The 72,089-nt window shown below is 39.5% G+C and overlaps 1 long non-coding RNA gene across 1 annotated transcript; it reads right to left on the minus strand.

Moving 5' to 3' along the window:
- Positions 1–12,383: 12,383 nt before the first annotated feature.
- On the minus strand, positions 12,384–57,429 carry LOC129146776 (uncharacterized). The gene is made up of 3 exons (XR_008553978.1): positions 57,228–57,429; positions 24,343–24,472; positions 12,384–12,719 (listed from the first exon to the last, which is right to left on the minus strand). It is a non-coding gene; the product is annotated as an uncharacterized LOC129146776 (long non-coding RNA).
- Between the last annotated feature and the right edge of the window lie 14,660 nt (positions 57,430–72,089).

The following is a 72,089-nucleotide window of genomic DNA, read 5'->3' on the forward strand; positions in this document are numbered from 1 at the left end:
GACGTGAGTGCCTGCTCCCTCTGTGGGCTCAGACTGCTGGTCGGAAGGGGCCTGGCGTGGAATAACTTCCCGGCTGGCCACTGCAGAAGCCTTCTGCCCTTTTCAAGCAGTCTTAAGAAATTTCCTGTTCTATGGGTGTTAGTGACTTTTTTTTTCCTGGTCACTAGGTGGCGCCAGAGATCTCTCCTAGTGTCCTTGGGGGGCTGTTTTTCGTCCCCCCAACCCCGTGGGACAGGGAGCAGAGCGGGAATGGTAGGGTACACCTCAACAGCTTTGGGGTGCTGTGTCTGCCTTGTGCCCCACCGTCGTGGAGAACCCACGCCCCGAATTTTCGTGCCCCGGGTCTCAGTTCAAAGCCCTCAGTTCCAGGACGCGGGCTGTAGCCCAGTTCAGTGGCGCAGGAATGGCGCCTTTTGCACTGCTCCCGTGCCCGGGTGCCTGGTTCCTGCTCACTCAGGGAGGGACCTTCACCTCAGTGAGGACCTCCGCGCGTCTCCCCGCAAGCCTAGGTCCTCTCCCCGCAAGCCTAGGTCGCAGGCGCGGGTACCTGGGCAGCCGCGATTCCGGTCTGCACTTGCTTTTCAAGCTCCCCGAGCGCGCTGCGTTTCCGCGCAGGCTTACCGGCAGCCCGGGCTGTGTGCGCGTCTCCCGGGGTCTTTGTTCTTCTCTATTGGCGCCCGGAGCCGTTAGCTCACCACCGCGGCGAATCCTGCAGGGTTCGCCTCAGCTCCCGTTCACGGGGTGTGGTGGCTGCAATAGTTCCTTTCCACTCACAGTCCCGCTTGCTGCGTTGTTGTTCTTGTGGGTGGTTTTGGTTTGTTGTTTCCCTCTTCTCTGCTGGTCGGAGAGTGCCGCCTCTGTGGGCGGGGGAGGGAGCAGGGTTCTGCGCTTCCCTCCCTTCTAGTCCTCTTTTATGGCCACTTTCTTCTTCGGGTAGTTTGCTGGAGTCGTCCGTTTATCTTCCGTGTCCCAGTTCTCACTGGGACCTGCCGCTTTTCCTCCCTATTAACTTTTTTTAATGGGAGATCTTACTCGCAGCGTCTCCTCGCCGCCATGTTGCTCCGCCCATCCAATGATCGAATTTATGATTCTTCTTTCATTTCTAAGATTGGTAATTTCTGTCTTCTCTCCCTTTCTTTTGGTATATCTAAACTAATGCTTTACCTATTGTATTGATCTTTTCAAAGTATAAACTTTTGGTTTGATTGATTCCTCCTTTTACTTTTCTATTTTCATTATTAATATCTTCAACTCTTTATTATTTTCTTTCTTCTATTTGTTCTTTCTTTGATTCTCTCCCCTCCACCCTACCAACATTCCCCTAGTTTCTTATAGAAGCAGCTTTAATCACTGATTTGAATTTCCTTTTAGTAGAAACATTTAAAACTGTATGCCCCAAAATAGATGACTGGATCAAGAAGATGTGGTACATATACACCATGGAATATTACTCAGCATTCAAAAAAGATAAACACACACAATTTGCAGCAACATGGATGGCGCTGGAAGGGATCATGTTCAGCGAAATAAGCCAGAAAGAAAAAGAAAAATACCGGATGGTCTCACTCATAGCAGGAATCTGGAAAACTTAAATAAGGGACCAGGAAAATGAATAACTATAAGAAAGTGAAAATCAAAATCAACAAAAAACTATGAACCAGAGACACTTTTTGGGGGCAGTGGTGGGAGGGGGGGATTGGGGTCAGAATGGGGGGTTGCAATTGTATGGGGAATATAAAAATAAAATTTATTATTTAAAAAAAAAAGAAAAAAAAAGTATTAGGATACAACTTTAAAAAATAAAATAAAATAAAATAAAACTGTATGTTTCCCTCAAAACATTGCTTTAGTTTTATTCCACAGATTTTGTCATGGATAATGCTGTCTTTCATTTTTATACCAATCAATGATTTTCCAGAATTGCTTGTGAGTTCCTCTTTGACATGTATTATTTAGCAAAGTGTTGATTTATTTTCAAATATGTGGGGATTCTTCAGATATCATTTTGTTCTTCATTTCTAGTTTAATTCTGTTGTGCTCAGAGAACCTGCTTTATGATATGTCAGTTCTTATGCATTTGCTAAGGAGTTTTAAAGCCCAGAATACTGCTTATCTTTGTAATTTTCCCATGTGCACTTGAAAAGGATGTATCTCGGGTAGACATGGACTGGTCTATCAATTTCATTTCAGACAAGTTTTCTGACAATATTGTGTAGGTCATCTTTATGTGTCCTAATTTTGTCTGTCAGTTACTAGAGAGGAATACTGAGTTGTCTAACTGTGAATTTTTCTATTTTTTCATTTTAATTCTTTCAATTTTAATGTTTTGAAGTTTTTAGAACTGGTGTATCTTCTTAGTTAACTGACATCTTTATCAGTATGTAATGTTGCAATGCTAAAAAATTCATATATTTTAGTTTTTGAGAAAGAAAATCAGTTCTATACTAATCGCCAAACTGAGTTATTTCAGTATTTTTTTTTGTATATATAATACTCAGAGGATGTTTGCTAGTTATTAAGGCAGAACATTTTTCAAAATTTGCTAACTTTAGTTTAACATTTAAATTATGTGAAGCTTTATTTTCATATGCATAAACATCAACATTCAAACTTAGATAACAGATATGGGAAATATTCAAATTATAGGGCTCCCTGGTGGTGCAAGGGGTTAAGCACAGCACTGTGAAGCTATCCGCAGCCTCTGCAGCATGAGTTCAATTCCTGGCCAGCCAGGGAGCTACCCACATGGCATAGCAGACCTCTCCTGCCACCCTTCGCTGCTCCCCTCAGCAGTGTATTTCAGTCAATCTGCCTGTTCTGCTCTTCACTGTCTCTGGTGAATCCTCTCATCCCCTGCAACTCTGACGTACACCCCAGCTCTTGTATGCACAAATGAATAAATCATTAAAACATTCAAATTATATTCCTATTCTACCCTTTTATGTCCCATAGACTCTGAGACAATACTCAGTTCTAAAGTCTCTTTCTGCTTTTTTTCTCTCTTACTGTGTACATATTAGTGACAAGCTCTAAATCTGAATTTCTGATGCCCAGACCCATAGATGATTCATAGAAGGTATTCAACTGGTATAATATACAGACATATAATAAATAACTCAGGCTTTCTTTACTTCCCATATTCTCATCTAAAATATTAGCTTTCCTAAGCTATTTCTTTGAGTTTCATATCATGGAGTACCAACCAACTTTTTTTTAGCATTATAAGCCCTGTCCCCCAAGATGTCCCTCAGTTCTGAAACCTGGAAAGCTTTGTCACCCTGTAACTTCTTAGGTTGTGTCTGAATGCTTAAAATTAAAACAAAATAGTGTGATTTCAAATATGTCTTAAGTTGTAGGTCTGATGTCAGAATTATCCACATGACTATAATTAAATCACTAACTTAATTAGCATGATTATATACTGGGGCATACATATAGGCCCTCAAAAACTATAATTTAAATGAATGATGATTACAAATTCTGTTTTTATTTTTCCATAAAAACTTGTTCTTCACTTGTTAAAAATAGCATTTTTATGACTAGTTTTAGTTGACTTCTAATTTACAGGAAGTAGAAAAAGCAAAACTGAATTTTAAAATGCTGTTTCTCCTTGCCATTACACCCAACCAGGTGAAAAGTAGAACAGTGAGCTAAAAAGCCAGTTGGGTGTCTGAATAATGCTATGCAGCACATATTTGACAGAGTTATCATCATTAAGTGTTAAGCATTTCCAAAAGAAAATAGGCTTAATTTTGTTGGAACCAACTGATAGAATAAGCTGTTTTCATTGACAGTAATTATTCATGATCTTACTTTTTCTTCTATAAACCCCAATTTCAATATCTTCCTCTGTTATTCAGCAAAGTATTTTTTGATCTTGTAACAGGATATTATGCAAATATAAATCACACTGGACTGGAATTTTTCCTTAACAGCAAGAGCAATGTTCTTGCTAGTAAGATAAGTGTAAATGTCTTTAATTATCCTTTACTACATAGCAGTTTGAGAAAAAATGTACCAGACTGCAAAGAGAAACAATCAACTAAACTTTATGTTGAAAACTAGATTGTTACTTCAATTCATAGAGGACAAAATAGCTAATTACCTTATAAGACAAACTTTCTTGATCCTTTATAATTTGAGATAATAACCCGATACAATCATCATCTGTACTTTGGCACAACTGATAGATTTCAACAAAATAATGACTGGCATACATGAGAAACAATTCTAATATGTAAAAGGTTGAGGCTGCTACTATAGAGGAAACACCAAGAACACAAATAAGGAATGACTGTAAATTTCCATAGTCATGGTTTTTTTTCTGCTTCTAATTTTTAAGCCTAAAAACGGATGATCAATAACAATGCTTCAAAGTATTTAAAGTTTTCATTGAAATTATCCCAGTAGGCCCTGATATCTTCATGGATGCACCTGTTTAAGTAAGAGGTATTAAAAATCAAGTCAAAATAAAGCATGAAGAAAAATTGTATGCTTAGGCACCTTGTCCAGCTACCCACCACTGTAGGAGATATCTTATTCTATTTTTCAGGTATAAATGAAAAAATTTTGCTGACTTCTTAAAAAGAGTCAAAAACATTTTCTTTTCCATAAAATCATTACCAATAATGGTTACCATATAGTGAGTGTTTAGTATACACAAGATTAGCCAGGCCTATGATGGGTTTACTATTGTTATTATAGTATTACTATTATATCAAGTTAAAAAAAGTACCTGAAACTCAGAGAACTTAGCTTGTTTCTATAGGGATCCACAGCTAGTAAAGGGAAAAACCAGTTTTGAAGCTTAGAATACTTGAACAAAGCCAGTGTACCAAGTCTTCTCTAAAAGGAAGGACTTCCCATGAATTTATGGGAAACTATGTGTCTGCACTTTATGTTGACACAGATCCTAAGATTGGGATATTCTTTGTGTTTCTGAGCAAATTGATAATGTATTTTTAAAGTAATATTAACCACAAATATCTAGTATTAAATTATTATATCTCACCCATTAGATAAATTTACATCAAAATTCAAACTTAGGAAACAGAAATGGGATATATGCAAGTTATGTTTTCATTATGCACTTCTGTATCCCATAGCACATATAATTATCCAGTTTTTACAAAATGTGTACAGGTAGTTTAGTGTGGAAAGAAAGACATCCGCATCATTGCTGTCAGTGACCCAAATGACTGCAGAACACCAATTGTTATTGATACCTAATACATCCTATCTATAGATCATGAGCTGCCCTCCCTATTTTGCATAAAATCTCATATATACTGCACTGATTCTTTCCACAACTTAGTGCCTTACATGCACTGTTGCTTCTTATGGATTTATTTATAGGCACATAACATACTTGCAGTCATTTTAGTCAAGTAGTATCTATAAAAATATAAGTTGTGTTGAATTGCTTCAGTAAACCTCAGCTACCTTATGACAGAATGCTTGGCATCATAGGCTAGTCAAATTAATGACTTAAAAGAATCATTTGAGCATGTATTACATTCTGTCCTCTAAATCTTATCTAGGCTGATCTGTGAAAGCCCAAGAATAAACCTGCAATAAAATCTGATGTTTAGTCTGCAAATTATTTAGTCTGTACCTTATTTCTTTTAATCTCAGTGGTTTGTTTGTATGTTCATTCATTTACTCATTCATTCTTTTTTAATGCCTGGTCAAACCTACATTATAATTAGTACTCAAACATCAGAGGTACCATGGGAGAGATAAAAGTAAACATATACTTCTAAAGGAAAGAAGAAAGTCAGACAAAGGAAATGTACAAGTAGAGCTGTAATTCCAAATGGTACCAGTAGGTATATATAACTTTTGAGCACTTGATATAAGGAGAATTTAAATTATGATGTTCAGTAATACAAAGTACATAATTGAAACACAAACAGACACACAGACCAAAGGAATAGAATTGAGAACCTAGAAATAAAACCACACATTTGTGGACAAATCCATGACAAAAATGTGCAGCATATACACTGGAAGAAAAGCCTATTTAGTAAATGGTGTCAGGAAAACTGGACTGCCACAAGCAAAAGAATGCAACTAGATCACTTCCTCACACCATACATGAAAATCAATTCAAAATGGCTAAAAGGCTATTTAAAATAGCTAAGATATGAAAATCACTTAAAGGCCCCAGGACATATGAGTAGTTCAAGATATATATATATATATATATATATATATATATATATATATACACAATGGAATGCTACTCAGCAATCAAAAAGGATAAACTCACACTATATGCAAAAATATGAATGGAACGTGAAAGGGTTATCCTAAGTGAAGCAAGACAGAAGAAGAAAGATAAATACTGAACAGGTTTATTTATACGTGGAAATATAGAAAAAACAAAGAATAAAAGACAAACTTTAAAACTAAACCTTGAAAGCTAATTATAGATCTCAAGCATCTAGGATCAATGGGAGAGGAGATGGAGGAAGAAGCAGAGAGGAATAGAAAGGGGGAATAAGCATAATGGATGGTGGTGGAGGATTATGGGTGATTTGGTGATGGAAGAACTATGATGACCACACCTGAGTGGAGAAATTCTTTATTGTGGAAAAAATGAACATGGTATAAAATAATGGTAGTTTAATAAAAATGTGTTAAAAAATGAAAAGGCATACCAACAAATTCCAATTTTTAATTGAATTCCATATCCAAACAAAAAAGTTTTAAATTAGCAAAGAAAGAATATTTGGTGAGGAAATTTCAGTAGGGACCATATATTAAATTTTTTAACATATGTAATATCAAAAGAATTAATATAATGCCTTAATTGTAATATGAAGGAGGGGGACATGTAATTTAATATAAAATGACATATACAGTAAGTCTCCCTTACCCAAACCCTATATGTACTATTTTTTTCTATACATATTTACCTAAGATAAAGTTTAATTTATTCAAAAGGCTCAGTGAGAGATTAACTACAAAAAGCAACATTAAAATAATTATATATTATACTGCAAAAAATATACTCTGGATTTTGAAAGCATAGTTGAAAGTAAAATAAAATATTAAAAAATTTTCTCAACAATTTTGTATTGATGATATGCTAAAATAGTATTTTAGAAAATTTTATTAAACATTTTTGTTACTGCTGCTAGGAAATGTTATAAGTCTAACATATTTCACATATAAGTCTAACATATTTCTATAGATACTGTTGATGTAAAGGAAGAAAAAAGTGATATATTTTTAAACTTTGGTGATCAAAGAGTTTAACAGAGAAAAGACTGGAGAAGGACACGAGATAAGAAACCTATAACACAGGAAGGGAGGTTTTACTTCCAAGCAACTTATACCACCTGGGAGAAATGAGTTGTTTTTTTCTTTAAAGATATTTATTTATGCATACAAGAACTGGGGTACAGGCCAGAGGTGTGGGGATGAGAGGATTCACCAGAGACAGAGTAGGAAGTAGAACAGGTAGCTCTACTGAAATATACTGCTGAAGGGAGCAGCGGGCGAGGCAGGAGAGGTCTGATGTGTCATGTGAGTAGCTCCCTGGCTGGCCTGGGAGGCTGCAGATAGCTTCACAGTGCTGTGCTTAACCCCTTGCACCACTAGGGAGGTCCCCAATAAGAGTTTTTATAGGGGTTCACACCCTTCTTACAATAGTTTTATAACTGGTATTTGAAACTGTGCAAACAGATTGGTGAAGGACTAAATGATGAAGGACAGAGTCCTTGTAATTGCAAAGATAGGAAAAACTTGAAGGGGCATGTGCTCGTGTGTGTAGCACATTCTATGTTCTGCGACAGAGCATCTTATTTATTCATTCCTTCTCCAGTATTTCCATTGGTGCCCAGGGGATGGTATATAATTCTCTATCTATTGACTTTGAGTTTGGCCATGTGCCTTGCTTTGTCCAATGTAATATGTCCCAGTTCTGAATGGGGAATTCAAAAGACATTACATATTTCCTTTGGCCCTTTTGTAGTCTCATCATTCATGTGGGATGACCAGACCCTAGTAATGCCTGCTCCTTCAGCCTGGATCCAGAATGAGAGACGCGTGGACCAGAGCCCACTTTAAATTACCCAGGTTGAAACACAGCCCACCCACAGAACATACACCAAAAAAAAGGTTTCTATAAGCCATTGGATTTAGAGTTGTTATGCAACATTATTTCAGCAGAACCTGACTAGTACAATTTGATGTGTCTTAACAATAAGGAAGATGCTGCTCAGAGCCCCATTTCAAATAAGGGAAATATCACACACAGATTAAATGCCAGAGTCACACAGCTAACAAATGATGGGAATGGGACTGGAACCCATTCTGACTCCAAACTTGGACTGCAATGAATTTCTTCAAATTATTTTTATTTTACACATAATAAATATGAGAATTAGTATTGTCCTGTGGAATATTTGCTTAGAATTTGCATATATGCATTGTTTTGCTAGTTATTGATTCTCCTCCAAAACATCAGTTTCTTAAAAGTTGGATCTTTGCCTGATGCCTCTTTGCATTCACCATGATATTAAGCCTAGTTCTTTGTATATTGTTGACTCATAGAGAAAATGTGCAGTTTGACAGATTGATGTGATGACCTTTTTACAATATACTCACTGTTTATAAGATAGAGGTTATTATCATCAAAGCAATTAGTCTTTGTGTCTGTTCCTAAGAGTTCAATCAAAGCAAGAATAACTCTTTTAGCACTGGGCTCTTCCTCCCCTTCATTGCCAGGTTGATAGTTTATACTCTCGTCTGCCCTCTGGAGGAGCACTGTGTTTGGTGCTTTTGTGTAAGGAATAGCAATAGACAAGTTTTGTGTAAGGAATAGCAACAGACAGAGAGCTACATTTTTAAAGAAACAGATTCAGAATCTTTAATAAATTCTATGCAAAAGAAGCAGTATAGAATATGATGATAAATGAGAACTTTCTGTATCTGACACAATGCTTCCTGATAAATTTTGTTTCTAGAACATCAAAATCTTTGCTATGAAGACATGTTATTTTATTATTATACTTTTGGAGTTACATTTTTACTGCTCCATAAAAGTACATGTTCCATTCACTCTCCATCAAATCACTCAAGTCATTTCCTTATGTGCTTCCCTCTCCCATCCCCCTAAATTATTCCTTAGAGTTTATCTCTGGAAGGAGAGTGAAAGATTTTGTGGCCACCTGAGATTGATTTACCACCTTAGTCTCATAGTCAGACTTATCCCTACTGGCCATGCAGGAGCTCAGGTTGTGAGGTCACTTCTGGATCCTCCCAATTGTGCATCTTCATTTACCAAAGAATAGGAACTAATTCAGAATAGCACAGGAATCAATGGAAGAGTTGCTTACAATCAAATTCCTACTTACTCCCTTTATTAATTAATTTCTACTTACCCTGAATATATAAGAGAAATAAAAGTGGAGGGAAAATGCAGATAATTGGATGAAAAATACAGTTTTGTCATCAGATGTTTTTTCCTATTTGTTTCTTTCCTTTTTATTGCAGGTGTAGAATTTAGTATAACATCTTTGATTACAAAGACAAAAAAATTAGCAATTTCTACACTTCTGACACTGTTTATGTCTCCAGGCATCTATTTGCAAATTAGGAGGTGCCATAGGGAGTCTGAGTTTCATATTGTCATAGAGAGAAAGACCTAAGAAGAAAAACAGGTGAGGAATGGAAATGAGCGAGCAGGCACTGGGTTTGCTCTGAACCTGATCAACATCAAATAGCTTAAATGTTCACTTTGGCAACTTGCAAAGAACAAAGAATATTTAACTGACAGACGCTCTGGTGCCCTCAGCATCTATGATTTCAAAGCACATTGTAAGTATCAAGGTGAAGACCATGATGAGGACATCACAGAAGGAGAGGAGTTACACAGAAAATCTTTTTTCTTTAATTTCTATCCTTTTTTTTTTTTTTTGCATGATGGCAAAAGAAGGACACATGCCTAAGCTCAGTATTTGATTTATTCCCTAAGATTCCAAATTTTGCTACAACAACCTTCTAAAGAACAGATTTCCTACCATATTAGAAATAATCTGAAAGAATCCATTAATTTTTTTAGGTAAGGGAGCCTAACTTAATAATTAGCCTCAAGTGACAGGGTTGCTTACAGGCTCAGCTGCAATGGAATCCTAGATAGCCTTTCTCAGATGAGTCCCATTTGAACCACGGAAAGCATAAAATGGTGTGTATAGCTATTGACCCAATTCTCCCAAGGATAGTGCATAGTATCATTCTAGAGTAATAAGAGAGAAGTTAATTCATAACATTCAGTGGATGCCATAAGATGGTAGGGCTTAATTCTCTTGAGGAATCCTCATTGAATAAGGCCATAATGGTACACTATCACCATCTGGCTTCCCCTGCCACAAAATATTTGGGAGCTAATTCACAAATTGTTTGGGGGCTGATCCATAAACTGGCAGCCACAGTGAATTTATAAGAGTTATAAAATTAAAATATAGACCTTATTGGTTTGGCCTGTTAGAAGACCCCAGACTCTAGAACATCAGACTCTAGGACACAGGCTGTTTCATCTGTGACCTTGAGATATGATTAATTTTATATAAGTAGCGGATAATACATTTAAAGGAAATCAACTTTGCTCCACCTTGAAACAGAAGCATAAATTTCATTTGTGTTCTAGTTTTTTGTAATAATGACTTTGCCATAAAAAGTCATCTAAATAGCTCAGCGCTGGGAAGGCTGGCTAATAATGCACTCAGTGTACTTATCGGAGAAAAGTAAAATACCACAAAATTGAACAACTACTAGCAAATAATTGTCAGGAGGTTTTTCCTAAAAGAACTGACTCTTTCTCTAACTGGGCATCCATAAGCAAAGGTAATAGGAAGCAGCAGCCTCTTCCTCTCAGATCATGGTGATGACACTCAAGTAACAATCAAAGGCAAACACCATCAGAGGCAGGAGGCGGGATTCAGCAGTGCACCGGGCCAAGCAGCAATTCAGATTCATCACCCTCATGACAAGTGACCACTTATTTTTCTTGTACTTTGTTCACAAATGATTAAATATTTGTTAGGGGAATAGTAAAAATCACTGAAATGAATCCATCTTATATGATGATACCCTGATTTTTTTTTTTTTTGAAGCCCTCATCAAAGCAAGATTTTTAATTAACCTCTGAGTAGCTACTTATTTTAACCCCAATGACATAATATGTGAGAAGAGGGGTCCAGGTCCCTCCTGAAGATATGAAATTGTGGGATTTGAAGGAGTCTGAGTACTATTCAGGATTAAGAATGCTGAGTCACTAGGCAAAGGTGCTGCGAGTGGTCTGAAATGAGAAACTGAAGTCAGAATTGAAGCTAAGGGGGTTCTGAATTAGCCACAGTGGCTCACAGATTATTTTGAGCTAAAGCTATTTGAGTTTCTGAAACCCCTCATCTACCTAAAAGCACAGCCTGCCCAAGAACTCACTGTCATAAATCCTCTCCCTGGTTGCAAGTCTAATCTTATCTCCTGTGATATGAAAAGTCAGTTGGCACCACACCCAGACAAGCAAACATTGTCACAAAACTATCATATATCCCATTTCTTCTACTAAGGGTCTATTTATCTATCTTTTCAAAAAATCTTATTTTTTGTTCTCAAAGCACCTTTTTGGTTCTTCTTCTAAACAATCATTTTATCTCCCAGAAGTTCCCCCTTCCCATCCCTTCCCTAATAAGATGGTATAGAAGCCCCATATCCCAACTGCTTTTTTGAGTTATATTTTTTGATTAACTTCCACATACAAGTACATGAATCAAAATCTCTTTTCTCTTGCTAACATGTCCTTTGCCAGTTTTAGTTGCAATCCCTCAAGAACTTAATTTAAGAGGATAGAGAAAAAAGAACATGTCTTGGCAAGGATTAAGATCACAAAATCAGATCATAATTCTGTATAGTGCGGAGGAGTCACTCCCTTGCCTTCTTCTCTCATGAAGACTAGACAAACATACACATGCCCCTGGCCAGTTTGATTTACAATGAAGAACAATTACGTGACACATAAACAAAATAATGGATTTTCTAGAATTGGTTTTGTTTTCCTGACCAAAGGAGCAAAATTGCCTGTGCATCCCCATCTGTCCTTTCTTCTCCCTTGAATGTGGATAAAATGTTTGAAGCAACAACAGCAATCCAGTATTTATAGATAATATTATTATCTATTTTCTATATAAGGAAAAGAATAATGACAAAAGGTGTGTAGGAGTAAGAGGAAATTTCCCTGTACTGTTCTGGGTTCTTCTCCAACTGGTAAAGGAATCAAATTAGTATTAGACAGATTAATGGGAGTAAAGAAGAATCTTAATTACTTATATATGCAGAATTTACATGAAAATTCTAAAGTGAATGGTGACCAATAAAGGGGTATGTATTCTGAGCTAAAGAATGTGGTAGAAGGGATGCGGGCTTTAAGAAGAGAGGAGGGGAACTCACATGACAAAAAGCAGGTGACTCATGAGAAAACCAGATCCTCTGTAATTAGATGCTTGTTGTGCCATATAAATTGATTTCTCTAATAAAAAGTTTACTTCTGGTAAGAATCCTAATTCTGGATAATATGCAATTTTTATTCTTCTCGGTGGTAAAAGTTTCTGGCAAGCCTGCAGGTCCTTCATTGACCTCAGTTGGAAATGAACTACTTGCTTAAGTAACGAGTCTTGGAAAGGCCTGTTCTGAACATCTTGGAGAGGCTTATCCTGCAGATGAAACAAAACATTAACAAGAGAATTGGAATTTGAGGCCTGATGGTATCTCTAAACAAAGTTATCAATTGCTTGCTTTAAGACTTTGTTGGGAGAGAAAAATACATCCCAACTTTTTGAAACCACTACAGTAGCATATACTTCTAAATTCAGGCAATTGAAATCCCAATTAATGAAGAAAGTTAAGACAAAAACAAGAACACAGAGATCGGAATCAGGAGCTAAGTCTGGAGACAATAAATAGTGCATTACCCTGTTGTTTTCTTCTATTCCTCCAGAGGTTTATTTGAGATAATAAACTTAGTATCTTTACTTCTTTTCGGCAATACAAGAGAAGGAAATTAGGTAAGCAAATTGCAGTGGCTGAGTCTTCTGACTATACTAGTATCTGGGCAGAGAAACCCTCCCTGCACAGTTCTCTGGTTGCCCCTTTCAGAAGAGCCTTTGAAATCCTGTACCTGCAGCTGAGTGAGTGAAGTGGGTAATTACACTACTTCCTTTTACTTAGAGCAAAGAGGACCATTTATACTTCTTATAAGGCCTGAAGAATGGCTCTTCAGCTGAAAAGCTAGAGGCCTGAAAGGGGAGGAAATTGTATGGAAATACATATAAAATATTTCCTGGGGGGCCTCCCTGGTGGCGCAAAGGGTAAGATGCAACCTATGAAGTTGTCCGCAGCCTCTGCAGCATGAGTTCGATCCTCCGGCCGGCCAGGGAGCAACCCACATGGCACAGCAGACCTCTCCTGACTTGCCCACTGCTCCCCTCAGCAGTGTATTTCAGTCTGCCTGTTTTGTTCCCCACTGTGTCTCTGGTGAATCCTCTCACCCTCCACACCTCTGATCTGTACCCCAGTTCTTGTATGCATAAATAAAAATAAATCGTTAAAAAAGTATTTCCTGAAGATGACTATGCAAAGTGTTGGGTAAACGAAAAATATGCTACCTGTATAAAAATCTGCTTATGCAAATGTTCCCACCCTTGCAAGAAGCAATTGGAGGAAAGACTGACTCTCCCATAAGTTCACATGTGGGAACTGAAATTCCTGAATTGGCATTATAATAAATCAAAATTAAAATAAAAGTACACATAATTTTTTACACACAGATGAAAGAAAAAATACCTTATATTTTAAATTCCCAAATATTAATACATAAGATTTTAATATGCCCTCTTCCCCACCCCAAAATCCAGGTTTTCCTGTGGGTGAAGTGCTATCTTTGGGTAACTTTATTTTGTGTTAGCTATTGCCCTCTCCAGATATCCTCTCTTAGAAATCCAAGACTTCTGGAGAAGTAGAAAAAGGAAGGGAAGGAGAAAAGATCATAGTAACACAGTAACATTCTGGAGTACCTGTAGTGAACCAGATTCTGTAGAAACTCAACATTGGCCATAGCACAATGAGAAAGATGGGGGTGGGGCTTAATATATTTCATGGGTAATGTGGCTACAGGAGATAGAAGAAATTCCCTCTGGGGTCTTCTCAGGCTGTAGATGTAGGGGAAATCTGCATAGATGTGTATTCCTATGCAGTGAGGAAAATCAGAGTATCTATCCTGAACCAAGAAATGGGATGGGACTCTGGGGCTCAAGGAGAGAGAGGAAGGATATTCCTTTGGGAGAGGATAGCTCATACTCAAAGCCCAAGTGTTCTGCAATGAGATGCTTGTCCTGCCACAGAAATAAGTTTCTGGATAGAAAAGTCATTTTCTGGTAAAAATGAGGGTTTCATTTTTCATTCTTGTGGGTAGTTAAAGGGGCGGTAAATGTTTCTTGTGAGCTTTCAGAGCCTCAATTGACTTCACTTTGAAATAATACAGATGTCAAAGCAACACATCTTGGTGAGACCTCTTCTGAGTATATTGGGCAGGCCCATCCTGCTGCAGATGTCAGGTGGGGAATCGGTGTGGGACATATGCAATGGGGTGAAGCAAGATGGAACTTGAAATAGTCCAAATGTCAAAGTAACAAATATCTGGGACACATGAACATCTTAGAGAGGCCCATCTTTCAGTAGATGTTAGGTGTGGGTGGACACATGCAATGGGGGTAACAAAGGTGGAGAGAACAGATAGCGCATATGGGGTGAGGGGAGTAAGGACATGAAGAATGATAGAGATCACAGTGAGTAGGTAAAATCTCAGTTCTCTGTGAAAAGAGACTTCGATTAAACAACAAGGAGCCTAAGAGACAAGGAATAAAAAGTAAGAAAGTGTCAAAACACAGACCAGTGTTGGCACTCCTATGTCATTATACTGAGCAGTTAAGTCTTCATGAATCCTATGCAGGGAATCCAAAATGCTGACTCCCAAAACTCCGATATCATTAAAAACAAAGCAAAAAAAAATGAACAATGATGCAAAATATATATCAATAAAATATTTTAAAAAGAGAGAGGACCTCCCTAGTGGCACAAGGGGTTAAGACACAACCTATAAAGCTATCTGCAGCCACTGCAGCACGACGAGTTCAATCCCCCGGGGGCAGTCAGGGAGCTACGCACATGGCACAGCAGACCTCTTCTGACTTGCCCACTGCTCCCCTCAGCAGTGTATTTCAGTCAGTCTGCCTGTTCTGCTTCTCCAGTCTGTCTCTGGTGAATCCTCTCACCCCCCACACCTCTGACCTTTACCCCAATTCTTGTATGTATAAATAAATAAATCTTTAAAAAAAAGAGAGAGAGAGAGAAAGATAAGTGAAAAAAAAAAACAAAAACAAAAAAAAAAAAAAACAAGCAAAACACATTAACATGCCTGGGAGCTGATCACATCTACTTGATAATAACTAGCCCATCTATATTCCCAAAGGGCAAGATCTGAAGATCTTTAGCTAAGGAAACTAGTCACTGTGGAACAGTTTCTGCTGAAGGAGAAACAGTTGTTATGATCAAGATTAGTGCTTATTGTCAAAAAACTTGAAAAATATTTTTACTTAAATTTTTATTTTGCACTGATTTTTCCCCCAAAAAAATGTTTACAGAAGTAATTTACCAGTATTCCACCAAGAAAACTAAAATTACAGAACTAAATTTTGGCTTTAGAACAAAAATAAGAGCACAAAGGATTTGTTTCATCTCCTATTCTGTGTAAAACGACTCTAATTTAGCAAAAATGCAAATATAAGGACTCAAGGGTTATAGGTCATGACTGGGGATAACCAATCTTGGACATTTAAGGAAACTCAATAAATCTTTTATTAAGGCATTGGAGATTGAAGCCTTTTGTGTGTAACATAGTGACTGACTTGAATTGGATTAATAAGGGAAAAGGTAGGTCTTCCTACAAGGTGTTTGAATACTTACTGTCACCCTAACATTCAGGAGGTAATTTTAAAAAGATAAGATGTATTTATATAGGGTTAAAAGATTGCAAGTCAAGCTAAGTAGATTCAGGTTAGAAACCTAAAATGTGCTCCAATAAGGGAGAAATGTGGGGTTTTCTTATGGAAGGAAAAGAGGAAGATGAAATAAATGGTTAAAGAGTATTCGCAAGCTTATTCTTGATTATTCATAATTGGTTGCTGATTCCCTCAAAAGAATAAAAAAAGGCTGCTCTATCTTCCAAAGTCCATAATCATCAGTTCTCAAATAATTGTTTGCTTGATAGTTTCTTAAAACAATTGTTTTTTGCCCAGTCCAAAGTTATCCCAGTTCAGAGTTCTTTGACCCATTCAAATAAGACAGGTAATGCAATTTCTCTCTTCAAATTTCATTTCCAAATGATTTCACAAATGTCAACTTCTCACATCACAAAGACACCTGATTAGTTTCCTGCAACTCAGTTATAGAATTTATAAATCTTATCACAGAAATATTTAATCTTTTTTCCCCGCAGGATAGGAAAAACAATTTTCCCTCTACCTTTCTGGGTTGACTGAGACACCCCTGTAATAAAAGACAGATTAACAAGAAAAAAAAAAAAAACTAACAGGAATTTATTATTAACATGTATACTTCATCTATACATGAGAGACATTCAGGGAAACTGAGTAATTCTCCTAGGAAAACCACTATCTTAAATGTTATCTTCAGTTACAGGCAAATGAAAAAAAAAAATGATAGAAAAAGGAGAACAGGGCAGTTCTGAGTTATCAGAAAAAGCAAGGTAAATGAGGATAAGATCTATTGCATGTGCTCAGACCTTCTCCAGGAGAAAGATTCTCTTATTATTTAGTCATCCTCTTTCTGATACAGAGAGGCATCATATTTAACAAATGGAGATATCCTTTGTAAATGTAAATATTCTTTACGAAAGAGAAATTTCTCTTGTTTTCAGAGATTCTCCTTTGCCTAATGTGTCTCAAAATACTTACCAGCTCAAAATAACTCTTATGCCAAAGAGGCATATTTTGGAGTGGAGAAAGGTAGCAAAATGTACCACCCCAAAATAAGCCATTTTGGCATGTGGAGCTAAAAGCAAGCAATACCCAGCAGATAGGAAAAAACTTTTACCTCCCCCTTAGCTGACTAAAACAATTTAGAAAGGGATCCTGTATCAGGAAGAGAGATTTTACCAGAGGTCACTTTGATATCTGAGTGTGTTAGCAGGTGACCAACAGGCACCCAGAAGATCCCAAACTATTAAGGGGTACAAACTCTAAAAGGGATTATGCCATACAACATGCAAAGACAAAAGAAAGCAGACTGTTAGTGTGAAAGCTCTTTAATAGAATTGGTGTGCATACAGAGAGTGGAGAAAGGAAATTCTAATAAAATTTCCCAATAAAACACCCAGAGTTACTCATCCTCTTGTGGGTAAATGGCCAAACAGGGTTGGCCCAAAATCTTGTCATGAGTGTAAGGCAACTTCTGGTGGGGGATAACAAGAAAGGATGAAGCCAGGTCCCAGAAAGCTGGGACAAAAAGAGAAAAAGAAAATGCAAAATCAAAGTTCAAGATAAGATAATGGCTGCAAGGACTAGGAGCAGACTCGCCACATGTCTCTCACCAATGTGTCTCTTTATGTGTTTCCTTCATATGTCTCTTTTTATGTCCCTTCCCCAAGTCCCTGGTGCAAGTCGAAGTCCAAATGTGTGGGTTTTTTTTAAAGGTTTATTTATTTATTTATGCATACAAGAACTGGGGTACAGGCCAGAGGTGTGGGGGGGGGGGTGAGAGGATTCACCAGAGACAGAGTGGGGAACAGAACAGGCAGATTGACTGAAATACACTGCTGAGGGGAGCAGCGGGCGAGACAGGAAAGATCTGCTGCACCATGTGGGTATCTCCCTAGCCAGGAATCAAACTCTTGCTGCAGTGGCTGCAGATAGCTTCAAAGACTGTGTCTCAACCCCTTGTGCCACCAGGGAGGCCCCAAATGTGTTTAGTTATACACCAAGCACAGGTATTTAACTCCACCCCTAGTTCACAGTGGACCTGCATTCAAGAAGTCACATTCATGGTATACCAGGATTTGTAACCCAAGAAGGAGAGCCCTCTGTAGTGTAGAGATGTGGTGGAGTCCATAAAAACATAAGGAGGTGGAGTTCACTGAAGTCTTCATTTATGGGCTCAGAGACTACACCTTATGCTTCCTCCAACAAGAGACGCATCTCTAAGGCAGGGCAAACATTTGTTTACCAGAAATTTCCTCCTCTCATCTTTCCACGAATTGCCTTCCTCCTCTGAAGTCCCGAGTCTCCATCCCTTTCCTTCGCTCAGGATAGGGTTAAAGTAATGTATAGAAACCCTATGTAAGTAAGGTCAGGAGGCTAGAAGAGCGTTCTCAAACACATGGCCATCAGCAATCTTCCAGACCCAACATGCCTCGCTTCTTCCACATGAGATTTTTTTTTTTTTAAAGATTTATTTATTTCTACAAGCACTGGTTACAGTCAGAAGCACGGGAGGGTGAGAGAATTCACCGGAGCCAGAGTGGGGAGCAGAGCAGGCAGAAGGACCGAAGTACACTGCTGAGGGGAGCAGCGGGTGGCAGGAGAGGTCTGCGCGCCATGTGGGACCCTCCTCCAGTGGCCAGGGAGCAGCCGGGGATCGAACTGGCACTGCAGAGGCTGCGGGCAGCTTCACAACCCAGCGCTCAACCGCTGCGCCACCGGGGAGGCCCCCACATGAGATTTTGCTACTTTTCTGTCTCAGTGAGCTTTGCCCAAAAAAGGGTCAGTCAATATACAAATGCCATAAACCAAAGAATGAAAATCCAGCACACCTCAAACTCTGTTTCCTCCAACAACTTCTTTGGTTATATAGCCCCTCTAAAAATCTATACAACTTGGCTCTGACTTTTGTTCATATTGTCATGGTACTGTTCTTTCTAAGTTTTGTTTTTTTTTTTTTTTTTTTTTTGCTGTTGTTTCCTTGGTGAAGTAACTGGTTACTTTTTGTTTGATGTCAACAACAGTACTTGATACCATTGGTCCTTGCAATGGCTCTTCAAATGCATAGCAGTCATTACATATTTTTGTGGGGTCCCAGTACATATGAAATTCAATTTATTTTTCTCCTATGAATCTGTCTTATGTCAATACAATTACTAGACCGGTCACATAGGACAGGAGAAGGGTAAATTTTTCTTCCACTCTAGTGGCATATTCTGCTACCTTCTCTCCCCAAGATAAAACATACGTATGGGGGCCATGACATAAATCATGAAATATTCATATTATCTTGTTCTTAGAAGAAAATAGTATCTTCTTAGTGTTAAGAATCTATAAAGAACTGAAGGGAAAAAAAATGGAGCACTGGATAGTCTCCAACATGTTTTTTCTAAGTTGTTTGTTGATCCTTTGGATGGTTGTACTCTGTTTATCTTATATGTTATGCATAGAGAACAATCATGTAAAACAAATGAAATGCCTTGAAATATAAAAATGATATACAGAGAAGAAGTACATTTGTAGGAAACCATTCTCTGAAGAACTTTCCCAAAAGTCTCTGGGAATTTATGAAATGATATTGCTGATGAACCCTATTTTTAGCAATACCCCATGGCAGTCTCCTTGCAAAAGAAATGGGAATTCTGTTTATGCTACAGAAATTGAAGTTCTGCACAGCAGTCAATAGAAAATAATGGATATCAATTACACAGCTGGAACTGCTGACTTGATCAGATTTTATAACACTCTTCTCTGGGGGTCTTTTTAATAAATCCATGGAGAGGGCCTCCCCGGTGGCGCAGCGGTTGAACACTGGGTTGCGAATCTGCCCGCACCTCTGCAGCGCCGGTTCGATCCCCGGCTGCTCCCCGGCCACTAGAGGAGGGTCCCACATGGCGCGCAGACCTCTCCTGCCGCCCGCTGCTCCCCTCAGCAGTGTACTTCGGTCCTTCTGCCTGCTCTGCTCCCCACTCTGGCTCTGGTGAATTCTCTCACCCTCCCGCGCTTCTGACTGTACCCAGTCCTTGTATAAATAAATAAATAAAAAATAATAAAATATTTAAAAAAAAAATCCATGGAGAGTAGTGTCACATGTTTTATGGGAATGTGCCTATGTTTTATTCTATACATAGAAAGAAGTAACTAAAGGCAGCTTGACCACCTTACAATAACTCACATTCCTAAATACATAAAAATTAATGAAAAACAGGCAGACTATTAGATCTTTATTATGTCTGAAAGGAGTTGTTATCTTTGTTTCCAGGACCTGCAGGGTACTCTGATTTCTTTATTTTAAATCTTTTTGCCTTGTTTTGTTTATTTATATCACTCATCTTTCTACCCAGAAGAAAATTACGTAGAAATGTTGCCTTTGGATAGAGCTTAACACTGTCGCTTTCTCTCTTGTTTGTCTTCTCCCTGATCACCACTTGCATTGCACAGGATCTGACTAGCAAATCCTCATCTAATTTTTACCTGTTCAGAATAATAATTTCACCTCTCCCCTTGCAGGCATATTTTAGGGTGGCATAGCCTGCTTCCCTTCACTAAAAATTGGGGATAATAAAGAACCTGGTTATCAGGTAAATTCTTCATATGAATTGCAAATAAGACAGCAGGCCCCAATTGGAGTCACTTTTGTTAAGCCCTATGTCGATAAACTAAGACTTTACTTAATTACAGTTATGGCTCTTCCATAAATGGAATATTAAACCTGATTAGAAGTCATCTGAACAGCACTGCTTAGGAAATCAGCAAAACAGACCCCACTATCCCCACCAGAAACCAACCTTGTAATAATCAACCCATTTTTTGCCTAGAATAATTTCCTTGTGCCTGCTCCCTTTCTGCTTATAAAAGTCTTGATTTTCGCAGTCCCTTAGAACTCCTTTCTATCTGCTACACTGGATAATGCCCAATTCATGAATCATTGCACACAGCCAATAAAATCTTGAAACTTACTGGGTTGACTTTTCTTTTCTAACAGGATTCAATGAGATAATATGCTGAAAAAAATTAGAGTGCTTGGCCCATAGCAACTTCTTAAAATTGTTTGCAATGAGTCATCCAGTCATGCCCTGCTTATTCTGTCACACAACTCCTGATTAATTTAGAGTATAACATTAGTAGAAAACAACTATAATCTAATGCATGTTCCTCAATTCTTCCAATAAAAGGTCACTATAAAGTTCTGCGAGGAGGAGACATTGTTAGTTTTCCTTTTTTTAGGATTCCATATTTGGGCCTCACCAGTGGCGCAGCGGTTGAGCGCTGGGTTGAGAAGCTGCCCGCGGCCTCTGCGACACCGGTTCGATCCCCGGCTGCTACCCGGCCACCGGAGGAGGGTCCCACATGGCGCGCAGACCTCTCCTGCCGCCCGCTGCTCCCCTCAGCAGTGTCCTTCGGTCCTTCTGCCTGCTCTGCCTCCCGCTCTGGCTCTGGTGAATTCTCACCCTCCCGCGCTTCTGACTGTACCCAGTGCTTGTATAAATAAATAAATAACAAATAAATAAATAAATAAATAAAACATGCCTCTATAAAAAAAAAAAAAAGTGAAGAAAAAAAAAAGCTTAAAAAAATTAAAAAAAAAAAAAGATTCCATATTTTTCCTGGAGTGTTTCTCTTTGTATATAAAAGAATCACTGGGGTGGGGTGAAGTGAGAGCTTTCAAAATACAGATGATCAAGTCCTATCTCCATTCTCAGGAGATTCTATTCAGCAGCCTTGTGTGCTGGGTATATTATTATACACTAGCCTTGGCTATATTATTAACAGCTTCTTCCACCCCTCATTCTCATGCAGGTGGTCCCCAGGGCTCCCTAGACAAGGGCAGCCTTAACATCTAGTTTAGGACTGGAAAATAAGCTCATGGAGCTTATTGAAGTGCTGCTATATTGGATTTCCTCAGTACATTGATGATGTGTTGAGAACTCTTTACTTTTAAAGCTCTTCAAAGAGATTTGAGAAATCTCTACCTTATTGTGTGGGCAGTTTCCAATTCTAACTAACTTTTCTGGAAGTATTCCAAAGTGGAATACTTATGATACCATTTCAGATTCCGTGGACCTTCTTCCAGAACTCTCAGGAGGTGTCAAAAACTCTCCAAGAGCTTCCAATCAGAGTTTTGCCACCTGCTGCACTTGGGTGCTAGCATGACTCAGTCCTACAGAAAGCGCCTGGATGCTCTGAATTGATTCATTTAGTTCCCACTGAAGGTATAGACTTGATTGCTGAGTGTCTAGTCATATTTTATGTGGGAATTATAGAAATAACTCAGAAGGCACCTCGTTCTCATGTTCCCTATCCTGGCATTTCTGAAAAGTTTTAGGCTTTTACTATGGCAAAAGTTTAAAAAACTGCTTGGTCTCAGGTTTTCTGTCTCTCTAGTGCTAGAGAAATGTTGTCTGTAATATACAGTAGAGAATGTCTACTGTCTTTTGAGTTTCTGGGGGAACCTGCACCATTTTTTTTTTTAGAGTAGAGATAAAACTGTAAGTTTTTATTATACACCTCTTCTGAAATTATTCAGAAGAGGTTCCCCAAGATGCACAGAACAGGTCACCTTAAGTCATACAACTTTGGCATGTGACATTAGCTAACGTCAATTGAGCCCCTGAAGGCACAGGAGGAACTATTATCAATCCCTTAACTATCTAGAAAATGGTGGCTATTACCCAGAATTAGGATTATTACCAGAAATGATCTTTCTACTGGAGACACTTATGTCTATATCCTTGCAAACATCTACCTACAGAGCATCTGGCTTTGTCATGAATCCCCCTCTTCTCTCCTTGAAGCCCAAGGCCCCTATTCCATTCCTTAACACATGCTGTGTAACCTTGCCTCCCCCAGTGAAGACAAAATCCTCATCATCTAGATAGATTCCTCATGGGTATATAATTGATATTTTTCTCCTGCTAATCTGTCTGATGCTGTTTCGATTACTCAACCAGCCCAAGAAGAACCAAGGGGGAAGGGGTAAATTTCCCTTCTGTCCCTACATCTGCCTTCTCTTGTCATTCCATAAAAAGTAGATTCAATTAATAACATGTCCTGGCGATGTACTTCTCATGCATAACATGTAAAACATGACATATATCCCTCCTCTCCATATGTAGTGAACTCCCATAAGTTTTAAAGGCACTTAGACATTTGCACTACAGAACAACACCATATGTATTTAAACTGTAAGAAGAAAAGGAAGGGAAATAGTGTTTTGTTGCATGTTATTTTCCTTTATTCATGTATTCATACAGGTTTCTAAATATAGAAGCTTCACATCTCCTATGTGACATCTTCCCCATGGTAAATATAATTAAAATGCCATTAAAGTCTGTGTTCACTCCATTATGCCAAGGTGACCGCAGCAGATACTAAATGTTAATAGTATCTTTCTTTGTGCGCTACAGGCATTAAGGGAGGAAGAAGTGACAGTGGTCTTTCAGAAATGGATTTTTATAATTATTATTTTAAAATAGATTTTAACAAATATTGTGTTTGTATTCTTAGTCAGTATTTGATGGTTTTGAAAATATTGTCAGCAAAGACAATGAAGACCATTAACAAAAATAATCATACATTTAGGGAGTTTTATTGTAACAGCTTGATAGATAGTCAAAAATCAACATCTGTTCAGGGCCTCCCCTGGTGGCGCAGGCAGTTTAGTGCCGTGCTGTGAAGCTGTCCACAGCCTCTGCAGCGCTGGTTCAATCCCGACCAGCCGGGAGGGTCCCACATGGTGAAGCAGACCTCTCCTGTCTCTCCCACTGTTCCCCTCAGCAGTGTATTTTGTCAGTCTGCCTGTTCTGTTCCCCACTCTGGCTCTGGTGAATCTTCTCACCCTCCCGTGCATCTGGTCTGTACCCTGGTTCTTATATAAATAAATAAACAAATCATTTTAAAAAAAATCAACATCTGTCTATTTCTCTGGCTTAGGATCAAGTGTCTGGGCCTGGGTTTCAAAACTATCCACTGTGAAGATTACAGTAGAAGATTACTGGTGCTTTGGTAGCTGGCATGGTGTGATAACTTATGTTTGTACAGGTGTGAAGCTATAGCCCTAAACATATACAGCATTGTAAATAAACATAATAATAATTTTAAAAAGCTAGCCATATTGGGATACCTACCTTTTGAGTCTATTTGCCTGACTTGCAGCTCTGATACTAATTTCTGAATACGCAAGATCCCCTTAACCCCTCTGTGTTTGCTCATACTAATTTTCATTTCTTCTTATCTTTTAAAATCTAACTCCTATCTTCAGGACTCAGTTTAAAATGAAGCTTACCTTAGACATCAGCAGCCCAAAGTGGTTTCTCCTTCACCTTGATTCGATTGAAAGTACACATGACTTTGCACAGATGATCTTGCATGGCTACTCATAGCCCTGCATCAGAAGCATTTTCAGGTTCTCCAACCTGAGGAAAAAGGAAGCTATTATGCAATTCTGTGCATTATTTCTCTGTTCAAATTCTGAATTCCTGCTTCTCAACTTCCTGGCAATTTATTGGGGTGGGGCACAATGCTCATAACTATCACAGAAGTAAAATTTTCTGAGGTGGTGTTTTTAAGCATTGGATTTCCTTTATCTGGTCATTCTTGGGAAGTACCAATTCCCATGATCTCTCTACTACTACCACATTGACATCCTGCCTCCTATACAATTGCTCTGGGGAAGCATTCTGTCTTTTCCTCTGTCTCTTGCTCTGCCTAATATTCATATTCATATTCATATTCTCTCTCTCTCTCTCTCTCTCTCTCTCTCTCTTTCTGCCACAAGTCCTCTTCAGTCCATGCTCTATCAATTCTGCTCACGCTGCCAATTCCACACCATTGGGACCCTGTGGTTCACTTGGATTCTCTTCTAGTTTTCATCCTAACTCCCATTCTCTGAGCATCACTGCTTTACTGGCCCTGTGATTGCAACACTGAGGTCCTGTTTCACTCCTTCCCTTAAATACCTTTAGCCCCTACTATGCTACATTGATGAGTTTGGATTTCTTCCAGTATCATCTTTGCCCTTCCCCCTTTTTGGCAGGCAGTTTTTTTTTTTTTTTTTTTTTTTTTTTTTTTTTTCTTATCTGTCCCTAATCCACAGCTAGATTTCCTTGCTCTTGACCTTGAATATCCATGCATGTCTGTGGCCCCATAGAGGAAAATTCATCTTTTGGCTGCAAGGGTTGTTTGGAAAAGCATCTGTCTCACTAACCAGAGTTCCCACTTTGCTCTACATAAGTCCCTGTGCTTTGTGGATTCACATACATATGAGTTTGGCCAATCATTTTAAATCCCTCCAAAATCCTTATAGTAATTAGAAGTACTGTTTAGTCGGTGTAGAATCTGTTTTGAGTCCAACGGATTCCATCTTGTCTATAAGCTGCCTCGCTGAGACTTCTAGGTGAAAATTAAACTGCTGACTCAGTAATTCAGTGACTGCAAAGACATAGGAGCTCTCTGCTGATCTGACAAGAGATCCCCATACAGACAGACAGATGGACTTATGGAGCAACCCAGAAGTGTCACCACAAATAACCTTACCTCAAATCATGTTCCTGCCTCATTCTTTAAAACTCCCCCTATGTCCTCACTTGGTGGAACACATCTTGGGAGAATGCCCTCTGGTTGTGAACGTGAATTCATAATCCAAATAAATGCCCTTTTTAATTATATTACAAACTGAGTATTTCTCTGGGCTCAACACCAGCTCCTGTTAGTCTATTAAGTTCTTTACTTGAATCATCATATTAAATATTCAATAGCATTTCCATGTGGCTGGTTTTCCCTTTTTTTTTTTATATTTGAGGAAACAGATATTCAGAGAAATTAAGTAATTTGCCCCAAGTCACTCATTAATAAGAGTCAGAGAAGAGATTCAAGTTCAAGTCTTTGAGTCTAGTGAAGAAGAGCAGATAATGATATATCACATAATAGGCCTCTATGGCATAAGGATTATCTTGAGCTGGTTATTTTTATGAAATAGTGGACACAAGAAAGACTCTAAAATATAAGTAGCATTTGCCATTTTGTTAGAGATATTTACATTTATAAGGGAAATCTCCACTTGCAAGGGTATCTTTCCTTCTATACCAGGAGTATGACTAAAACTCTAGACACCCTAAAGCTCTAGAAGATTTAAATAGGCATAACAACCATACACTTGTTTACTATGCTTTCCTGGTTACATCCCACAACTGGCTTCCTTTACATCTTCTTTTCTGTTTAGTTAGAGATGGTATTTATAATGGTAACCTGGACATTTGGGGAAGTATTCAATTTTCTTAGAGCTCTCCCATGTACATGGCAGGTGTATGTGCATTGCAATTTTGTTTGTTTCTCTCTGGTTAATCTTCTCCTATGGGAGCATCTCAGTTAAGAACCTAGAAGAGCAGAGGGAAATTATTTTTCCTCTGCTATAATACATGAAGGGGAGCAGAATATGCCACCAAAAATGTCACTTTGACATATTATTTTGAAATAAACATACTTGAGAAATAACAAGAGAAAGGACACTCTGACCCTCGAAGTCATCGATGTCACCAGAGGCAGGGAGTTTAGAGCTGGGAAGACTAAATAAATCTTGGTACTTCAGCAATGTAAACCCTTTATCCTGTTAATAACTCACAAATGTGTTGTTTCTTTGTCTAAAGTTACCACAGCTTCCTGTTTTGGTCCCTTATTTTAGTTTCATTTCATATTTCTGTGGAACTCTAATGCATATGAAATTAAATTTGGCTTTCTCCTTTTGAAGCACAGAATAAAATTCTCCCGTACCTCTGGATTCTTCTCAGACTAGCAGAGCAATCTGACTTTAATCTGATTAACCTTCTCCCCCCACACCCACACTCCAGTAATCAGATAGGTTGTCAATTTAATAATGTGCACTTGTGAGAGCTACAATATATTTTCAAGTCCTGATTTCAGTCTGGGAGAAAAGGATTTAAATCCTGAGCAAAGGAACTGAGGAGAGAGGAGGGGGACTTTATATGATAAAGAAGTGATGGCTTCATCTCGATGGCTTCATCTTTACTCTGCAAGGAAAGATGTTTCTCTGGGAGTACATATTTGCTGATAAACCTACACCTGGAAGATACCCCTTCCCTGCAAGCGACATTACTCTAGAAAAAAAAAGCAGCAGTGGTAACATCTTTGATTAAAGGAAGGGCAAAAGGATTATGGGAAAGGCAAGATCTTGTTCTTAGCCTCCAGGGCCTTCATGCTCTCAATTTGAAATAAAAATCACGCCAGAACAGGTGTCTCAAGGAGACCAATTCTGAGAGTCTGGGATGGTCTGGTTTGAGTATCTTCACTCCTATTAATCTGTTTTATGTCAATTTGGTTGTTAGCTCAGTCAAAGAATTTATTTATTTATTTATTTTGAAAGCTCTTAGCATTCTTTTTTTTTTTTTTTTAAAGATTTATTTATACAAGCACCGGGTACAGTCAGAAGCACGGGAGGGTGAGAGAATTCACCAGAGCCAAAGTGGGGAGCAGAACAGGCAGAAGGACCGAAGTACACTGCTGAGGGGAGCAGCGGGCGGCAGGAGAGGTCTGCGCGCCATGCGGGACCCTCCTCCGGTGGCCGGGGAGCAGCCGGGGATCGAACCAGAGCTGCAGAGGCTGTGGGCAGCTTCGCAACCCAGCGCTCAACCGCTGCGCCACTGGGGAGGACCAGTCAAAGAATTTAGAAGAGGAAAAGGGGACATTTTTCCACACTTACATATGCATGCCATTTTTATTCTGATAATCTTGTTCCCCAGGGAAGAGCTAAATCCCTGGGGATGTTTAAATTTACAGTCCTCAATTTATGAGGCCAGTAGTTTAACTCCGAAAGATGGAACCTCAGTGTTGAAGAAGGGCTCCCTAGTTATCCTTATATTTAATAAAAAAGTTAATATTTATAAAAAAAGAGGTGATTTATGGTTGATGAACCTTTTTAACTATTTGAGAATTACCTATGGATCTTGAAAAGCTTAAGCAATAGTGAGACCTGTCCTTTTCTGAATCCCAGAGTAGTGTTTTTAATCCAAGGATTTGGCTTTTGACCCAAATACATGGAGTACACCATCTCCTCTACAGTACAAATTGAAATATATCTTTTCTAAGTAGGTAATTTGTCAGCTGAAGGTTAATGACAACAAAATGCTAATGATCAAATGGCAATTAAGTGTATCATATTTTTAAACCAAACTCCCTTAAGAAGTATTACTACATAATTATGCTCTGGGAAACCTGCACCCTCCACTAAATCAAAGTCTGGGAGACCTTCCTTTTTAGCAGCAACATGTTTGCCTTATTTTCTATTTGATTTCACAAGTTTCATAAATCATTTAGCAGCTGCAATTGTTGTCAAAATGTTTTGATTTCAAATGTAAATATTTGTAACTATTGTTTTATTTTCCAAAACAAAGAAGAACTGCATTGAAAACAGCAGTGAGAACAGTCAGTGCTTTTGACTTAGCCAGAGTTGAGCTGCCTTTGAGAGAGATCAGGATCCTCTCCAAGCACTTTCCCAAATTCTTGTGAGAATAGAAAGTCCTCTGAGAGGGCATGTTCAGATCAAAAGCTGGCATGCCAACCTGAGTGCAAGGATTCTAAGACCTAACTGAACTGAATGGACTCAGCTCAAACCTGACTTTGTCCTGCATGAGTGGGGCTCATGTTAGATGAGAAATGCAAAGGCAATTTTCAAGGCATTTTTAAGAGTTTCAAGAAAGCTAAGTTAAAAATTGTTGTCATTCCCATTTTTATCAGGGACATCATTCATTTGAGAAGACTTCTTTTAGGACAAAGAGAAAATTCCCCCTTACCCTTCTGGATTTTTTTTTTGTGTGTGTGTTGATCAAACAATTAAAATATCAGACAAATTTGTAAGAGAAAATGTCTTTGTTTACATAATTTAATTATATATGTATGAAGAATCTACATAGATGTAGATTATAAAGTAAGTGGAGTAAATTGAGGGTATTTATATCTTGAGCTAAGCAAAGCAATCATGGCCTGAGGTGATAAGGGAGAGGAAGGGAACTTACAAGATGAAAGATGTTCTGCAATTAGATGTTTGCCCTGATACATAAATCAGTTTCTCTGATAAAAAAGGTTATTTCTGGCAAAAACCTGATTCAGGATAATACCTCCAATTTTCATTTTTCTATGTGGTTAAAGGATTGGTAAATTTCCTATTAGCCTGAGGGCTTTGAGTGAGCATAGCTCAAAATGACCTATATGCCAAGGTGAAACATCTTAGTGAGGCCTGTTCTGAACTTTCAAGGAAAACCTATCCGACTATCTTGGGGAGGCCTGCCTGGGTATCTTGGGGGAAGTCTGCTCTGAATGATTTGGGGAGACTTGTTCTGGACATTTTGGGAAAACTTACCATTCAATTAAAATAATCAGGTTCATTCATACTAGACCCTCCTTTCCAATGCTTCCCCCACCCCAACCCCCAGTCTTTTTTTGCAAGGCTGCTTGTCTGGGGATTTGCCCTGTGAGCCAGGAATATGACAATGCAAGGTGTCACAGGCAGGGTGAATGCATCAGATTTGTCTACAGGTTTGTTTTCGAAAAGATCCAACATGACTTATAATGGAAGTGTTAAAAACTGCAATGATCATAAAATAATGAAAACTATACATGAGAACAGTAGATACATGTAGGCCAATGGAGTTAGTTCATGTCAGCAATAAACCTTCTCAGATTCCCCAAGGCTCTGAACAATCACAATGTAATGCCAGCATTCATGTCATTGCTTTTTAAATAGTAAAAGCAACAGAGTGTCAAAAAATTTTTGAGGATAAATTGCCCAGACTTATTAAAGTGTATGTGCACTGGCTCTCTCCTACTCTCTCTCCACCTTCCACTGCCCCACTCTCAACATTTTCTATTTCAGTCTTTATTCTTGTGGGAATAGCCTTACGTTATTCTGTTCATAGTATTTGTAAAATGTCATATTTTCCTTTGTCTTCCCACCTCAAGACCCACAAAAGTCAAAAGAATTTTGACAGGAATCGATGACCACAAGTTCAAGACTAAGCCCCTGAGAAGCACCTGGGGTTGTGCTCAGGGTGGGGCTGAAGGCAGGTAGGTGCAGTGCTTGCCTTTCAGCTTAGAGCTGTGATGCCCATCTTTCTGGCTCACTAGACCCTTGGGAACATAGAAAAATTCTTCTTAGAAAATATGCAACCATACAATAACAGATTTCTTAAATGCCAATTCAGGAAGTTAGAGAGCCTAGACAGAAGAGATGACAGTAGAACCTGCAAGCAGGGAGGAGCTTCTTCTCAAAGCATAGCTCAAAAATAATAATAGGCAAGGCCAGAGATGACACTTGGGTTAGCAATAAAGTTGACTGTCTCAGGCCAAGTGCTTTGGGCGTCAAGATACAATGAATAGAGACAAGCTGAAACTGGGATTTCAAATGTTTTGATTTTGTGACCATTTTAGACTTTTTAAAGTTATTAAAAACCCCAAAACATTTTGTTTATATGGGTTCTATTTATGAATGTTTACCATTTTAGAAATTAAAACTGGAAAAATTTAAATTTATATCTTTACTTAACATAATAATAAATCACTGTTATCATAAATAATATATCTTAATTAAAAATCACTGTTTTAAAAGATAGTATGAGAATGGCATTATTTTCTATTTTTCACTGATTTCTTTAATGTCTACATTTAATGAAGATAAATGAGTGTTCCTATTTGCTTCTGCATTGGATCTTTTATGTTATGCTATACTGGTTGAAGAATAGGAAGAAAATTCAGCCTCCCACTGACAAGTAGTAAGAAAGGGAGTCTTGTATTAGTAATCTTTTCAGATAATTGAATATTCTTGTTTGATATTCCAAGTGGTAGTTTCTTAAAAGTAAGTTGCAGCTGGTTGAAAAAGCTCAAATAGTCACAATGTATATTTGGGTTTTTACTCTGCTACATTAAAATCCACTGATCTGGCAATCTAAGAGTTTATTTCACCTAGTACAGTTCTGGACCTAACATCCTCCCTACAAGAGTTCCTGAGATAGCTCCCCACTGGACAGGTGAGAGGCTTTCCTTCCCCAGCCCTGCCCATTGCTGAGCCTGCAGATGCTGTTATGTTTTTATTTTTCCCTTCCAGGCAGCACATCAACCTTTTCTCCCACTGATGGCTAATAACCAAATAAAGCAGAGAATAAGTAGGAATCTTAGGTGCAAGGCCTAAGAGGAGAGACATGTTTTGATGTGAAGTTAGGGGAGAAAAGACCAGAAGGTGAAAGAAGGCAAATCCAAGAAATAACCTTACCAAAAAGGATTCTCCCTTCAAAGTTGTGTATTGAAGTATGTTTGTCTGGGGATGGGAGTATAGATAACTGGAATACAGAGATTGGTGAGAGATGGTCTAAAAGACAAATTTTTCCTAGTACCAATATTGATGGGAAATGCTACACATAGAGTTAAAAAGCAATGCTCAAAATTGTTTCAACTTCTGGTTATTTGCAAGGCATTTGGGATCATTATTAAAACAATAACATAACCCAAATAAAGACTAGCAATACTGATTTTTTTTAAATAATAAATTTTATTTTTATATTCTCCAAACAATTGCAACCCCCCCATTCTGACCCCAATCCCTCCCCTCCCGCCCCCCACGCCCCAAAAAGTGTCTCTTGTTCATAGTTTTTTGTTGATTTTGATTTTCACTTTCTTATAGTTATTCATTTTCCTGGTCCCTTATTTAAGTTTTCTAGATTCCTGCTATGAGTGAGACCATCCGGTATTTTTCTTTTTCTTTCTGGCTTATTTCGCTGAGCATGATCCCTTCCAGCGCCATCCATGTTGCTGCAAATTGCATGTGTTTATCTTTTTTGAATGCTGAGTAATATTCCATGGTGTATATGTACCACATCTTCTTGATCCAGTCATCTATTTTTGGGCATTTGGGCTGTTTCCAAAGCTTAGCTATTGTAAATAGTGCTGCAATAAACATAGGGGTGCAGGTGCTCTTTGGAATTGATGTTTCTGTGTCCTTTGGGTAAATACCTAGGAGTGGAATTGCTGGATCATATGGAAGCTCTATGTTTAGTAGGTCCAGAAATCTCCACACAGCTCTCCATAGTGGTTGGACCAGTTTGCACTCCCACCAGCAGTGCGGGAGAGTTCCTTTTTCTCCACACCCTCGCCAACATTTGTTGTTGCTAGTTTTTTTAATATGTGCCATTCTCACTGGTGTAAGATGGTATCTCATGGTAGTTTTGATTTGCATTTCCCTGATTACAAGTGATGAGCAGCACTGTTGAATAAACCACAACTAGATTTTTTTTTTCTACCAGGGGCTAACCACTGGGCTTTTTTACTTCTTTTAAAGTAAAGACGTCTGCTTAATCTCTGCCAAGGTCTTTGGAGACAAATATGAAAGTCTGGTTCATGAAAAATCTATTCTGTGATTGTTTAAGTGTAGCCGCATTCAGAGCCTAGAGTCCTGTAGGTGGTGCCAGAGGGAACCTGCAGGTAAGCTCAGAAGATGGACAGACCGCAGCTGCCAGGAGAATCAGGGCTGAGCCGTGGGAAAGTGGAACACCCTGACTCTGAGACTGAATCCCCTCCTCGCTGAACTTATTATTCCTTTGCTTTTCAGGGAAAAGGATAGTACTTGCTACTGACACTTTATATTCTAATGAACTATTTAAAATTCATCTCCATACCTTCCATATCCCTGTTATGCAACTAATTTCCCCTAAGGAAACATAGTTTGAAATGTCTGGGGCATCTGAGGAATAAGGCAAAAAAGCACAAGCTATGTGAAAGCCAAGTTGGCTGTTTGGGCAGCAACCAGGCTCAGGGAAAACTTGTATTTCTTCCAGATGGCTCCAGGCTCCAGGGACACATATTTGGTCTCTGTCTCTGTCAAGTTCTCCTGTATTTTCACTGTTAATGACTCAGAGGGGCTCCAGGGGTGATGTGCTGGCAAAAATAAATAAATAAATAAATAAATAAACATGCTGATATATCCTGCTGATGCAACTTTTCTGGAAAGAGCAGGCAGCTGTCTCCTGCTTCATATGCCAGGCATGTCTGGTTACCTGTGTTTTTCTCCACTTCTCTGTCCCTGGTGGGGAGGAATTGGCATATCTACAGTTTCCAAGCACCTTAATGAGAAGAATGCTATTGTGAGACAATCATTATTGTGAACATCTGTGAACTGTAGAATTTAATTGAGCTACAGCTAATGTTTATTGTGTGTGGAAAGAGTACAGGATTAATGGTTGTTTGATTGTCTTTAGATGGTTTCTTATTATCTTTCCCTTTCTCTTGTGATGTTTTGGCAGAAGTTACAAAAAGAAGCCTAAGTTCCAAGATCAGCCATCTAAATCATCCAACAGTCTTTGGTTTGCAAACAAAGCAGCATGGGGGTGGGGGTGGGGTGGGAGGAGGGTAGTTCCTACAGCCCCCCTCAGGAATATCCAATATAAAAATTAGGGGCAGGTGGAAAGCAGTTAATCTGTGAAGAAAAAATAGTTCCCCTCATAGTAAAAAATCATTTTCCAGAAAAGTCATTAAAATTTCCCGAGTGATCTCAACTTTGCATTCTTATTTCCAAATACAGTCATCTTAACCAAAATTGAGAGGAGGAAATGAAAGTATATGAAAATTTTCTGGACTAAACCACAGGCTTAAATTTTTTTTTTTTTCTTGAGACACAAAGTAAACAATCTTTTTTTCCCTTGACAGACATGAGCACAAATAAAGCTTCCATTATCTTGGCTTCCCTATGGCTGTCCTCTGGGGTTGCAGAATGCTGTCTGCTGTACCTTGTGTTTCTCTGTCCTTGACAATTTTCTCAAGGTTTAGTTCACAAAACAGGCCTTTTATAAATTATTGCTTCAGTATGACAAATCTGGAGAACAATTTCTAAGTTGCTTTTCAGTAAAAACATTTGGTGTCTAGCATTTTAACTCTAATTTCATAAGAAATTTGGGTGCATGTAAATGTTTTATTTCTAGACTTCAGACTCCCTCTGTACTATAAACCTGTGCTCACAGCTGTAGAGACATAAATTTCTTCAGTTTTTGTAGCTAATCTTCATAGAGCTAACTTTTGCAAAAACTTGTGGAAAGCATGCTTTTAAACACATGTATATACCTAACCACCACCCCCCCTCCAACACCACCCTGCCCCCCTGTTTAAAATACCCTACAGGGAGTAAATGAAAGTAAACAGATGTCTCTGAACCTCACCTTCCTGTCACCTGCAGTCACAGGCCTGCTCTCTGTCCACACCCTAGTAGCCCTAACCCAGCCCCTCAGCTCTAAATCCATGGCTCTGTTCCCTCCAGGGCATCCCACTGCACAGCAGGGGAAGAAGCCTCTTTCTCCAGAGGCCAAGTAATAATGCCTTTTCTATGTCACCTCAATCAGAGGACATGAAAATAAAAAGTGAACACAAGTCATAAGATAAAAGAAGAAAAAACCCTTTGGAATAAAATTCTTTTGGTCTAAGTATGTAATGTCTACCTTTTATTCTAGTTAGCAATTTTCTTAGTGAAACCTGCAAGGAAAAGAAAAATGCTGAAAAAGACATATGTGATTGAAATTAGCTGTTATCTTCAGGATGCTACTGGAACGCACATGGGATAATGAATTAAATGAAGTAGAAACCATGGCCTGAACTGGAAATGTGCTTTGTGCCTAATGTAATTAATCTCTATTGAAACAGCTAAGCCATTTAATTTGTGTTGCATGAATAATGAAATCAAAGGGGCACGTATGAATTAACTTTTTAACCAGCAGAGAAGATGCAAACTCCAGCTTAAAATTGATTGGGATTTTCCTGACAACTCTTTAGATGGGTGTGTAACAGTCACATCCTTTTAATAGTCACATTCCTTTTTCTCACTGTGTGGTCATGCATTGGCCTTACTTTTTAACCATTTTTAATTCACCCAGACTTCTTGGAAATTTACCTCACAAACACATTTTTACATGGCGGCCAAAAGGGTTTGAGAGTAACCCAGATAATTGTTATTTGTATGTGTTTTCCCACAAAGTACTTAGCTTTTTCCTTTCAATATTCCCTCCCTCTTAATATTTGGCAAGGGCAAATAGGAGAGCCCTCCCATAGCTTTTATCATGTTGCACTCTGAGACCACCAGGCTCCTTTGAAAATACTGGTTTTGCTACAGTGCCCTCAGAAGGAGAGCCATGCCAAGAGGGCACTTTTGGATCATTCTAAGCAGGGAAATGTGCTCTCTTCCTTAAACTTGATTAGAATGTAACCCAGTTTGGGCCTCCCTGGTGACACAAGGGGTTAAGTACAGCACTGTGAAGATATCCTCAGCCTCTGCAACACGAGTTCCATCCCATGCTCACCAGGGAGCTACCTATATGGTGCAGCAGACCTCTACTGGCTCGCCTGCTGCTACCCTCAGCAGTGTCTTTCAGTCAGTCTGCCTGTTCTGTTCCCCACTCTGTTTCTGGTGAATCCTCTCACCCCCCCCACCCCCGCTCTCCACATCTCTGGCCTGTACCCCAGTTCTTATATGCATAAATAAATAAATCTTTAAAAAATATTAAAAAAAATATAACCCAGTTTGAGTAAAGACATAGTAATGGTGCCAACTGACTATTCATGTAAGGTAAGCCTAGTGCTAAATATCCCAGAGTTGACTATTGTATGCTTCAATAGTTTCCGGCTGGCTTTCCCTCTGTTGTTCCTATCCCACACTGCAGGCCTGAGTCTCATCATATCTGTGTCCAAAAGTTAGGCAGAGGTGGAAGGGTCAGGGTTTGAATGAAATTTCTCAAAGACAAGCAAACAATTTTGAATTCATAGTTAGAAATTTAGGAAACGGATTATCTAAAAGTTTTGGTAATATAAGTCACATAGAGAAATACACTAGAATAGATAGCATTTGTTTCTCTTTGCCACTTCTCTCTTTTGTCGTCTTTTTCACTTATCAGCACTAGAACGAAAGCACTTACTCAATGATGAACCAGTGAGCCGGACAGAACTCTAGCAAGGTAATCTTAAGGTGGAAACAATAGAGGCCAGAGACAAGAAAAACAAACAAACAAACAAAAAAAAAAACACAAAGGATGTGGGGAGAGACATGCTGGTGTGTAAGCACAAGGACAAATATTGTTGTAGGGTAAGGAAAAATGTCAGGCCTTTCTGCCCTCCCGCCATCAGGATAGATGATGGATCCTTGCGGTCCTGAATGCATGCCTGATGGCGGGCACCTGGAGTAGTGTGGGCATGGGTAGATGGGATTCACCTGGGCTGAGACTGGGCTTTTAAGGGCGGCGTCACGGGGATGCCAGGAGAAGCCGAGAATGAACAGAAGTCGAGAGAGAAGCAGAGAAGGCTGGAGAGCCCAGATAGAGTGAAGACTTGTGGGGGCTGGGAGGCCTGCCAGCCTCCCAGCCCCTCAGCACCCCTGCCTGCTGTGGGCCGGGTAAATCCCAATAAAGACCTGTAAAAAGCCACTGAGGACTCTGACTCCTCCTTTACCCGGTCTGCATGGGATCCTAGAAAACCTGCACCGTGTCTATTCCTGGCCTTACAATTGTCAATTATGGTTACTAGTCCATGTTACTGAGTGGTTTTACATAATAGAAAAGGTGCCTTTGAAAGTGTGGTCTGTCAGCTTTATAGTCAGGATCTACATTCTAGACTTCACTAGTCTTTTAGCATCTGGGTAGAAAAAGGGGCAACATGACATTCCTGCTGACTTGCTGGCCCAGAGTGGTCTCCAGAGGGCCCAAGGACAAGTGTTCCAAGGTTCACAGAATTCCCTCATATTCCTTAACACAGGGTTCCTTCACACATCTATCACCAAAGCAACTTCAGCGTAAGAAGTCACTGTCTGTTCTGCCTTTATCTTACTCAGCTGCCAGGTATTCATCATAGGAGGTCAATAGGCCCTAATGCCTTTTTCAAATTACCCCAGGACCCGCATTCTCTCCTCAATGGAATCTCCTCAATTATGTTTGCTCTGTACATTTTAACTAGCTACTAGATAGAATAAGATCTATGTAAATACATTCACATTAAGGTGTTAATTCGCTGAGAAGATAATTATCCAGAGTCAAAAGAAAATGGGTGTACAAGTGCAGTATCCTAGACATTAAGACTAGTTGATGAGGAAGATTTTTGCAGAAAATAGGGAAGAACCTTATATCCAGTCTCATGCTCAGGAAGACTCTTAGTCAGGCTTCCCCAAACCTGGACTGTCGTGTCATATTTTGCTAAAATGAAGCTTGAATTTTCTATAAAGCACATTATACATCTACTTTTCTTTCATATTTTTTCCTATTTGTTTGTAAATCAGAAAAAGTCATCAATATTATATTAAAACTGAGCTAATAGCATAGAAAATTGGATTGCTTATAGTAAATTACATGTTACAAATATTTATTCTCCTTTGTTTTTTATTTCTTTTCTTAAGTGTTTCCTGTAGCTAGCCAGAACAATGGAAGGCAATTATTGTGTTTTGACTTCATCTGAACACTCATGGTTTGCTTGAAATAAAAAAGCAGATTCTACCTTTCAATTATGGCATGTCCTAATTTGAACTGAATAATCTAATTATCCCTAATTTTATCTCTAATTTGTAGAAAATGTGGAATCTGCAGCAAGAGAAGTCAAGAGCTGGTTGTATACAAAGATGTCCTACTATGGCAATGTAGGGGTGTCAAAGCAAATGGTTTCTCCACCAGCAGTTACTCATATTAGATACAATGTGTAGGTTCTTCCCTAAACAGCTTATTTTAATATTTTACTCATTCTGTAACCCAATTAATACATTCACTCACATTTCTGCTTTTCAATCTTGGAATCAGGGAATTTGTTACACCTGGAAAAAATAGTAGTACCTACTATCTATCCAAAACTTAGTGACCTAAAGAAGAATAAATGTTGATTATCTCACACAATTTCTGAAGGTTGAACTTTGGAAGCAGCCCAGTTAGGTGGTTCTAGACCCGGGACTCTCACGGTCAAGGTGTCAGCTGGGGCTGTGACCATCTGATGTGTGGAGTGAGAGCCTGGAACATTTCAAGACAAAGGGTTCTAGTTTAGCCAAGGGTATGTTTGTGTAATTAGGCATTTTTGTATTTTGAATGTGTTTATAATGATGAGTAAAATATACATCACTAACTATACCTATTCACAATGAAAACAAAGAAAATATATACTAGTCTTGGAAGCAAAGTAAGCTACTTATCTCATTTACAATTAGGAGTGATTCAGGGGATGATGTGCTGTTAGAGTGAATTTTTTAAGCGTTGGGTTTCAGTGGAAATATGATGTGCCTTGGAGTCACATGGATGTAGATTTGAGTCCTTACTCGTGTTTGACCATGGACAATTGACTTAATCTCCTTAAGCTTCAGCTAGACATAGATGATACCTATATTGCAGGTTAATTAGTAGGATTAAAAAGAATTTCAGTAATGTTATTACCACAGGCCCTGTCATCTTAGAGGGGCTCAAAAAGCTAGCTGTTAATATTTTAGCAACACCATCTTTCTGAAAATTTGGGTATAGAGTTTCTAGATCTTGATACTCATATTTTTAAATACTTAGGGATTTGCCTGTAATAAAATCTTTGAAATTTCTTTGTGGAAAAGAGAATAATCTCTCTGTAAGGAAAATACGACCTTCAAATGACAAACAGATTAGTCCAAAAATTTAAATTTTAGCTTGGCCTTCGCTGGGGTACAGTGCACACATGCCAGCAATGGGTATCCAAAATCCTCATGAAAGAATTGTCATGGCCTTTTAATTTGTTCCTCTGAATTCACTTATAGACGGGAGAGAACTGGGTCTGTTCCAGAGATAACAAAGTTGAATTTTTCCTTAGCTACAAAGCACAGTGTTTACAAGGTTATATGAGTAGTGCAGAACTTTGACATTTTGTGATACCATTTTGTTGTGTTAATGGACCTCATTGATATACTGATAAAATGTCTGTGGCTAATGTCAAAGGGATGTCTTTATATTAAATTAATATAAAGGGCAGTAATAAGTTATAATTTACTACAACCTGATCAGCCCAATGGATGTGCTGGTCTCATCATAAATTTAAATATGGTTACATTGCTTGGACAGATAATTAGAAAGCATGCCATTACTCTTACATTGAGTGCAATGTACACTTTGATTTTAGCCATACTTACTTTAACAGTTTAAAGAGTAAATTAAATTGACATTACAGTTCTCATCAAGGTGCTTACAGGGATGTTCTGGCATAGTAACCAAAGATAGCAGAGATTCTGCTCCAACCCCTTTGTTTTATTAGAGAGGAGATTGCTGCAAAGAAGGGATCTTCCCAGTATCACACAGAAACTAGGAATCAAAAAAATGGTGCTGGAAACCCATCTGCTTTTTTTCAGTTCTAAGACTTTTTCCTCTGTTTTATACAACAGAGTGAAGTATGGAAGCATCCTAATGGCAAGCTTGGCTTCCTTTTTCTCATCCATTCACATTTTCTTTAAATAAATTAAAGCATACTATCAGCTTTTCTATGGAGCATAAATTATCTGCAGAGTAACCATAGCTGTTGATGAAAAGCTTTTGGATAGCAACTTCTTTCTTGCTTTTTATGCTGTCTGGACCAATTCCATATCATTTCACACAAAGACTATTACAATGAACAGATTTCTACTTTTGCTGTCTCTCGACACCATCCTAATCTGTAAACTCATTCCTTCCATTCCAATCCAAGTGTCTACCCCAGAGCAGGAAGCCAGGACCCCCATTTTCCTCATAGACCCCTGAGAACTCTTGACATCCCCAGGCCCAGAACTACCTCACCGCAGTAGTGTCCTCTTTGCATTGCAATCACTGAAGTGTGGGTTTAAAAAAAAAAATCAGATTCCTGGGCTCCATCTCAAATCACTGAATCAGAATTGTTGGGTTAAGAATCTGCATTTTAGGGCCTCCCCGGTGGCGCAGTGGTTAAGCGCTGGGCTGCGAAGCTGCCTGCAGCCTCTGCAGCGCCGGTTCGATCCCTGGCCACCGGGTGAGGGTCCCACATGGTGCAGCAGACCTCTCCTGCCGCACCCACTGCTCCCCTCAGCAGTGTATTTCATCAGTCTGCCTGTTCTGCTCCCAGCTCTGGCTCTGGTGAATTCTCTCACCCTCCCATGCTTCTGACTGTACCCAGTGCTTGTATAAATAAATAAATAAACCTTTAAAAAAAAAAAAAAGAATCTGCATTTTAAACAAACATCCCAGGTAATTCTTAGACATGTCAAAGTTTAAAACCTACATGTCTATAAAAATCAGTGAGTGCCTGTTCTGTTTGCTGGGAACTCACCCCATGGCCTCGTTTTGCCATTGATCATTTCCTAAGTGAATAAAAATTTTTTTTTTAAGATTTATTTACTTATTTTATTTATTTATACAAGCACTGGGTACAGTCAGAAGCGCGGGAGGGTGAGAGAATACACCAGAGCCAGAGCAGGGAGCAGAACAGGCAGAAGGACCGAAGTACACTGCTGAGGGGAGCAGCGGGTGGCAGGAGAGGTCTGCGCATGCGGGACCCTCCTCCAGTGGCCGGGGAGCAGCTGGGGATCGAACCGGCGCTGCAGAGGCTGCGGACAGCTTCGCAACCCAGCGCTCAACCGCTGCGCCACCGGGGAGGCCCCAGTGAATAAAAATTTTATCTTTTGTACCTGTTGCTTCTGATAGTGGCTCAAGTCTCATATTTGTCTGCATGTCTCACAGTACCTATCACCACCTATTGAATGCTAGCTATCCAATTTATTAAATGACTGTAATTAAATGTAAAGTGACATTGTTCATTGTTGACACACATTTCTCCCTATGAAAGCAGCACAGAATTTTACTTTCCAGCCTCAAAGTCTGCTTTGCAATATCAAACAAAACCCACTAGCAGATAAGAGGGCATCGAGGTGATATTGACGTTACCTTCCAACAGCCTCCCTCTTCCTTCCCTAGACAACCTAGGGTTTATTGGCTGTTCCTGGCCCTTGTCTCAGTTTGTGGGCTTCCTCTTTAGGTAACTGTACCCCAGCTCTAACATATGGCATGTGGCTCAAGCCTCACTACTCAGCACAATCCCATCTGTTATTCAGCGACGCACCATATAACAACACTTCTGTCCATGAAGGCCTGCATGGATGATGGTGGCCCTCTGGATAACCCAGCTGTGAAATAGGTTACACCATCTAGGTTTGTGTAAACACACTCTATGATGTTTGTACAACAACAATACAGCCTGCAACAGATCTCTCAGAATGTAGTTAAGCTTCTTATGACTAACTTCAGGATGGGTATGATTCAATTAAGGCCAATGGGCTATAAGGAGAGGTTGGCTGGAAACTTCTGTAGCATGGAAATTTCTGCATAGGGAAGAGAAAGCGTATAACCCTGGTAGCCTTCTACCCTGACGGAATGCAACCTGTTTTGTGGTAGAAGGATAAAGGGCAGCGAGGAAATGGAAAGAAACAGAATCCCTGGTGAACTCAATGAAGTGATGAATCTAACCACTCACAAAGCTGTGTTTGCCTCAACTCTTCTCATTAGGTGAGGCAGTAATCCCTTCCTATCATTTTAGTCCTTTTGAGCTGAGCGTTCTCATACCTGGAACCAAGAGCATCCTGAGTGATACAGGTAAGGACCACATTTATCTTTCTCATCACTGTATCCCAACAGTACCTAATGCAGAGGGGATGACTACGATATATTTTTGAGGAAATAAATGCACTTCAGTTGTGCACTCTTGTTTTCCTAGTGGACTAAGTAATGGTAATACATTCAGAAGCTATCATGGTTTGTTGGAGAGCATTGCTCGTGGTGTTCAATATATTAAGCTACATACCCATGTGTTGCATTTAAGTGCTGTTATCGTTTCTGGGGATATAGAGATTTTTAATGCAGAAAATGAAAGGAATTCATATTTGCTGACTACCTGAAATAGTACAGGCACTGTGCTGAATTCATTCACATAATGTTTTTTCAATTACCCTCACATAAACTGTAATATATATATATATAAAATTGCTATTAATATTTAAAACAAAATTATCTAAGTGATTATACAAAAGTCACATAAGCTAATATGTGGGGAAATTGATACTCAAACTCAGGTTCACGCCCTTTGGTGCCCATGGCTGAGAACCTCACTGTCTTTTCAATCCTCGCTGGTGACCTGGAGCGAAGAGAGCAAGGTCAGAGGAGTTAGAAGCTTCATAGCTTATCCTCCAGAGAGGGAACTCAGTAATTCATTGTTACAAGGGCACAAGGGAAAAATATAAGCCTTTGCCTCAGAGAAATAATAATGTTTGTTACTTACAAAGCTTTATGTCTTGTTTGAAAATTTAATTGGAGTTGGGTTTTAGCTTCTGTAACTGCCAAATGACCAAGAGGTCGATTGCCCTGCTGTGGGGTTTTTAGCCATGAGGGTTATTTTACTTGACAAGGGTCCTGTTTTAATGGGAAGGGTTGTCACATCCTATTCATATCCTGGTTTTGATCTCACTGAGTAAATTTGGTTAAACTCTTCTCCTACCCTTAAAACTGTCCCTTCCCACATGTTTCTTTTCCCAGTTCCACTTTGATATGCTGAGAGAGTTTGTTCTGGTCAAGCTCTTTCCTGACTCACTAGATTTCCCCCCAGCACCTGAAGCTGCTCTTTGGCATCCAGGATTATGGGAAGTGCCAGACCCCTCAGCAGCCACACAGCCAGCTGCTACGGGATTGCAGGCAGTATGGGTAAGACCTTATCCATCCTGGATTACCAGCCATCACCATCCAACACCCTCCCTATTCAACAAGACTATTATCTGCTGTGCTGCTCTACTTAGCAGTAGCTTTAATTTCTTCTCAGCAGCAGATGCCATTGTTCTGTGGCAGATAAATGCTTGGAAATGAGTCTCTGGATAGCCTTCTATTGAGCCAGGAGGCACATCAGCTTAGCTTTGCTTCTCAGGAGGTGGTAACCAGAGCCTGATGCCTTCATTAGCACCAAGAGACAACCACAGAGCTTGGGGAATCAGAAGTTAGAGGAAGACTTGGACAAAGGAGGATGAATGGGAGAAAGACATTAAAAAACAAAGAAGAGGATTAGAGAAAAGATGAAGGAAATAAGGTGTATGGTTTATAGAGGTGCAGAAGCATGACCTTCAGGACCCTAAGATAGACCCATTTTATTGTGCTTTGAGTACAATAAAAATCTCACTATCAGTATGGCTCATATCTGGAATTGGTCTACATTTTGTAGGACTTCACTCTTGTGTAAGTGCAGTGTTCCCTAACATCTCTTGAGTTATAACTTCCTCATCCCCTCACCAAATTATCCCAGTGAACATGTGTTGGTTTCTGCCTAAGGCTCTTCTGTCTCCAGCTCCTTACTGGGACTAGAGAATTATTCAGATTCCCAGAACAGTAGGGTCCACAGCAATGCACAATTCCAAAGGACATCCCTCATGCCAATCAGGTTCCCTGGGGTTGTAAATGCACAGACTTCTTCATGCTAGCCTGTCTGCCATTTCCCCTATTGTGGGTTTGAGGTTATGTCTCTTAGTCTCAGATGCTGGCTAAACTCCCATCTCAACAGATCAGCATGTCTGCTTCAGGTTGTTCGGAAAAGTGCCCATTATGCTGTTCATATCCATGATATTGAGGTTGGCCTGAATCAGACAAAATCCTCTAATATTGCTGCTCCCTGCAACTCTGTCTCCCATGAGAGATCAGCATTAGTCTGTGGCTGAGTTGGCTCTCCTCTCAATTTTGACCTCCTATACAGCCTGTGTCTCTCTTGCCCAACAGCTGGGCTCTGACGATCGCAGTGAGACTGAGAGATCAGCTTGTCTTTAGGGTTCTCCTCCTGACACTATCACCCCACAGCAGGCAGCATGATCCAGCCTAGCACAGACCTCCTCAGGCCACCACCCTGTTAAAACTCACCAATGGCTTCTTATTGGCCCCAAAGAAAAATAAAACAAAAGATGAGGTGAGAGGAACAAAATCTGATGAATTTCAATCAAAAATAGATGCTCTAACAAATAAAACTGACAAATCACTGGTTAAATAAGAGAGATGATACAAATATAGATCATAATACATTTGCATAGAGGATGTTTCTGTATATAACTATAAATAATACATATCTAAAACCCCAAATTATAAATCTTAATGCAATTTAATATATTGAAGGCTTTATAAATGGCTCAAACAGAGGAAGAAACTTGGAAAAGATGTGAACTGGAAAAAATGTGAGAGAAATTTTAGAAGTTTATGAAGGAACAACCTCTAGGGAAGATGCCTTTGGGCTTTATAAGAGAATCATTTCAAATATTCAAAGAAAAGAAAATCCTTATCATAATCTGTTACTATTTGAATGATTCCTAAAGTTTCAACAAAAGTGAAGGACTTTGGACCTCCCCCATGGCGCAGCGGTTGAGCGCTGGGTTGCGAAGCTGCCCGCAGACTCTGCAGCGCAGGTTCGATCCCCGGCCACGGGGCAAGGGTCCCACATGGCACACAGACCTCTCCTGCTGCCTACTGCTCCCCTCAGCAGTGTACTTCATCAGTCTGCCTGCTCTGCTCCCCGCTCTGGGAGCACTATCATCCAGATTGTGAATTCTGGTGAATTCTCTCACCCTCCCGTGCTTCTGACTGTACCCAGTGCTTATATAAATAAAATAAATAAATCTTAAAAAAAAAAAATTGAAGGATTTATGTTTCATTTAGTAAGTTCGTATGACTGACAGTAAATTGTGATTGAATTGTTTTAAAAATAAAACATTTAGACCTATGTCACTTATATAGATGCCAAATATACTGAAATATAATAGGTAATCAAATTCATTGCTATTTTAGAAGAACAACATATTTTGTTAAGGTTTAATATAAGAACTTATGTTCAAATATTAGCATATGTGTAATTTATGATATTAATAGATCAAAGGAAAATTATTTGATAGAGTTCAGATTTTATTTCAATTTTTAAAAATGATTACTAAAATAAGAGTAGAGGACTATGTCTTTAATATTATAAAAGAACAATTGCAAAAACAAGCATCTCCTCTAAGGTAAAAATGCTAATGTTTTTGTTCCTAAGTCAAACATAAAACAAAGAAAGCTCCCTTTACTACTACTCTTACTATGGATATTTTAGCCACTGTAATAAGACAAAATTATACTAGATTTATAAAAAGAGAGAAATATTATCTATTTTTATACAGAGTTTTCTAGACAGCAAGAAATCAGGAACTTTTACAATATGATGATAAGAATGTGATAAAATATTTCAGAAGGGTAATTTGATAAAGGAATCAAAAATCCTGGAAATGAAATTCTTTCATTTCAGACAAACTAAAGTATATCTGAATTTACTTAATGCAATATTTTCAACACTTAAATAAATACAAACAGAAATGATGACACTATATATAAAGATCTATATAGAGAAAGAGCTATAAGAAAATAAAAGATAGCAACTTTAATAGTGCCTCTGGGCAGTGAAATTGCTAAAGTAGAATTTTCAATCATGACCCATGAAAATATAAAATGAACACATATCCATGTTTTTGTTTAATTTACTAAATAATGAGGGAACTAATAAGATACTAAGCCTGATTCAAAGAATGTTCAAGGAACTACATATTTATAGGTAATTTAACAAAAGAATGCTAGGATCTGATTGCTTGGTCAGATATCACATGGGTAATATTCTATAGCAGATGTTTATGGATATTATATTTCCTATTGGACAGAAATTATTTGAGTTTCTACTGTACAAAAATCTACAAGTGAACTTGAAACTTGACTAGATCTGGAAACTTTAGTCAAAAGTAAATAATGAATTGAACAAAACACTTTCCCTAGACTTTGTTGTCCAATATGGCAGCCACTAGTCACATATGCCTTTCAAACACTTGAAATATATATAGCTATCCCAAGCTGAGATATGCTGTAATATAAAATATACTCCATATTTCAAAGACTGAATTAAAAAAAATAATGTAAAATGTCTACTTAGGAATTTCTTGTAAAATTACATACTAAACATAATATTCTGGGCATAGAAGCTTAAATTATATTATAAACTTAATTTTACCAGTGTATTTTTATGTCTTTAATATGCTATCAGAAAATTTTCATTATGTAGTTTGTATTTGTTTCATATTATGTATATTTAATCCTAGATATTCCTTGGAATGGTCTGTTGCCCTCATATGATGTTGAAAAGAAATGCCACCTATATTTAGGTCTCATTTTAAAGTTTTTAAATAATTTTTATTATGGATAATTTTTGTGATATGGGTTTTTTCCCCTTTTTTTGTAATTTTATATAGTCTCTATAAAAAGTTTGTCTCATCCCTCTGCATATAGGGGGGAAATACCCAAGTCAAGTTAGGAAATAAAATACACACAGAGCAGGATTTTGAAAGGACTCTAATGGCATGCTCAACTATGTTAGCTTCAAAGTCCTCCTGTGAGTTATTTTCATTAATGGTTTTAAGCAGTGAAGCATCTCTTAAAGTCTATTTCAGAGAAAATGAGAGGAGCCCAGGGCGTGAGCTGTGAAAGCCTCATCTTGTGAGAAGGAACCTCACTGTACATTTCTGAGCAGCAAACCCTCTCTGGAGCAGCTGTCAAGACTGATGGCCCAGAACTAACCACACAGGTATATCAGGGAGTGATGCGAACTTTGCTTGCTTAGTGTTAGTGGTGGAAAGGGAGGAAGATCAAGACATACTACATGTGGCCTCTGTAGTGTCCAGATTGACCTAAGAGTCAAAGAGGGCCACAACCCAAGAAAGTAAGCATTCCAGGGCTCTTCACATCCTAGCACAGTTAATATTTACCTATTTGATATTCTCTGTATTAAAGATTCATATGTACTAATGCACTCTAATGAGCAATGTTGAAGATTCTTCAAGAGCTGACTAGCTTTCATTTGGTTGCTATTTCACAGACTCCTCCTTTTGGAGAGGTGAAATTTAGGTATAAAATGTCCAGACACCGGAATTAGTGTTCTCATTTTCTTCTATTATAAAGAAATGAGTAGAATGTAAACCCCTAAGTGCATGAAGATAACTGCTTCATCTAGAAACCAAGATGACCTGCAATCTCATATCTAATACCTTGGGTTTTTCTTGTGTATGAACATTTTCTCTAAACTAAATAAAACAAAAATAATGATATCCCTAACCTCTTGGAGTTTGTGTGTGTATCTGTGTGTGTGTGGGGGGGAGTATAATTAATATAGGAAAATAAAATGTGTATGAATTATAAAACTAAAGTGACAATTTGCTTTAAAAATAATTATCTTTCCCTCCTTTTGTAAAGAGGGAATTTTTTTTTTTAGTTAGACCTAGTGGGAAAAAGAAATTTACCCACGTTCATCTTTTCTTTGAATATTGAACTTTAATTAATAGCCCAGATTTTCAAGTTCATTTAGCAAGCAAACTGTAGATCAGTTGAAGTTGAGACTGCTTCACTGAGGGTGATTCAATAAACCAGCAAAATGGAAAGTGTCCTCTCTATATATGCTTGCATTTAGAGGCAGAGCAAAGCAAGCTATGCAGTTTTTTCTGAACTATAGAGGCTCTCCTTCTTGTAGAGTGGTGGAACCCTCTTCTCTTACCCACCACTAGCATAATTCCATTTATCCTGTATGTCCCTTCATTTTTCCTAGTTTCTCATCTAACTCTTTCCATCAGTGCTCCAGTACAGTGGGTTTCAAAGTTTGATCGTAGTCTCACTGAATGCAGGGTAGAACCTGAGCTGCCAGGTGAAGATAAGGCTGGTGAGCCCAAGGGAAGAAGAGATTGATTTTTTCTTGGCTTTGGATTTGCAAAGCCAAGGGATTTGGGAGACTTGGAGACACACGGAGGAGAGACATCTAGAGATGCTTGGAGGAGACATGAATGAAAGCTATGTGGGGAGGCTGACAGTGTCAGCTGTTACCTTGATTTGTACTTTGCTTTTGCTCCTTTCATCCCAGACTTGACTGGCCCCTTCCAATGCTTCCATACCAGAAGGTGCCTTAGACTTATGGCAATTTAGGGGAACCTCAGCAGCTCTGTTTTAAGCCAACCCATTTGGCTAGACATTTACCCAGGAAGGGATGGTAACTTTGGGTTTATTGGGAAAATATTATTTCTTCTTTTCTCTCTCCATGCACACTAATTCTATTAAAATCCTTTTACACTAAGAGTATGTACTGTCTTTGTGTGCATAGGTAGCTGGACCCCTTTTGAACATCCAAATGTGGTGGGTCCCAGGATTCCTGCATGCTAACAGTAGCCAAGATCCTCTCAAGGCCATATAAGAGGTAAAAAATATAATATACTTTTTAAATGTAATGATTTGATTAATAATGGCATTTAATTATTAAATATTTAATAAAACTATTTTATAATATTGCTACAATGTCCTTTGTTTTGTATAATGTTAAAATTTACATTGATGGTGCAAAAGTAATGAAGGGTAAAACTGCTAGTTCCTAGTGTTAATCCTGAATCACACTGACAGTCCCTGCATTCCATGACTGTGCATTCAGTTTCACTTAAGAATGCCCTGGATAAAACTAAAAAACTAGGGCCTCCCCTGGTGGCACAGCTGTTGAGCGCTGGGCTGCGAAGCTGTCCGCAGGTTCTGCAGTGCCAGTTCAATCCCAGGCCACCAGGCGAGGGTCCCACATGGCGCACAGACCTCTCCTGCTGCGCCCGCTGCTCCCCTCAGCAGTGTATGTCGCCACTCTGTTCTGTTCTCTGCTCTGGCTCTCGTGAATTCTCTCACCCTCCCGCGCTTCTGACTGTACCCAGTGCTTGTCTAAATAAATAAATAAATCTTAAAAAAAAAACCTAAAAAACTATTAATTTTATTAATTTGATCCTGAACATGTTTCCTTTGATTATTCAGTGTGAGGAAATAAGAAGTACACAGAAAACACTTCTGCAACCAAATGATGACCGTTGTCTCATGGAAAAACACTTGTGCAATGAACTTTTTGCACTGGTACATTAAAATGCATTAGTCTACAGACTAAAACCCATTAGTCTACATTCACACTGTCACATTAAAATCCATTAGTCTACTTTTAGTGGATCTTCAACTCGTGTTCTGTTTTTGAAACAGCATGCATTGGTGGTTTGGAAAATATTTGTTCATTGACATTCCAAGTCTTCTAAATGTTGGCAGATTAAATTTGAGATTCCACAAATTGAAGAAACTGCTACTGATTTTTGTGAAATAACAGGTAAACTACTCAGAACTATTCAAGCTACATTATTTTGTGTGAAGCAAATAATTCCTCAAATATTTCAACCAAAATAATATAACTCAACGGACTGAAAGCTGAAACAGGTATGAAAATCCAGCTGCCTCCGATTTTTTTTTTTTTTTATTTATACAAACACTGGGTACAGTCAGAAGTACAGGGAGGGTGAGAGAATTCACCAGAGCCAGAGCAGGGAGCAGAGCAGGCAGAAGGACCGAAGTACACTGCTGAGGGGAGCAGCGGGCGACAGGAGGGGTCTGCGTGCCATGTGGGACCTGCCTCCGGTGGCCGGGGAGCAGCTGGGAATTGAGCCGGCGCTGCAGAGGCAGTGGGCAGCTTCACAACCCAGCGCTCAACCGCTGCGCCACCAGGGAGGCCCTGCCTCCGATTGTTAAGCAATAAACATAATAACAAGATGCGTATATAAAAGTCTCTGCATACAATAATTTTTAAGAGCATAAAGGGTTCCTGAGACCAAAAACATTAAAAACTTATATGATCTGGTCAGGCCTGCGAGAATCAGTGTTCACTTCCAGTATATATTTTTTACTCTTTCTAACATAAAACTTCTCAAACCTTGATATGCATGCAGATCACCAGGGAAAGTGCTAAAGCATTTGTAATGGTCTTCTCAGAAGATCCCAAGGATGCCTGCCCATAGCCCTTCCCCCCAACCCCAAGTAGCACAGGTCTGTCTCATCCTGTGTCACTCACATGGTCATCATCATTGGCTGCCTGTGACATTTGAGTTGTTATCTCACTTCTATTATTATTCTAGTTAGAGGACAGGGTGAAGGATACCCCACAACCCCAAACCTGTCTGCTCTAAATAGGTTTGTCCCTCCACCTTATCAAGACAAAACATACTCTAGTGCGCAAGACCTTTAATTGAAGGGAGTTTTAATACAATTAGTGTGCAACTAAGTAAAGACAAAGAATATAATTTCCAAATCAAGCACCTGAGGTTACCCATCCCTTCATGGGTAAATGCCCAGTCAAACAGGGTTGGCCCAAAGCAGGACCACTGAGGTCCTAAAGCCTGCCATGAGTCTAAGTCACCTCCTGGGGGGGACCCATAGAAAAGGGTCAGAAACAGCCAGACAAGTCTGCAAGAAAAAGAGCAAAATCAAGCTAAATGCTGCCATTGTTAACCTCCTCACCAGCTTTCATCCACATCTGTTTGAACCAGTCCAAGACGAAGCAAGTGTAGCTTCTTCACATGTCTTTCTGTCCTGTGCCTCCTCCAGGTCTCCTTCTGGCTCTCCATCCTGCTTCCTTCCTTCCTCCAGTCTCCTCTCCAGTTTCCCTCCTCCCTCCCTGTTCAGCTCCACCCTCCCTTGGGTGAGGCAGGGAATCTGGAAACTCCCCTTTCCCTGGAGACCACTCTGTAACATTATGACCATTATTATTATTGCTTGTTCATATTTATCAACATGGCACTAGATATCATGCTAATAACTTTATATGTATTATCTCATTGAATGCCCACAGTATTCCTATGAAGGAGATTCTGTTACTATACCTAATATACAGTTAAAGAGACAAATGCTAACTAATTTACCAAAATCACAAGCTTGGAAGAGCCAAGATTTGATGTCATATTGTCACAGGGTGGTCCCAGGAAAGGGGGAGGTTCCAGGTTTCCTGCCCCACTCGAAAGGAGGATGTAGCTGAGCAGGGATTGAATAAGCTGCAGAGGACACTGAGGAAGGAAGAAAGAAGGATGGAGAGCCAGAAGGAGACCTGGAGAAGGCACATGGAGCAGAGAGACATGTGAAGAAACTGCACTTGCCTTTTGGTCGTGGACTGGTTGACACAGATGTGGGTGAGAGACCCGTGGGGAGGTGACAATGGAGGTTTTTGTCTTGATTTTGATTTTGCTCTTTTCCTTCCAGACTTGTCTGGTTGTTTCTGATCCTTTTCTGTGGGTCCCCACTGGAAGATGCTTTAAACTTGTGACAGGCTTTGGGGATTTGCTCTGGGCCAATCCTGCTTGCATGGACTTTAATCTACGAGGGAACAGGTAACTTTGGGTGCTTGATTTAGAAACTATATTCTTTGCCTTTCCTGTATTGTTTACTAATTGTATTAAAGTTCCTTTTCATTAAAATCTCATATGTTTTGTGTTGATTCAGTGGATGACAGAACCTATTTGGAGCAGGCAGGTTTGCAGGCTCTGGGGTGCCCCTCTCCCTGCCCTATAACAATATCTGTTTGGTTTCACTACATTTTATTGACTTACATAATTTTATTTTCATAACGTAGGTTTTTTTTCATTGCATATGCCTTGTATTTATATTATATACTCCTTGGGGTCTAAACCCAAGTATTATTGCTATCTCTCTTCTCTTTGCATTTTGCTCAGTACTTTTCACAGAGATCTATAATGCATTTATAAATCTTTTATTGTTGGTGTTTCATAATTGCCATGTTCTTGGAGTTTCTCTGCTGGGGATTTCCTATCTAGTCAGTCCTTTCAGAAGTTTTGTATTGACAGAAGGGAAAAGAGAAGCGGGAAGAAAATTCCCACCAGGAGGAGGTGAGAAAGAATGTTGAAGTTTGTGAAACAGCATGAAATGACAATGAGGTATGAAAGGGGAATAGGTAGAATATTTGAAAATTTATTTTTTGAAAGTCATCCATTCTTATTTTTTTTTAACTTCAAATCAATTCACAGACTGTATTTCAAAGAGTTTTTTGAAAGCCCAGTGTCAATTTTTGCTTCCTATAAAGCTTCATCAGGAAGGCCAAGTGCACTCTTAAGGGAGAAGAAAATAGCAACAATTAGCATTTGTATAGGCCTCTTAAAGTTTATAGAGCTCCTCTGCTTACATTAACTCATTTGATCCTCCCTGCAATCTAGTGAAGTAGGTATTATTACCTTTCTATTAAAGATAAAGACCTCAAGCCTCAAGCCACCTTCCCAGGTACTCCAGACCACTTATCTATTGACTAGATGGAACAATCTACCCCTATCCTATGTTCCTTCCACTCCCAGTAGCAGCATTACTGGCATAAAACACAATTACCTTACATATTAGGCTGGAGCTCATAGAGAAGAAAAATAGTAGCTTTTTATCTCTGAATAGCACCAGAAACAATTAACAAATATTTAATTTAATCTATTACATTTAACAAAATTATTTGGTGTCTACCTTCCATTTTCTGCCCATCTTTACCTTGAAGCCAAATTTAATTCTTCTATGTTCATTGTTACAAGGAAAAGCATTGTACTTATTAAAATAGAAAAAGTCTTTATTCAGGACTATTGTGATAGGTACTGAAATTCCTACAATAGGGTTGTGCAGCAGGGAAAAGAGATTGCGAATGCGCTGAACTCTGAATATCAAGAGGAAGTACAGCAATTGATTGTCAAGCAGAGGTAGGGGGTGGTTTGGGGAAGGAGTCTATAGATAGAAATTTAAGTGGATAGGGTTATTCTTTGCTAAATTGACCTAATAGGAGTCTTACTAGAGTTGGGCGAGGGTGATCAGGTATCACCTGGGAGGTGTTGGAAGATAAGAAAATTGGCCTTTCTGAGGGTGGGCAATTCTCACTAAACCCACTTGACACTAGGCTCTTGAGGAAGTACCAGGAATAGGGCCTAGCTGAAAAAAGAGTTCAGAAAAGTGTAACTAGTTTTGTTAAGGAGAGAATCTTTGTCATTCTGTTTATTAAATGAATAGTATAAGAGTGTAAAGCCAATAGAAACCTTGTTGTACTGGGTTTAGTCCTGTTTCTCAGTGTGTGTGTGCACTTGTGCACATATATAGGAGTACAAATTGAAATTAACATCAAATTTTACAGATATGTATCCCTTTATCCTGATTACATTTAACCAATAACTTTTCTTTTCCATGCTATTATCTTTAACTATGAAGGAAGTGGTTGAGATTATTCCTAATACACCAGCTAGTATGAAATTTTATGTGTTAAAACTTCGCTTGTTTTTATACTCAGCTTTGACAACAGTGGGGGAAGAGGGGTTTGTCTCCCCATCCCCACCCCACTCTGTAAGTCTTCCATTCTTTGGTATGCACAATCAACATTTCCCCAATCATTTGTAATCTTATATACAAACTTAGGTGCAAAACAAGTACCTGGGCACCCAGTTCCAACTATTAAATTGCCACCCTTAATGTTCTTCTATAGATGTGCTGGAGTGGCCTTGTTTTGTCTATAGTTCCCAAATGGAAGCTCACAGGCATCTTTTTTTTGTTTTTTACTTTTTTTTGTAGACTTATCTATTCATGCATGTAAGAACTAGGGTACATGTCAGAAGTGCAAGGGGTGAAAGGATTCACCAGAGCCAGAGTGGGGAACAGAACAGGTAGACTGCCTGAAATACACTGCTGAGGGGAGCAGTTGGCGAGCCAGGAGAGGTCTGCTGCGCCATGCGGGTTGCTCCCTGGCTGGCTGGGGATTGAACTCGTGCTGCAGAGGCTGCAGATAGCTTCACAGTGCTGTGCTTAACCCCTTGGGCCACCAGGGAGGCCCTGATTGTGTATCTTTCTACAGTTGCTAATATGGATCCCAAGAACACTGCTATATGGCTGTCAAAAACCTCACCACAAAATCACCTATGGATCTAGGAGTATCCCTTGTTGGGTAGCAAAGGAAATCATCCTGCCACTCTGAGTTCTAGGCTGGCAAATCATCAAACAAGCATTAGGTAGATATATAAGAGATAAACCCAAGAAGAAGGTTAATCATAACATGTATACTCCTATATATGTAAGAGAGATCAAGGTTAGCTGAGTAACTTGCTTATGTGACTTCAGACACACCATCTTAAGTAGCTTAATTAAAACAGATAGATTTAGGGAGGTAACCCAGGAAAGCATCATAGACAAAGGCATGCAGATTTAAGTTCTGTCTTCTCCACTGAAAAGAGACAAGGAGATAAGGTCTTCCTGATACATACCTTACAGGGAGAATTTTTCATGTAAATATCTTTTCAAAAAGTAACCGCCACGTAGTCTTCTGAGCCCCTCCCATTATATCAAACTAAGACCCATTTTCGGGTGACAAATTTTTGCTCTCCTATAACTTACATGTGCCAAGCTGGCAAAATCACAGTGCATCTGTATTTCTATTTGGACTAAAATTTGTGTCCCTTTCCTCATATCTCATTGATAATATTGAATACCATTTGACAAATATTTACCATGTGTCAAACATTTTGCATAAATTATCTCTAATCCACATAAAACTTAGCAAGACATAATTATCCTCAAGTTGCTAATGAATTTAGACCAGAAGGAATGATCAGTTGGTACCAGAATTGGAATTGACTCCCGGTCTGCTCAATTCTGTATCATGTGTGTTCTGAATTCATCATGTGGTGATCTGGCTTATTTCTGGTTATACTTAACATGTGAGGATACAAGGCAGTTTATCCTTAGTATAAAACAGCAATCTATGAATGCCTCTTCCTTGGAACTGGGGCTTATTTATTAAGCTTAGTAACTGTCCAGGCACAGGCCTCCCTAACCCTCTCTGCTTCCTATGAAGAGGCTTAACCTGTTATTTATGTAATAGAGGCATCTTTAAATAAAAGGGGGAGGTAACATGTTCCTCTTAGGATCCATATTAGTAGCTGTAAAAAGATGCATAGCCACATGCATGCAAGCTTCCATTTACATACAGCCACCTTGGATAGCTACTGGGAACTAGTGGGTAGAGCTGAGCAGCCAGGTGAAGCTATATAACAAGGAAGACAGACAGACTTTGGAGAGATGTGGAGAAGGGCTGCTTGTTTCTTGGCTTTGGACTTGCACCAGGGACTTGGATCATATGGAGTAGAGACCTAAAGAGATACTTGGAAGAGATTCATGGGGCTCCTGACAATGGCAGCCATTACCTTGATTTGTACTTTGATTTTGCTCCTTGTCTGGCACCTTTCTCTCTTTTCCTATGATTTCCCCACTAGAAGGGCCCTTAGACTTGTGACAAGATTTCAGGCTTCGGTGGCCTTGCTTGGGGTCAACTCTGGGCTTTTACCCCTGGGAATGGATAACTTTGGGTATTTTTACTGGGAAAATAGTATCCTTTGTTATTCTCCCTCTCTACACATTAATCCTATTAAAGTTCATTTACACTAAATTTGCTTTATTTTTGTATACATGGGTTTTCAGTCCCCTTTAGAGCATACAAGTTTGGGGGTCCCAGGGTATCCTTCAATCTGTGCACTGACATTTGGAGGTTCTATCTTACTGAGCAAGATGCTTGGTATCTCAGATTCCCTTGCGAGACCTGGAATCCTGGTTTTCACTGCCACTGACTCATTCTTAACTTATTTTACAATGTAATCTGACCAGCAGTAAAGCAACAATAGATATTACTTTGGAGACTTCAGCTCATCCCTACTTCATCTCCCAAGTCCTCACATGAGAGGATCCCCATCCATTTTCTATGTCATTTCAGATATTTGATCAGGGATAAACTCAAAAGACTATTTTTTTTACCCCTTCACTATGTGGATGATTAAAGCATGACTTAGTGAAATAAAATGACATTATTTACAACATGCACCAAGTAGACAGAAGAGGAGGACTGAAATACAGTTCTCCTGACATAACACATGACCTCTTTCTATCATACCACACTGAGTCCAGAAGATTCCTCTGTAACTCATAACCCAGTAAGTCATTTTTGCATCTTTGCCTCTCTCCTAGTCCCAGTTTAACCAAGAGCCAACAAGCTGTGAGATTTTCCCAACTGCAAGAGAAGCCTGACAAATGATGAGCGTTGATCTAGAGCCCATTGTCCTTGATCAAACTGAAAAGTACCCTGCTGTCAGACAACCTGGTTAGAAACCCAAACAACACGAGGCAGCCAGTCCTGTCAGCTAGAGACAGGCGTCCTGCTGGCAAGCTAAATGTTTGGAGGCAGTTACATTTTAACTTGTCTCAAAAACAAACTTCCAAATGCTCTGAAGCCAAAAATATTGAACCAAACAGAGCTTTAGTTTAGATATCTCCTTCTGTCATTGATAATTTCAAAGGTCATATCAAATTGAAGTAGAATATGTGACCATAGCTGGGATCCCATTTGAATGAAACATTGGGTGGGAGAAACTGCTCAGGGGTAGACTTCTCATTCATTAGTCTTCCACCTACATTTCATATTTACTCCCACCTTACATGTTTTTTGCCTCATTATGACTTCCAGATTTTGATCCTTTTCTATTATTTAAGGATCTAATTTCTCTCCTCACCTCTCTTACTTTCCTGATCAGTCCAAACTACTCATCAGTATTCTCAGCCCACTTACCTCTTCGTCATTCTGCCTCCTACTCCAACTTTGCGAATTGCTATAGTTTGTCTTCTATTAGTCCTGAGGAGCTAAGACTAGTTGAGGAAAGAAACAGCTATAGCAATGGATCTATTGCAAATTTATTATTTTTTCCTACAAGAAGATTCTTGAGACTCTTCAGAATTTATCTCAATCAATTCCAGTTGACTTCCTCTTATGTAGTAAGTCAAATATTTATTATTTTCTAAAGGTCTTACCACTTACACTGAGTCTTTCTGACAAAAGTGACCTCAAGTAAGTTAATTTGATCATGAGTGACTAATAGTTATCTAAATGTGAGGACAGACTTACTAGCCTAACTATAACCGATTGCACCAGGAATCTGGGCATATCCTGAAGTCAACCATATATTTGTTAGAATAGTTAGAAACCAGTTATCACTGAAGTGTTTAGCTATAAAGGCATTTCATATACAAGGAGGGTAAACTGACCTAACCAAAGTTACTCCTTGAATATTGTCTCCTTCCCAAGCATTGAAGTTATCTTTCTGAAAATTGTCAAATTTTGAAAAATCGGTCTTTAACATTAAGATACCATCGTCAATGCAGAGAAAGAGGGGAAGCAATTTTAAATGGTTTTAAATATTCATATTGAAACCATGATACATATATAAAAGACTCTTACCTTCATAAAACAATCAGATGAAAGAGCATTAAAATTTTTCTCTTGCAAACTTTTTCTCTGAATCCCAGTTTCAGTTGCTTGAGAATATTGCTATGTCTGAGGCAGATTTCCCTGCTTATTTTAGGCCATGAAAATTTTCAGCCTTTTAAAACTTATAAACTAGCCTCTCCTGATTGAAATAAAATGCATCCTGATCTCTGTTCTTTTGTTTTGTCTTTGCAAGTCACAGAAAAATAACTTCCTGATCTTTACTGAAAACACAGTGGTGGAGCCTGATCATAACATCCTGGATTTGGTCTCCAGTCAACATATTAGCAGGCAGAGCCTAAGACGAACTTGTCTCTGTACAACCCCCTACATGTTGCAGGCCATACAGCATCTATGTTGTCCATCCATTGACACTTTGGGTAAGAATGTGAGAATTATGGAACTTCCAAATATATAGAGTAGTTCTAGAACTTCCTCTAAGGAATGGGCAATACGAAGGCAGGAATAATTTAGCAGTGTCAGATGCAATCTGTGGGAAGCTGCATACATTTCACTGAGTTCTGGTACCACATTCAAAACCCTCCCTAGTTTTCATTTTTTTTTTTTTTTCCCACAACTTTTGAACAGGATGCCAATTCTTTAAAGAACCAATTCTCAAGCTATATAACAATATATGGAGTTTATGTTGCTGGCATGCTGTACTTTTCCTCACAGACTGTTTCAAAGAAATAATTTTTGCATAAGAATTTCTCTAATTGAAATATATATTTAAATATAGAAGAGTAGAATGCTCTGTAAATAGTTAAGAGTGTCTGAATACTGAAAATAGTTCTGGGAACATGAATTATGCATTCTGTTATCCACTCTGACACGCCATAGCTACATACTCATGTCTATGAACAAGCACAACCAATAACAATCTTTAATTAGTTCACTGTAAAATGAGAATATTTGTTAACTAGTTTTACAAATCCTTTGACAAATATTCAATGTATACATATTTAGTGAATTTAGGTTGAGAATGTTACAGTGTGTTAAAAACAAACTTCAGCTATATTTTCTTCACTATATATTCTAGAATGGGCACCTAACCTGAATATTTCCCTATGAATAGAAATATTTAGCAAAGTTGTATTCCCTCACACTGATAAACTGCTTTATGTAACACCCACTAGAAAGTAATACTTTTCCAAAGTAACTGTGCTTTTCCCCTACTAAATATCTTGATAGAACCAAATCTTTTGGTTGTAGGAAACCTAAGACTACACCAACACTCCAATCAATTGAGCCAGATTTCAGAGAAAAGATTCCCAGTAGAAGATTGCTGGTCAGAGGGGCCTAATATGCAATTACAAAACAAAGCAGAGAATGTGAGAAATTTGTATAAAAGTGATTCTTTATCCCACATCAGATTTCTTATAGAGGAGGAGTTCTGGAAGGCATTCTACTTAGGTGAGCTAGTAGACCACTAGTGTGTGACCATCCAATTATACTCAGGGATAAAGAACCAATTTCAGAGGGCAGGTAAATTCTATAGGACTACACATTTGTTAAACATTAAACTTCTGAGAACACGATTCTTCTTACAGTAGGTTTAAAATCATGTTCTATACCACATAGTAATCCATAAGAACTCTGTTAGTCAACAAGCATACAGCTTGCAGGAGCTGTATGCCTGGAACTGTTATTGTTCTACTTACAGCTCTTATAACTGCAAAACTGCAAGCTACTGGGCCTGCCAAGAACACCCAATAATTCAGTCTAACACCTAATATAACACCAATACAAATAAATACTTACTACATGTTGAAAGAATATATGAATTGCATGTGAACTGGGAAAATTTACTTAAACTCATTTTGCTTCCATTGCTTCATCTGATAAAATGGGGATAATAATAATGTATAATGTTAAAGTTACAGGGAGGATTAAATTAATTATTAAAAGCAAAGTAGTCAATAAATGTTAGCCTTTATTATTGGGGATATACATACATAAAAGAAGTGACATATTATAATGAAATGATAAGTTATCCACTACAGGTAAGTAAGAAAAAAAAAAAAAGAATGCTGTTAAAATAGTTTTCCCTACAGTGAAACAGACAAAGAATAAAGAAAGAATTGAACAGTGTGGGTTGATTGGATAGGATCTGAGACAAAGAGTGGGAGGTGGCTGGGCAGATGGAGAGTATAACAAAATGGGAAGTTGAGAATGACTAAAAGTTCAGCATCAGTTTACTACACACATGAATCTTTAGGCATCCAGCCAACTTTAAAGATGCTGTCAAAATCTATACAGCGAATGATCAAATGAACAGAATGCTGCAGAAGTTATTGGAAAGACTATTCTCATATAAAGACTATTCTCTGCTGTATGTGCCCACAGCAGCATAGCACCTCATTTTTCAGAATGCATAGCATTTAACAAGTCCAAATTACAAGACCCAGAATCAATGGGAAAATATGATATCCTAATAATTTTGAAAATTTGTTTTTAATAACACTATATTACATCCTGAAATTTGCCCAGATGCTCTCAAATATAATCAAGTGTGCTAAAATATAACTAAAGTAAGAGAAAATTTAATAATTGCATCATGGCATATGTTTTGAGATAGATGCTTCCCTATCAAGCAGACCAGCACACAAACCAGCAGTGACACAGAAAGAATAAAAGAATAAAAGGGATTGAAATACCAACATAGGGCCTCCCTGGTGGCACAAAGGGTTAATCGCAGCACTGTGAAGCTATCCACAGCTTCTGCAGCATGAGTTCGATCCCTGGTGGGCCAGAGAGCTACCCACATGGCACAGCAGACCTCTCCTGTCTCACCTGCTGCTCCCCTCCACAGTGTATTTCAGTCTGCCTGTTCTGTTTCCCATTCTGTCTCTGGTGAATCCTCTCACCCCCCCGCACCTCTGGCCTGTACCCCAGTTCTTGTATGCATAAATAATCTTAAAAAAAAAAGAAATACCAACATAAAAGAGAGTGGGGCTCTGCATGTCCCTGAGTGTCACAGCGATGTGTTACGTATATTTAACATCTATCGGTTACTTACTGTGTGACATGATTAAGATTCAGAAAAATTGGAAATAAACATGTTTAGTCTAATCACCTAATCTGTATTATATGATAAAGTGGATGGCATCCTTATAGAGTATGAAAGGAATGCACAAGAAGCACTCAAGTTTCCTTCATCTACCAGGGGGTGAGTGCAGGGTAAAAAAAAAAAAATTATTATTGGGCTTCCCAGGTGGCACAGTGGGTTGAGCACAGCGCTGTGAAGCTGTCTGCAAAATCTGCAGCACCAGTTCCATCCCATTCGGTGGCAGAGACACCCACATGGTGCAGCAGACCTCTCCTGGCTCGCCTGCTGCTCCTTTCAGCAGTGTCTTCAGTCTATCTGCCTGTTCTGCTCTCTGCTCTGTGTCTGGTGAATTCACTTTACCCTCCCATGCCTCTGTCCTGCACCCTGGTTCTTGTATGCATAAATAAATCAATCTAAAAAAATATTATTGTGACAACTACAACCATGCCTATAGTATGCAGCCAGAAGATCCTTCTCCTATTTTCAGAAATTCTTGTCATTTTTGGTCAAGATAAGGGAACTAGTCTTCTATTTCCTAGGCTATGAGCCCATAGGCTAGGTATACACATATACTATGAATCCATAGTGACTAGATTCCCTGCATCATTCACAATGATCTCCTTACACAGCAAAGAGATATGCAGAGACCATTTGATCAATCACACTTTTTAAAAGACTTCTCTTCTAGTCATCTGTGCACACAAATAAATACACACACATCTATATGCCAGTGGCATTTCTTATTCTGGTGCATGAAGAAAAAGCCACAGTTTTGCTCTACACCTTCAACCATAATGCTGCAAGAGGGAGAAGTGGTACATATTCATTGCAAAAGGAAGGAGCTGTGCATGAAACCCTGAAAGAATTTGTCCATGTCTCTTCAGCATTGTCCAGGGCAGAGACATTGGATCAACTGTGTTGGGCTCTCAGCAATAGAAGAGGAACAATCCTCCAGGCTAGAATGCAACATTCTACAGGACAACCCAATTGTACATGCTATATAGTCCCTGCTCCTCAAGCTATGGTCAATTTAACATTGCTATTTTTCAATAACTCCAAGGAGATAGCTCTTGAGTATCTAAAATATCTCAATATTTGCACTGAGACAGATTAGGGAAAAACAAAATTACATAGAGTTTGGTAAGGAAAACACCCCCTTAAACAGAGAATTAGAGGGCAGTGAGTGCCTTACACGAGGAGTACCTGTTGCCTTGAGAACACAGGCTGTTTTAGCCCCGAAGGGTCTTTTCAAGCCTAAAGAAGTCTTAGAAGTGATTCTTAAGTTAAAGGATCAGAGGAGTTCAACTGAGAGAAAGGCAGTGGGCAGGAATAACAGTGCTTTAGGAAGAAGAACTATAAAGTATGAGAACAAAGAAGGTGGTAGAGAAAGATGCTTTATTCAAAAATTCCCATCCTAGAAAGCATTTTTCAGCTTGATTACCTATCTGCCTACTGTGAGTTTGGAAATCACTATCAGGATCTCCAGCTCAGTCATCCCTGAGCAACTTTCAGTTAAGACTCAGACCAGGGTCCTTGTCCAGCAAACTAGCTGGCATTCTATGATTCCTTCTATCATAGTTTGGGGAAGGCGCAGGCTAATCAAATATACATATGTTCAATCAGAGTTTAGGGAGGACATAGCAGGAATCTCCCAATAAATTCTTTTCTTACTGTGAAGAATATGATGAATAGAATGAAGATAATCATAATGTGACTCACCCAGTGCACACAACACCCCTCTTGTTTTTAGCAAAGTCTCTTTATAAGCCTGCCTTTGTGATTCATTCTGTTCTCCTCAATAAACCTGCCTGTTCTCCATCATTTCTGATGGCGACACTTCCCTCAAAGGCAGAAACATCTAAATTTTAGTTCATTAAATAACAGAACAGTGAAATTTTCTTACATTATGTAAATGGAGCCGAAGAAGAAAACCCAAAAAAGAAACAGAGGGAAGGGCCTCCCTGGTGGTGGAAGGGGTTAAGACACAACCTATGAAGCTGTCTGCAGCCACTGCAGTACTAGTTTGATCCCCAGCCAGGGAGGTGACCCACATGGCGCAGCAGACCTCTCCTGACTCACCCGCTGCTCCCCTCAGCAGTGTTTTTCAGTAAATCTGCCTTTTGTGCTTCCCACTCTGTCTCTGGTGAATCTTCTCATCCCCCCACACCTCTGGCCTGTACCCCAGTTCTTGAATGCATAAATAAGTCTTAAAAAAAAAAAAAGAAATAAAGAACTAGAGGGAATCCCCAGTGTCAAACAGGAAAGAGAGAAAAGAAGGGAGTACTAAACCAAGGGTGAGAATCCAGGCAGAGTTTCTCATCTGTATTAATGAACCATCATAGAAATTTTTTTGCTCCTTTGCAAGTGCTCCTAGTTGACCATGAGTGAGCCAACTAACCATCTATTTAAAGTACTCTCTGGGGATTAAAGGAGATGGCCACTGTGAAAGATCAGGTCTTCTTTCTTGGGAAGTGAAGCAGGAGGTAGCAGGTAGAACTGGTCCGATCCTTCTAACATAGGAACCCTAACCTTAAAGGATATTTCTCAATGACATTGTTTTCAGAAAGCATTCAGAGCTTATTTGCAAACAATTCTTAGTGAATATTACCCAGAATTCGAGATTCTCCATATTCATCACCAATTGGATCTGGAACCTCTTTATATTTGACACACTGTTAATAGTTAAACCAAAACCTATTCTCCCCTTTCACTCTAGGAAATACGTCAGATATCTTCCATCTGCCCCTCCAGATCTTTTTTCATCCCTGTCCATCCTGCTGTTTGCCTCAGGACCCAGACCTATATGGACAACATCGAAAGGCTCATTTGACTTTTGACTTGTTTAGTTTGGCCACTAGAGAGCTCTGGAAAGTATCAGAAGGAGGGTAGAAAGTGAGTGCAGACCGTTAGTCTCTCCTCTCTTTCTAGAGGTTGCCATCAGTTGATTGTACTCTTCCACCAAGTAACTGCTCCCTTCAAGGTGGTGTTCTCTACCTGCTTTAGTCCTTCCCAGTTCTCATATTATTTTCTCCTCATCCCTTTATTTTTTTTAAAGATTTATTTATTTATGCATACAAGAACTGGGGGTACAGGCCAGAGGTATGGGGGTGTCAGAGGATTCACCAGAGACAGAATGGAGAACAGAACAGGCAGATCTACTGAAATACACTGCTGAGGGGAACAGTGGGTGAGTCAGGAGAGGTCTGCTGCGCCATGTGGGTAACTCCTTGGCCGGGGATTGAACTCATGCTGCAGAGGCTGCGGATAGCTTCATAGATTGTCTTTTTTTTTTAATTTTTATTTATTTATACAATCACTGGGTACAGTCAGAAGTGCGGGAGGGTGAGAGAATTCACCAGAACCAGAGTGGGGAGCAGAACAGGCAGACTGACGAAGAAATACACTGCTGAGGGGAGCAGCGGGCGAAAGGAGAGGTCTGCGTGCCATGTGGGACCCTCGCCTGGCGGCTGGGGATTGAACCAGCAATGCAGAGGCTGTGGGCAGCTTCGCAACCCAGCGCTCAACCCACCGCGCCACCAGGGAGGCCCCATAGATTGTGTCTTAATCCCTTGCACCACCACGGAGGCCCTCCTTATCCCTTTAGATGTAAGGATGGCTACAAGTCCCAGATTTCTATACCAAAATGAGGATGTTTAGACCTAGCCACACCATTGTATGCAATCTGTTTATAATCTTAATATTTTCATTTGCATGTGCCATCTGTTTCCTGTTGGATGCTCAAATCTGTTCAGAATAGCAATGGGACTATCTCAAAACCAAAAACTCAGCATATTCAACTCTCTTGCAGCCAAGAGTGATCATGTGAAACCAATGAAAGGCAACCAAAAGTTGGGATGGAGTGGGAGAATTCTGGAAATGTTCTTTCAAAGGAGACAGGCTTGGCTGGCTTGACTCTCTGTTTCTTTAACACTTTACTTTCTTCTTTCATGGATAGTGAACATCATGTCCACATTTTGAACATAAAAATGAAAGCCACTTGCTAAGGATAGAGGAGCAGAAAGCAAAGGAGTCAAGTAATCTTAAGACATTGAAGTGGTTATGGAATACACCCTGGATTTCCAATTCCATATTACTTATTACAGAAGAAAAACAAATCCTCGTTTGGATAAGGCATTGAGGTTGGGTTTTTGTCAATGCAGCCAATGCAATCCTAACTGATACTTCGACCTTTCTCTATATCATCTATATCTATATCATCTAGGAGAGGAGAAAGGAGGAGGAAAAGGAAGGTGAGGAAATGGAGGAATTTGAAGGGAGGAAAACCCCAAATGACCAGTGATTCTCTCTCAAGCATTCAGCTGAGAATTTAGCAGCACGTGTGTATAAGGAAACTATACTAGGCTAGAAGAACCACCTGACATAAGGAGCTCACACAGGGCCAGGAATCGTGTCAATTCTCACCAACCAGATAAGGAAATCTCACTGTTCATGGGGCACTAGGTACTTACGTTTATATGTATATGTGTGTGTGTATATATATATATATATTTTTACAAATATATATATATCATATATTTTATATTTATATATATTTACAAATATATATACACACATATATATACATATATTACAAATATATATATACAAATATATATACATTTTTTTTTTCCTGATTTTTCTTTCTGTTCTGATATCTCAAGTTTGAAACTTTGTTCACTGGCTTCTACAAACTTTGATAACACTTTCTATTTCCTATTTATAGGTACACTGATCTTGTACATTTTCAGACTACTCACCAGAGATTAGACCTTTTGTCTTGATTCTGGAATACTTCCTTATAAACCTCCTGTGTGCCCAGTCCTTGGAAACAGCTCCAGATGTCTTGGCTCTAAGAAAAACATGGTACATGGCAAGTTAATGTAGATCACTCATTGAAGTTGGAATCAGAAAATGTGAGATTATATCTCTGTTTCTTTCTGCTTTGTGACTGGGGAAAGTTAGTAACATCTCTTAAGCTCAGGTTTTATCATGAGAAAAATTGGATAAATTGGTTTTAGCTCTGACTTAGAGTTGTCATGAGATTCAAAATCAAATAAAAGTGTTTCTCATTTTCGGAAAAAAAAAATTCACAGTCAGCATACTAATGCCAGGATTATCATTGAAATCTTGGAGAGAAAGCACCACAGCTATGGGCAGACGCCAGGTGGACTGGGCAATTGTGAGCCGAGAGGAGTCAATTAACCTTCTGGCACTTTAGGGCTTTCAGGTATCTGACTGATGGTGATATTATTAACATCACCTGCCTCACAAGATTTCAGGAACTTCACTGTCTCCAATAACGTTTTCTCATGGACACTTGTTTTTTTGTTTTGTTTTTTTTCTGAGGCCTTAGCTAGTGGCATAACTGGAAATGAAGGGAACATAAATAAATTAGTTCTGAAACTACTTTATTCTTGCAGGATAAAAGAATATAATATTTGTTGCAAAGCAGTTTACTTCTTCCTTCGGAAGTGCAAAAGAGGCATCTGGCGGATATTCCCTTTTGTCTGAATCTGGCTTTCTCTCCATTTCAGTTGGCACTCTCGCTACCTAACTGAAGTCATGGGTAATTAACCTCCATCCACAAAGTTACTAAATTCCTCTGCAGTTTTTTTTTTTCCTCAGGAATTAATTTAAAAAATGAATCTCCATCAGGCTTTTCCTGCAAGGTTCTCACCAAGAGGATGCAGCAGAAGTGAATATTGCACACGTACCTAATGTGTATCGCACCAGAAAATCCTCCAGTTAGTGTGGTGATGCAGGGAGACTGTTTTAGGGAATAGCCCTCCCACTCAACTGCCTCAGTTTGAAGGCCGTCTCTGCTGCTTCCAATAGTAAAGACCTTGGGCTAATCACTTAATCTTCTCATGCCTCAGTTTTCTGTTCTAAATAATAGGACTGATAAGAGCACCTCTCTTGGAGGCCTGCATGATGGTGGAAATGTTACAGGCAGCCCCAAAGGGAAATGGGATGGTCTGGGCATGAGTCCTCACCTGCACACTTAAAAAAAACTTGGAAAAAGTCCAAATGAAAGAAGGGAAGGAGAGAGAGACAGAGAGATAGAAATTAACTAGACAATACATCCTACCAATAACACTGTCTGAGCTGGGAGCCCCAGTGCACACTGAAGGCAGATAAAACCAAGCCCCCTCCAGGCCCATGTGTGCTTGGCTTTATACCAAGCATGGCTGCTTAACTCCACCCTTAGGTCCCAGCAATCCCCTATCAGGAAGTCAAGAGCCATAGCAGATCCTTGGCATGATGGGCGTTGCAGTCCACAGCACCTGGGATCTCCTTGGTTTGGAGGTGGCGGTGGGTCCATAAAACTTCACAGGGTGGAGTTCATTCATACTATTCCCCTACAGAAGTGTGAGATGCTGGGCTAGCTTTCTTCACTTATTCACGACTAAGTTGCAGTAAAGCAAAGCCAAGAATCCCTAAAAGATAAACAGTTCCCTAACACATATATCAGATGCAAAAGATTGGCAGAATGGAGTTAAAAACACAAACTGATTAAACTGTATTTGAAGTGGTACTGATACAGGGCAAACCCTGATATAAAATGGGGTTGCCTGACTGCGGGTCCTCACCCGCGCGCTTAAAGAGGACTTATTAATGCTAAACTGCAGACATGCATAAAAGGTTGATGAAAGGTTGATTTACAAGGGAAGGGGGAATGGGAAATGAATAACTCAGGGAGAAAAAGAGGGAGATAAATTCGTAAATGCGTCCTACCCGTTCTGCTGACCTGGAATCCCAATGACCCGCCGGGCTGGCAAATACCTAGCACAACTCGTCCCCAAGCCCGCGACCCCCTGGCCACATGGCCAGTTAAATACCCATACCCGAGAGCCTGGTTGTTTAACTCTGCCCTCAGGTCCTTGTAACCTTCCCTTTAGTGATCATGGGATTTGTAGTTCCCAGTGTCGTGGGGGTGGAGTCCACAAAGCCTGCATGCAGTTTGCTCAGGACATCCTTTCCCCCTATCAATACCTGTAAATGCAACCTATGCCAGGGGCTTTACTCAGGGGTTTACATCCACATCAGAGACATTGGATATCTGGCGCTGCACAGGAGAAGGGGGTGCACAGGGTTGGGGGGCAGGACGAGGATGCACCACTAGAGAACTGCAGGGATTGCAGATGTAGAGTAATGACTACTGGCTTGAGTGTGAGGTGCCCAATCTAGGACAGTTGGAACACAAACTACAGGTACAGTCAAGTTAGCTCACCTGAGTCTTCTCATTGAGGATACCCCTTTTTGCAGCATGAGGCTGTGATATAAATAATGCCCACCTCACCCTACCCAAGGTTAAAACCAAGAGGACAGCTGATGCTTTCACGAACTAGTGCTTAAGCAACTAATTAAATTTTTTGTAAAGATTTATTTATTTATGCATATAAGAACTGGGATACAGGCCAGAGGTGTGGGGGTGAGAGACAGAGTGGGGAGAAAAACAGTGTACTGAAATACACTGCTGAGAGGAGCAGTGGGAGAGACAAGAGAGGTCTGCTGTGCCAGGTGGGTCACCTCCCTGGCCAGGGATTGGATTCTTGCTGCAGTGGCTGTGGATAGCTTCAAAGTGCTGCATCTTAACCCCTTGCACCACCAGGGAGGCCATGCAACTAATTAAGTATTGATAACAGAGGTGGTGCCCCAGGGTAAGAAAGGGAGGTTGTTGTGAATGAGCCCTCCCCCACCAATATGACTGGTAAGGTGATATGATATGCCAGGAGGAGCCTTGGTTGGTGTAACAAAGAATTGAAACTCATGCAAACAATAGCAGTAAGCAAGCAAGCAAGCAGAAGGAAGTTTATTTAAAGACACAGGCCCGCCCCTGGGGGCAAAGCTGCAAGGGTTAAAGAAACAGGCTAACTCCAGTGAGCAGGGAGCAGGCTTGAAGAGATTTAAGCAAAGACAGATAACAATACAACTCCCCTGTGGGAGGGATCCAAAATGGGTTGCCACTGGTGAGAACAACTTTGGGGTTTTTATAGTTATGCTCCTGTTTTGGGTCTAGAGTATGAGCTGTGGTGATTGTGCAATTTCTTAATTGGTCAACCTTGGCCAATGTCCTAACATAGATTAATCCATGAAAGTGTCAAAGGCTTTTTCTTGTTATTGATTTTTCTCTCTTGTTACATCTCCCAGGGGTCCCATATCTCCTGGGGTCCCAGTCCTTATCCCTCCTGTTAGGTGTCCCAGATCCCATTCTCTATCTAAGATCTAGCCTGTCACTACTTGAAAAGCAAACAGAACAACTCCTGTATTTTGGCCCTGTCTGAAATATAGTCCTCACCTAATGCTATATCCAGCACTGGACCACAGTGTTCAGATTGAGACTGGCAGGGGACTATACAAGACATTTTGGCCTAGGAGTTGTCCTACAGGATGTGTTAGGGGGAAAGGATGTCCTGAGCTAATCCCATACAGGCTTTGTGGACCCAACCCCCACTACAGACTGAAGCCATCAGGACATAGGGAAAGACAAATCCCATCACCACCAAAGGGAAGGTGGCTGGGACCTGAGGGTGGAGTTGGGCAGCCAGGTTGGATATAAAAACCAAACACGTGGACCTTGGGGGTCTCGCTATTGCTCCCGCCTCCTGGCTTCACGGCTCCTGGCTGGCGGCCTACTCTCAGAGTGCCATTTTGGGATTCCTGATCAGCGGATCGGGTAGGACTCATTTAAAACTTTGTCTCCCACTTTTCTCCCTGAGCTGTACATTTCCTCATTTCCCCTTCCCTTGTAAATAAACCTTTTATTAACCTTTCGCGTGTGCCTGCAGTAGAGCATTGATAAGTCCTTTTAAGCACGCGGGTGAGGACCCACAGTCAGGCACCCCGTTTTGTATCGGGGTTGCTCTAAAACAGTTTGGCGCCCAGCGTGGTTTTGAAGTTACACCCGTGGTTGACCAGCCCAAAGTAACATTCCTTGCGTTGGTCACCATAAGCACACTAGTTCTGCAGGACTCGCAGTGTAATATTTGTCTCAAGTCCTGTGTGTATCTCCACCATACAACCTGGATTTCCCTCAGCAACTCAGAAAGCTTGAACCATTCACTCTCATTGGGGCCTCAGTTCCACTCCACCTGTTACCTCTTATCTGCACTAGTGCCCCAAACATTTGAACAGGAACAAAGGCAGCAGTCTGTGATCTATAGATCTTGGGTAAAAAACACCTAGGATAGACCCAGTTTCTTGTGGGAGGGGTATAAGATCAATTTACTAATGTAAACAAGGGAAAATCCCTATTGTAATCCATAAAACAGCAATTTTGCTTTTATCAATGTTCCTTTAGAAAGAATTGTAAATACCAGGTGAAACTATATTTTCAACTAACATGAAAATAATGTAAAGAAGAATATAGTTTCCAGGCACTTTTTAAGAACTAGTAGCAGGCAACTGAAATCAAGCTCATACTCAAAACTAACCCTCCCCAAGCTTTATAAGATTGAGAATATTCCCCAGATTTTGCCAAGGAATCCTGAAGCAATACACTAATCTAGGGCCTCCCTGATGGTGCAAGGGGTTACGGGTTACACACTGCACTATGAAGCAATCCACAGCCTCTGCAGCATGAGTTCAATCCCCGGCCAGCCAGGGAGAAACCCACATGGCACAGCAGACCTCTCCTGACTTGCCTGCTGCTCCCCTCAGCAGTGTACTTCAGTAGATCTGCCTGTTCTGTTTCCCATTCTGTCTCTGGTGGATCCTCTCACCCCCTGCATCTCTGGCCTATACCCCAGCTCTTGTATGCATAAATAAATAAGTCTTAAAAAATACTAATCCAAGGAATATTTTAAAGCTATGTTTCTAAATATCTTCCAATTTAAAAATAAGAGTGTTTGCAAATTGGGGGGGCCTTGTCCACCCAGCCCTTCTGTCCAGCTGTCTCCTGACCTCAGTTATGGTCAGCAGCTGGCATCTCTGCTTAAAAAAAGAAAAAAGAAAAGAAATAGAAAAATAAACACAAAAAGATTGAGAAAATATGGGACTGCTTCAGTTAGAACTAATTGATCTAAAAATACTGTCATTGTAGTAAAAATACAATAGAAATCCTCAAAAGGAGACAAATGCAAGAATTAGAGAGAATTAAATTAGCTTGAAAGCCCGGTGACAGAGAACTCAACAGAACAGCAAAAAGAAAAAATAAAATAAAATAAAAATGAAGCCATTACAAGTGGGCTTTAGGATAACCTAAAGAGAAATAATATCTGTATAATGGGCTTCCAAAAGAAAAAGTCATAAAAAATTATTTAAAGGATAATTGCTGAGAACCATCTCAACCTAAGGGGAAAAAATGCCCAGAGGCCCAAAGAGTTCCAAACAAATTCCTACCAGACTGACACAAACCAAGATATGTTAAATAAAAAAGTTAAAGGCCAGTGATGAAGAAATCAATTTCAGAAAATTGAGGCAAAGAACAATAACCTTTAAGGAAACACCAGCCCATAGTTTTGATACCGGAATTGTCAGGCCTAGTCTCCCAGCCAGGAACAGATCCCAGGCTGCAGGGCAGCGCTGAGCCCCAGCCACTAGACCCCCACGGGCTGGTGTCTCACGAAGCCCCGGCAGGAACTTTGCAGACGCTCAGGCGAGCAAGCGAGAAGAGGCAGGTTTGTTTAGAGAAAGAAAATGTTTATTGAGGAGAAAAAGAACAGAAATAAAGTGGGACTCCCAGGCCAGGGAACCAGGCCAGGGAGGGGCAAGGAAGCCAAAGTGGAGTCATGTCTCAGGGAACATAGACCTTCTTTCCCTCATTAGTCTAAAGCTCCACCAGTCTCTTTGTGATTGGTTATTTCTTGGCTGTTTCACTTAATTTGCTACTGAGTGGGGGATCTTCACATTTCTTATCTAACAGGTTTGACTTTCTCCATTTGTTGCATCTTTATCTTTATGGCCCAGTCCTCCGGATGGGCATCCCTGCATTGAAGTTAAACAGCTGCCCTTCTAATGTGTCCATAAATTAAACCACTCTCCATTTCCCCAATCTCTACCTCCCTTTATCACCTGAAGGAAACCAAGGCCAGCATTAACAATGTTGTCCTTGGTTCTGGGATGTTTGTTTTTCCAGGTGGAATTAGTTACATTCCTCCCCTCCTGCACTGTCCCTAAAACTGCCTAATTACCCTAACTTGCCCTGTGTCTCAGTTTTAACCACTTTTTTAAAAAAGATTTATTTATTTATTTATATAAGAATCAGGGTACAGGCCAGATGAGCTAGAGGGTGAGAGGTTTCACCAGAGGCAGAGCGGGGAACAGAACAGGTAGACTGATGAAATACACTGCTGAGGGGAGCAGCGGACGAGACAGGAGAGGTCTGCCGAGCCATGTGGGACCCTCGCAGGTCGGCCGGGATGGAACCGGCGCTGCAGAGGCTGCGGACAGCTTCACAGCATGGCGCTCAACCGCCTGCATGACCAGGGGAGGCCTTTAACCACTTAAAGCTGCTTATCGATTAAACCAAAGAAGAGAAAATAATGTTTGTCACTATAACATAATAGGTATATTCCAATATTTCAGAAGTAACCCAATAGGTTATTTCTCACTCATGTAAAATCCAAAAGTATGAGAATGATCAGTGCACATCTTCTGTCCAGTTAGAGACCTGGATCCTTCTACTATCTGCTTCCATCATATTTTATATGGGAGAGTGTGGGAAAGACTACATCATACACTGACTTAGGGGCATTTATGGGAAGAGCTTGGAAGCGGTGCATATCACTACCAATCACCTCTCATGTCCCAGTGTCCAAGTCTATGACCATTCAGAACAAGGACTT

Source organism: Talpa occidentalis, unplaced genomic scaffold (genome assembly GCF_014898055.3).
Source record: "Talpa occidentalis isolate TD23 unplaced genomic scaffold, MPIMG_talOcc4v2.1 talOcc4.4, whole genome shotgun sequence".
NCBI lineage: Eukaryota > Metazoa > Chordata > Mammalia > Eulipotyphla > Talpidae > Talpa > Talpa occidentalis.